The sequence below is a fragment of the Procambarus clarkii genome, chromosome 33 (genome assembly GCF_040958095.1).
Source record: "Procambarus clarkii isolate CNS0578487 chromosome 33, FALCON_Pclarkii_2.0, whole genome shotgun sequence".
NCBI lineage: Eukaryota > Metazoa > Arthropoda > Malacostraca > Decapoda > Cambaridae > Procambarus > Procambarus clarkii.
The window spans coordinates 7,420,075-7,492,163 of NC_091182.1; the positions used below are offsets into that span (position 1 = coordinate 7,420,075).

Sequence of the window (72,089 nt, forward strand, 5' to 3'; positions counted from 1 at the left end):
TAACATGGTTAATGTTAAGCTAACATTTTTGGGTACATTTCAATTCTCTTGCCTCCCCTCTCCATCCACCCTTCTGTCAGTCTCTTCTATCCCACCAGTCGAATCAATTATAGACAAAAAATACCCAAGAGGGTGATGCTTCATAAATAAATAAATAAATGTTTATTCAGGTAAGGTACATACATACAAGTGATGTTACATTAATGGATTGATATATAGATAGAGCTAGTACATACAATGCCTAAAGCCACTATTACGCAATGCGTTTCGGGCAAGAAAAACATTAATATCTAGAACTTAATACTAATTGAGCATAAAGAATAAAAAGTGTTGAGAACAAATACAAATAAAGATAAAAAAAAGGGGGAACATGACTGAAAAAGCAGCACAAATACAATAGGTTGACAAAGTGTTGATTAAAAAAAATAAGACATGGGTTGACAATAGAGGAGTGAGATAGGTTACAGGGAATTTATTAGTGTTTAGTTTTTATCTTAAACTGCTGGGGCTATTTTATCTTCAGCTGGGGTTAGACTGTCCTGCGAGAGGAAAGTTGTAGAATGAGGGTAAAGTGTCGGGGCAAAACCTAACAAGCTGAATATACCGTCGGGGACAGTTTCGGGAGGCTGACCACTTGGCAGCTACGTGGCCATTATCCGCATCTTGCACAACGTATTGGTAGCTCTTGAACGCTGCAGCAATTCTACAGATCAACAGATATTGTGGTCAGGTGGCAGGCCCTGTGAAGTGTTAGAGGTAAACGTTTCTGGGTCTCCAGAACTGTGTAACGTAGTTTACCTGGTTTGTTGTTAGTGCTAAGTGTCCCTCATTATTGCGAGAAGACTATATAATTGGCATAGCTCCTATGACCACAGCATAAAAGGTTTTAAAGCAGGGACACCAGACTACTCAAGGGGTCTATGGTTTTGCTGGGAATGAAGCATACTAATGCCACTGGGGGATGTTCCCTTTGTCCAAGCTAACAAAGGAGGCTCCGAAGGAAGCGAGTTCCAGGCCGGATGTTTACCGAAGGTTTCCTTCATATAAGACTAGAGCGTGTTAATTTCCTTTCGGATGCTTCCTGAAGTTGTCGGAATGAGTAACTTGGGTAGAACCTTCCTCTATAGACTGGATGTGTGTTCCCGTACAAAATGTTGTCACTGGAGAGGGGCCAGTTTCGTGGCAGCTTTTCATATTAGAGATTCTGGGCAATCACTTGACTGCCCCAGAGCTCCTCCAAGCCTTTCTCCAGATTACTCTGATCACTAGTTATACCTTTGACTCGGGTTCCCAGGGAGAAAGGTAGATCTCTTGAGAAACCGGGTGGCAGTATGTTTATAAACGTGAAGGTTTCAGACTTTGTAATAAACCTTTATGGACCTCTTTCTCCATCTCTATATATACATACGCAGGTACCTAGGAAGGGCAGCTCCTCCAAATGGTAAATTTCAGGTCTGGCTGAACTTAGTCCATTCATGGATGGGTTGAACTGTAGTAAACCAACCTCTTTTTCGACAAAGGTCAAATGCTCGTTTCCAGTATCCCCGTCCTCAGGCCAGGCTCATTAGTGGTGACCGTCCCCCCCCCCTCCCCCCTCGTTAGCTCCCGGTCAAATGTATTCATCAGGTTTAACATTGTGTAAACAATTGGTTGTCATGCGTTAATATTATAATTTAAATTTCAATGAAAAGTTAGGGGGTAGGTTAGATTAGGTGTTAAGATTCTGTTAAGTCGTCAACACTGATTCGTTGACGACTTTTGTTTGAACCACAATGCTGTAAATGCTTCACCCACGTACTACAAATACAAATAATCGCCAACATAACCTAAACACCTAACCTAATCAATGCCTAAATAAGCACTGTATACTAATTGTATAATATTTTTTTTTTGTATTTCTTATTATATACTTCTTATCACATAGACCAACCATGTCGTAACACTTGCATTAGAGAATCTTCTAAAGAACCAAATCTTTTGTATGGGACTTTACCTCATTTAGTTGTACCAATATCTCTTCTCCGTTGTACCCATAGTTGTTGTCTCTTGTGTAGCTCTCGTATCTCTAATTCCTTTTTTCGTAGTGAGTCTTCAAAAATGTAATGGCCCTCTGAGGCTAATGTTACAATTGGCGGTCATTCCATGGGTTGTCACACATTATTGAATCAGTTGACCTGGTTCCTATTCTGGGGGGAGAACCACAGCCTTCTCTGGGGGGAGGGGGTAGCCCCTGTTACCAAATACCCGCAGGACATTACATGGTCTGTTACAGCTATAGCTGCTTTGTAGTGTAACTGGTCCTGGTGACCAGGCGTCTCCTCCTACTTAGCCTCTTTGTCTGTGCCTATCGTTGTCTCCAGCTTGTTTGCCATATGCATTATTTCTGTTCAATCGACAGAATCTTTTATTCAATCTTTTATTCTTTCAATCGACAGAAATATAATTTTTCTGCTGTAAGAATCATAGTCCTGTGTACTCTTTGAAATCCTTAGTCAAAGTCCACAATTCATCTAGGTCTGATCAGAGTACTAGTTCCATTATTATCACATACAAACAAGGATAGAACAGACTTCCTGGTTTCATGTTTTCTCTCAGTTGATGCTATTGATGAGTTCTGTCAGTAGTGCTTGCTGCACAATCCTACCTGTGAAAAAAATTCCATAATTTGGTCTAGTTTCGCTTTGCCTAATTATCTAGTGACCTAATAAACGAATAGCAGACAAATGCGTAAACGAATGTGTGACGGGAAACGTTGGTGGTCGTGCAGTCTCTAATACCAGTCACAAAATATAAAAAATAAAAATTAAACTGCAAAGGTGTCTTCACAGTGAGGTAAACTGTAGGATAAAGCAGAGGGAAATTTTTTTTTTAAAATACTTTACTTTAAAAATAAATTAAACATATTACAAAAATATCCAGGCTTGGCTCTAATACAAAGTGTGCAAAACAGGATGAACAATCAAATTTACGTTATGTTAAGGTGCAAAATATGGTGCAGAATACTATGGGCTAGACTGACTAAATCCGTTACCACACAATGTTAACAGGTCTACTCAGTTGAGCACACAGGAGTAATTCAACTCGTGTTGAGCAAGAACGCCCAATTTATACAGAATATCAGCCGGGCAGATGGCGCTGGTGACTTTTTTAACTATTAACCGGCTGTTAAACTGCTTGTTTCGGAGGGTGTGGTCTCCCAGCAACCCAGGTGCAAGGTGGGGTGAGGGTCGATGGAGTAGGTAGACTGGTGGTATTGTCTAGACGTCTGGAAGTAGTTGTTGTTCTTGGCTGCAGTTCTTGATTAAATAGACATGAATGAGTAGAATAGGTGATAATGGAGTAGGCCAAATCTGTTCCTAGAGATTTTACCGTGACAAATGGCAATTCCATAAAGTAATGTCAAGGTTTCATGGTGTCGTGGACTAGTAACAAGGAAGGTTAGACCTGCCTTAACGTGTGAGTGAACCCTTCAGACTTGGGTGCACGAAACTAATCCTCTAAGTTCTCTCCCTATGATGGGAACAACTGAGTGCCACTGATGACTTGCATAGTCTCCTCTGGTGATCTGGGCGTGCAACAACTCTTGCAATATCCTTGGTCAGCCCAGCCAGAGTCCAGCCCATAGAAACCCAGCAAGGCAGACCTTGGTCCCAGACTTGAGAATACAGGAGAGTGCACGGATGGATGTGCACTCCTGTAGATTCCACGCTGATATACATCTGGTCATACTCACTCACCCAACTTAACGCAGGTAAAAATCCTTTCTCTCATACCAGGACAAACTTGTGCCACCTCCTTGCTCTTCTGGGTGATTTAATCAATAACGTCTGTGCAGTCTTACTTTTTGAGCTTTGCTACCTGTGTTTATATTATAAATTTTGTTTCCTTGTAATTTCAATTTAGATATTGCAGGCTTTGGCTTTCTGGTCCCTTCCCTGAGTAAGTTATCCCTTCTTTCACCATATATTTAAACGTAAAGACAGTGTTCACTCATTCCCATGAGTCTTCGAACTTTATTGCCCATGTATGTGAATCGTTCAGTGAATTCGAGGTAAAGTAAAGCTGGTTAATCTTTACGTGTTGATTACATGTTGGATTAAAACGTTTGTCATGTCCAATAGTTTAGCTCGCTCGCTGTGCCACCATATGGTTCTTGTATCTTTTAATGGGTGGAGTCCCTATGATTGGAAGTCGGAATCGATTTTTTACAGGCGACAGTCTGCCCTTTCAGTTATGGTAGGAACTGCAATGGTTGTCATTTAATGGAGGGTTATATATCACAGTTACTGTCTTTGGTCCTGCCATCGTCATGGTGACTTATGTAGTCTCTGAACTCCTCGCAGCCTGGGATATCAATCTCCTGAAAACCCTAATCCTTTATCAGCAGGGCCGCCACTCCTCCCCTTCCTTCCCTCTGTAGTGTGAGGTGTAATGTTGGCGCGAGTACACAGCCTTGTGGTAATCCAGCATTAGGGAATAGTCAGTGTATTGTTGGAAGAATCTTTTATTTTGTAGTTGTCAAAGAAGCATTTTATCAGACGTGGGTCATTCATAATTTACTTCTAGTAGTCAAGCCAGTGTGTCAATGGCTTTTTCAGTCGGTCAAGTGTTATGATATATTGTGTGGTAAATGTGCATCTTCTCAGTATGTTAATGTCTTATGCAGCTCGGTTTGGCCTGACTCGGATTTTCAGTAGCGTCGCCCAGTCTTGGGAACGTTTTGTGCTGCCCATATACATAGGTTTCTGATCTAAATAAATCACAGGTTTATATGCTGGTGTTTTCAGACCGTTGGGAGTCGGTAATTTCTCTTATACCAGAGTGTTAAATAATATAGTCTTGTCAAGAGATGGGGACACCTAGGTCTAATTCAACTTCTTCCTTGTTACACGCAAATTTGGCTACAGTCAGTCATTATGGTGGGTTAAATTTGTGAGATGGTATCCATACATGAGATTCTGAACCCTTTATTCTGCGACTATTTATAAGTGCAATTATGAAGCTCTTACTGTCGATCATGCTGGAAAAGTTTTGAAGAGCAGACTTTGAAAAACAATTGTCACCACCACCTGTGACTTTATATATACTGAGAGCTAGTTGTAGTGCAGCAGCAGTTTGTACAGAGGTCAGCCAGTTGTTTAACCTGGCACTTACTGTGTGGAAGTGTTGTTCCTGTACCTGCATACTGCTGCAGTCCGTCCTGTAGATGATTGGACTGGGTCATCGGTGTAGACAGTACTCATGGGATCTTAAAAGTTATGACGAGAGGCAATTATATAAAGTGTGACAGCTTTGGAAAGAGCAGATTCTCACTACCTTTCTTAGTGGCAGGTGTATATGGTACTTGAATTGTGGGAACAGATGAAGAGTAATATCAGTTGCAGGTATATTGCATTTAAAAGGAATGTTCAGTTTGATTAGATTGTTGGGATTTTACTCGGTAATTTATCATACAAGGAGTGAGTTGGTATGTTGCACCACTTAATACGGTGTTAACGGTACAGAATACTTTGTCTCCGAGCTAGGCTGGAGATGTAGGGTCTCATGACTTTAAGGGAAAAGGTTGAGTTGACTTGTATGATTCTCTAGTATAGTTGGAAGCTTCAGTTCTTCCCTCAAGTTAATGATTCATGTGCATCTTGGGGTACCAAGAATTGCCCTCATGGCTTCATTATGTATTACTTCCAATTTGTTCAAACAGGCGAGGAAGATAAATGCAATCAACTAACAAGTGTTGAATAGTCTACCATATTTAACATTAATACCAATTTTCTTACCAGAAATTATTTTCAGTGATTTGTCTTTTAACCCAAGTTGAAGGTCGTTTACATTGTCACTGATACCTACTCAGATATTTGTGCTGCCTATATTTGTTTTGGTTGTTGACATTGAAAGCTTGAGGGACATTGATTCATTTTAGGGAAAAGAGCGATGGATTAAATTATATACAAAACTGAATTCGATGCTTTTAGCAGCGAGTGAATCGCGTAGAGCTTGCAGTCTCGTTTGGGTATTCGAAACAATACAAATGTCAGACATAACAGATGACAGCTTCATCAGCTAGTGTGGGATTATCAGTTTATTTGGTGTTTTAGCACATTGAACAATGATGGGCTAAGCACACCTCCTTGCGACGAACTCGACTCAAATGGTGCAGAAAGTTTACTTATGAGACCCCTTGAAAGAACTGAGGCAGTTGTGATACAAGGGTACCCCTTGAGGTATGTCAAGTATAACATTATCTCCAAAAGAGGTTAATTGTTCTAAGATTAATTCCCCTTTTTGATGAATCAAAAGCAGTTTGGAGGTCAATAAATGTCGCCCGAGAACATGGTCCCTGTCAAATAAAATATTCAGTAAAGCAAGTCTGAATGCTTCTTCCAGGAAGTAAACCATACAGGTTAGTAGCAAGTTGGAATCTAATTTGAATCATTAGCCTGTCGTGTATAATGTTTTCAAGAACTTTAAACTTACAGGATGTCAGAGATGGGTCTGAAGGCTCCAAGAAATCACATTAATGTGATGTATCAATGAGAAAATTAGGTGCTTGTGAGCAGGATTCGAACCTCGGCTCTGGGTAATCAAAGACAGGATAATCAGGGTGAAAGAAACGCTACACATTTGTTTCCGCCTCCGGCGGGGATTGAACTCGGAACCTTAAGACTAGGAATAATAAAAGCTGTCCACTCAGCCGTCAGGCCCCTTTGCAGCAATTAGGCAAATAAGGATTCACAGAGGAAAAAAACATTTTTCAAGGTCGCTTCAAGGAACATTTAAAGTAGATTGTGTGAAGCCATTAAGGTTTAGAGTGAGGAGATAAGCATTACCAGGTTAGTGTCAGCATGAAGGAAGGTTTAGGGGGTGTGAGATACAATACCTGTTAGCAATGATTACTTCCCGTACAAGAGTAACACCCAGTCGTGACTGTCTGCCCTTCCGTTCGTCGGCTGACTGTGGTGACTGTCTGCCCTTCCGTTCGTCGGCTGGCTGTCCCGACTGTCTGCCCTTCCGTTCGTCGGCCGACTGTGGTGACTCTGCCCTTCCGTTCGTCGGCTGACTGTGGTGACTGTCTGCCCTTCCGTTCGTCGGCCGACTGTGGTGACTGTCTGCCCTTCCGTTCGTCGGCCGACTGTGGTGACTGTCTGCCCTTCCGTTCGTCGGCCGACTGTGGTGACTGTCTGCCCTTCCGTTCGTCGGCCGACTGTGGTGACTGTCTGCCCTTCCGTTCGTCGGCCGACTGTGGTGACTGTCTGCCCTTCCGTTCGTCGGCCGACTGTGGTGACTGTCTGCCCTTCCGTTCGTCGGCCGACTGTGGTGACTGTCTGCCCTTCCGTTCGTCGGCCGACTGTGGTGACTGTCTGCCCTTCCGTTCGTCGGCCGACTGTGGTGACTGTCTGCCCTTCCGTTCGTCGGCCGACTGTGGTGACTGTCTGCCCTTCCGTTCGTCGGCCGACTGTGGTGACTGTCTGCCCTTCCGTTCGTCGGCCGACTGTGGTGACTGTCTGCCCTTCCGTTCGTCGGCCGACTGTGGTGACTGTCTGCCCTTCCGTTCGTCGGCCGACTGTGGTGACTGTCTGCCCTTCCGTTCGTCGGCCGACTGTGGTGACTGTCTGCCCTTCCGTTCGTCGGCCGACTGTGGTGACTGTCTGCCCTTCCGTTCGTCGGCCGACTGTGGTGACTGTCTGCCCTTCCGTTCGTCGGCCGACTGTGGTGACTGTCTGCCCTTCCGTTCGTCGGCTGACAGTCCGGACTGTCTGAACCGCCTCCTCCCACTACACATTTAACGTGTAAATAATGTCGATGCATCACTAACTGTCCTGACCTAACCTAAATAGTCTTATTGTGTACAGGAACGAATTGTGTGATATAAACACCATTATCCCTCGGTGCCCCCTCTTAAAGCTCATTGATCTAACAGTATTGTTATTCCACCATTCATCTACCAGTTATCCATCGTCCTATTAATGCACCATTCATCTACCAGTGATCCATCGTCCTGTTAATCCACCATTCATCTACCAGTGAACCATCTCCTTGTTAATCCACCATTCATCTAACGGGTCACACCATTATCCACCGCCTACCAGCTCCTCTAACACTGACCTATAGTGATAGCCCCAATGTTTATTTTTTAATTAGTTGAGAATCTTGCAATAACGAACCAACCCAACCTAACCTGCAAGGTTGGGTTGGATCGTTAATCAACCTAACATAACAGTGACGTGTTCGTCATCCAGTGTATTAAGCATAATGCAATATGCTGCGATTGATCTGTATATCAGAGGCATATAGCAATACAACTGGATGGGTACTCAACCCTCTCGAGGGAAATCTTTCCTTAACCCTTTGACCTGCCTCACCAATATGGCTTCTCTCTCCCCAAATTTCAAAGATTTAGACACGTTCCAATCAAGATAGTTGTTCTTTGTTATGCATAGTTGATACATTAAATAATCTCTACAAAGTGTTGAAAAGTGAGTTGTTAAATAAGATATTTCCGCTATACTTACCCACTCACCTGAGGACACCTCGCCCAGTGCTGGACACGCCAGGGATGGTCAGGTAATCTTCGTCTCCAAGACTCGGCCTTCACCTGTTCTGGCACTGACAGGCTAATGGCTGTGGACATGGACAAGTCAGTGGAAGACAATTCAACACACAAATAATAAGTTCGTGAAAATCAAATCCACATCCAGGTGACCTTATTTACACAAGATGGTGGCTGTGACCACACGCAGGTGACCTTATTTGCACAAGATGGTGGCTGTGACCACACCCAGGTGACCTTATTTACACAAGATGGTGGCTGTGACCACAGATGGGTGACCACTGTGGTCAAGCACTTACAGCTGCCTGAGATTCAGGAACCACCAGGAGGATGATGGTAACGTTTATACCTGTAGTACTGGGATGTGAAGCTGCAAGAGATTGTTGGTAGTGTACACAGTAGTGGACATGTGTAAGAATGTTACTTGGCTGCCCTCGCTACTCTTCTCTTGAGGTTATCTTGAGATGATTTTGGGGCTTAGCGTCCCTGCGGCCCGGTCCTCGACCAGGCCTCCTTTTTGTTACACACACCCATGAAGCAGCCCGTAGCAGCTGTCTTCCTCCCAGGTACCTATTTACTGCTAGGTAACAGGGGACATCAGAGTGAAAACTTTTTGCCCATATGTCTCCGCCGCCCCGGGGATCGAACCCGGAACCTCAGGACTACGAATCCGAAGCGCTGTCCACTCAGCTGTCAGGCGCCCACTCGTCTGTCGTCTGATACAGTTTGTTACTGTACACACACTTCCAAAATGCTAAGTTGTCCTGGATCTAACATGCTGCGACAAAACAGCCAGGAACTTGTCTCCACTATTGCGGGATACCTTCTGACCCTCCTCGGTGCTCTCAAATAGGCACTGTGCCACTGGATCATTAGCCAAATTATTCTCATCCACACGAATAAATAAAGGATGTTCTGTAAAATGATGAACCATTCACTCATGAAGGTCCTTCACATCCGTCAGTGTACACAAGGTCCCCGTTCACGCAGAACGTAACCATATTCTGCCAGGAGTGATGCATTGATAATTCTCCATTTGTGCTTGGCTCTTTTGAAGTGTGGATGACGAAACAGGAACATTTTGCTTAAATGGCCTTTCTCAAAGAAATTTGGAAGGTACTTCATTGCATTAGTACGAATACAAGCTACATTTTGATATCCGCCAGGCACATCCTTCTTATCTCTCGAGCCATGAATGCGGTCAACAACAAAGTCTGGCACCTTCACCCGTATTTCCATGCCTAACATAAGCGTGTCAGGAAAAATCTGGGCAAGGACATCCAACACTCCTCCATAGCCATATCCAATGTCGGCAAATTCCACCTTCTTGGTACTGTCTGCAGACAAGTACTTGGGGAAAGTATGGACTCAGGTCTATTGTAATTCCAATTCCAGTCCGGTAATTGGGTTGAAGTGAGCACACAGTGTTGGAAATGTCCAACATAATACAACACTGTTGTATTATTATTAATTATTACTAAATCTACTAATCATTGTAGTAATTAAAATTAACCAAACGTAGAGTTCACATGTACTAATAATTACATCTGTACAATAAGGCTAGAATTCTTACGTCACCAGACGCCAGTATTGCGTCAGATTCCATTATAATAAACACAACTATATCCAGTGTGTCTGAGAATTGAGTTTGATTCTCTATAAAACAACAGTGTTCTGTGTGATAATTATTTACAGATAAACTGATCCCCAACTAATGCCAAATAGAGCGTTATAGTTATAACTGTTATCTGGTAATAAATTTAACGTCACGCGTGAATGCCCTGGAGAGACTTTAATTCATCTCCATTGCTCGTTTACCATCGTAAAACGGGCAAATAATAATATTTAACTCCTGAATAATAAACCCGTCCTTATCCGAGCATTTCAATCACAACTGCGAGAAATGATAATATTCGTAGTAAATAATTTGTGTATCAAATGCGGGACGCGGAGCGGGGCAGGGGAGACGCCAGTACACGAGGCGACGCGCTCAGAGAGAGACGCCATTACCCAAGCCACCAGGGTAGACGCCACCAAGAGCTCAAGACGAAAGTCGCCACTGTGAGGTGTGAAGAACCTTTGCAGACAACAACTTAGCTGGTGTCAGTGTCACTTTATACATTGTGTTGAATTGTCAAGAGATTTAATTTGACATTCAGCCAGGAACCTGTTAAATTTGTTCCGTGTAACACAACGTGACCGGCCAGAGAAGCGCGTCAACATCTAGGCTAGGCTCGACACCACGTGTTCGTTACGACGCCGGAACCTAGGACGCGAACTTCGGCAAGCCTTGACTTACACAGTGTCCTATTAGCTAAGTACCTTTATTCCCATTTGATGCATCATTTAAGAGGGGGTTATAGCTGGGTAGCTTGTCGTCACACAGAGCCACTATAAAAAACCACAGGTTATTATCTGCCTCCATTCTTTGATTTAATTTTCTTGAACATAGATGTCTAGCAGCTTAATCTGTTGCTACTGAATATAATTTGATTTGCAGCGTGTGTGAAGAATTCCCCGAGCTGTCATTTCCCGTGTTAATCTTCTTCTTAGTGTTCCATGATGAGTCCAGGAGATTCCGAGGATGAGTCATAACCGATGTCTTGGAAATCGTCTTCAAGCCAAGACCCTTTCCGTATTCCATAAATTCCATTATCTGTAGTATTATTCATGCGGAGCACTGTTTTATGGATTAACATGTGTTTATTATAATTATTAATTTCTCATGTTCATAATCTGTTCTTATTGGTGACAAATATGATGATTCTATAATTGGTCATAGGATTAGATTATTGCATAATGAACTGGTGCACGAACCACACTAGTTCCTGACATATATGAAGTTCCAGTAATAACCCCCCAATGTAGGTGTTTGAGGCTTTGATTCAGCTAAATTATACAGCCCATTAATTATATAATTGATCATATTCTCTAGTATTTTATCCATAGTTACTGGTTCATCTAGGAATTTTCTAATGATCATATTTTATTAGTTTCCCTCTTTACTATAAAAGCGGGTGGTCCTTCGTAATTGATTTTCATTACATTAATATTTAAATAGTCAAGCCCCAAATGTCCCACACACAGTTGATAATTTTCCTTCTGTGGTGATTTAGGCATTTTTAGTGAATTACTGGAGAGCTTGGCAAGGGAGAATAGGTTGTCTCTGGAGGCCTTTTTCTCTCCATTATTTGAGCATTGTTGGTTGTGGGGCGAAGAGCACACGTGGCCATGTGAGCACCGAGCACCGTAGTCCGGCTCACCACTCACAACACTCAAACCCAACACGATGGCTGCAGTTGCTCATCACATAGCGCTCATGTGAAGGAATGCTCATCACATAGCGCTTATGTCGAGGAATGTTCATCACCTGGCGGTGTTAGCATGAGCAGGAACCTCTTGAGCTCTCCGAGGTTATGACGACGGGATCGTCTGCTGGATGAGGTCTTCTTTGTTACGGACCCGGATTCAGCGTCCGAGCCTGGAGCAGTGACAAACACGCCATCTGTGGGTCAGCTCCCGAAAACCCCGCCAAACGAACGACGACACCTAGTGAGGACAGCGTGTACTGGCCTCGAGGACCAGTTTCCAGTCTGGTTCAGCACTCAACACCGCCGCTCCTGACCTCTGGTGAGGTGGTGCTCCGACGACAGCGCCATCTATGGACTGGATGCGTCAGGTGTTAGTATCTGAGCCTGTGAGTGTGGTGTATTAGTGTCCATTATTGATGACGTGTCTGCTTACAGAGCCGACCTGGGACCACTGTGTTGAAGGTGAAGTCAGTCTACCCGAGGCAGCCAGTCTCCATACTGTGAAGTTTGCTGCAGCTGTCGTGACGTCGTCCCCCCGGAAGAACACTGTGGTGTGTTAAGCCTGCCAGTGGAGTGGCGGTGGAAGGATTTACCCGGGACCGACGGTTGGAGACGATAATCCACTGGGGTATTGAGGACAGGAGGGTGATTGGTGATATCACACGAGACTCCTGTCTAGGGTGTACCCCTTTTATCGTTCGTGGAGTGGCCGTACCAGCCTTGGTGGCTCAGTACCTGCCAGCAGACCTGCTGGACGTGTGGTTCACGGCCTCCACGACGGTGCCCCCAGTGGACCTGTGTTGTGGCTGACCTGTGGCCAGGGTAGGCTCGGTGTTCTCAGAGGACACGTCTTAAGGCCACGAAGAAAGCACCAAGGAATCGGCACCGAAAGTGGTGTGGCACCAGAGTCTTCAGCAGAAGACTACAGTGAATAATCCCCTTGCATAGCATTAATACCCCTCCCCCTGTGTACTCCTTTTATATAATATTTATTTATTGGTGGTGGTCAATATATTATATTAAGTTCTTACCTTTCTTTCCCTACTCCCTTTAAGTTACTTGCGTCACGGATCGCATCCCTTGATAGCCTCTACTGGCTTGGGGCCGGATATATATCTTCCTCTAACTACATCAGAGTAAGAACCCCGTTGCGTCCCGAGAGGGCCGTAACATTCTTGTAGACAATCACTACATAGCATCTGTTGTACTTAATGTTCTTGTATTAAATGTTCTCAGACGAAACATTTTGGGTTCGCAGCAATCTCCAGTGGTACGAGGAAGTGAACTTGCACACCTGTTGATGAAACATGTTGACTGCATGTGTGTGTCGGGCCTCCCGGAGTGCGTGGGTCCCGGAGTGCGTGCCGCCGGAAGTGCATGATGTTCTAGAATCTTTAATAATTGGGAGGGATCATGGATGTTTGGTATGTGTCAAGGCCAAGACGCTAATAAAAGTACACCATAACTTGGTCTATCCATTAAGAATTGAGTGAAGCTATAATACAAATTACGAGTAGTAAAGCATCAGGCGAGAGGTAGAGGTAACTAAGAACTATAGGCTGTGGCTAAAGCTCATAATGACTTACATTACTAGGATGAGCCTATCACAAGCCGTGAGACTCGCCACTGGTACAGCAGAGGACACACGGGTTTGTTCTATGGAAAACTTCAGACTTTGAGCAGTTATGAGATCAAATCCTCGCTGTTTTGTGAGGAACAACCAATTAGTACCCAAACTCTGATCATAGCTTGTTTGGAAGGAACGTTGAAGATTTCGTCTGCAATTCTTTTATAAATACAGTTGTTGACTATTTGCTGTTTGCACCTTATGCAGGAGACCCACAGTTACCACAGTGGTCTGGTAGCTCAGCTCCCATGACCTATTATTTTGTGTGAGGGCATTACCACTGACCAGGTCACTTAGTCATACCCTGAAGGGCGAGGCAATACCCTGTGGGTAGTGCCACAAAGGGGCATTTTACAAGGTGCACTGAGCTTGCCTGTGAAAGGTAGACCAAACAGCTCAATTAGGTGTTAGGTATCCCTGATTACAATGTTAAAATCACTTTAGACCTCCATTGGAGTGAAATGAATTTCTCCAGACCTAAGAGTGACTGAGATTAGGGTGGGCAGTGAATCTGTCCTCACTATGGGGAAACGACATGAAGTTCAGGAGAAAGGGGAAATGGAAGCCTTTTCCTGGTAACGAGGGACAGTGCACCGAGGTACAGCAAGTAGAGAAGGAAACTGCTATCAAGGCTACACAAAGTATTTCTACCAGCAAGACACCAGATATAATGAACCTAGAGAGGATAACACCAGTCATACACCATCCACTGTCAGACTCGGCACATTTTCCCAAATTCAAGATAATGCACAGCCAACTTTTCTATAACATATGGAGTAGTAACGGCAATGGAAGAGGCAACCAAAGGTCAAAATTCCCATCTCAGTCAACCTAAAGGGATAAATTATAATGACACAACCAGACCAAAAGACTGCAATTTATCTAGAAATGGTAATATTCCTGCAAGGAAAATCTGTGTGCTTGCTCAGCTGGACCCTTCAGAAAGACGCGCACGAGTCGTGCTGTTGGGATACCCAGTCGACGTAACACTAGATCCAATACTAAAACACAAGCAAATCTGGAATGCAGAATGATGGCTCACAAAAATATACAAAAGCAGCTACACGTCAGGTTCTTGTGACCGTCATGGGATATGTGCCAGAAACATTCGGTCATGGAAGTTGGAGAATGTACAGAGACCATACGTCTCGGAACCCCTGCGCGGCTTCAGATGTCAGAAATACGGCCTACATCAAACACGCTGCACCGAGGAGAAGAGATGTGGAGTGTACAGCCTGAGGCATCCAACCAAAGACATTATAGCAAAGCACAAGGCAACCCAGACCACAGCAGCCAAATGTCCAAGTTATGGTGGCGAACATCGTGTATGGAGGACAACCTGAGCCACACGGAAAGAAAAGGTACAGACAGCTGAGGTCAGGATAACCAGACCAGCACTACATACACAAACACCAACGTCTGGAACACTCGTGTACAGCCACGACAGAAACGCGTACTCGGAACACAATTTCCCGACTCGATCAACTCCAAATAGGATAATAAACAAAAACACTGCAGAAATACATGGTAACAAAATACAATTAGCAGGCGATGATTCACAATAACGGGAATGAAGTATTTTGACCAATCCACACACTAGAAAATGAAGAGACGACGACACTCAGGTCTGTTTTGGACCATTCTCAAGTCGATTGTTAAGACAATCGACTTGAGAATGATCCAAAACGGACCGAAACGTCGTCGTTCCTTCATTTTCTAGTGTGGATTGGTCAAAATACACTTACTTTGAGTCAACACAAGATTTACAGTTTTACAGAGGTCCAGCTGAGAAACATTGTGAAGATCATGGCTAAAGACCATTATTAAGTGCTTACAGATAACGCAGACTCTACCAACAAGACTCTATAAATCACGTGTAATAATAGAAACGGTCGTGCATTAGACCACTGTTACATAAGGAACAGTATGAGAAAAGACTGAGCACAAGAGGACAAACACGACATGGACACACTACCAATACAACCCGTTCTCAGCAAATTCGTAAAGTCAATATTGACTTATTAACTACGTGCATAGGTGATATAATAAACATAATAGATACCCTTAAAAAGATTCATAGAAAACACCGACCTTACCTAACCTTGTTAGTATCTTAAGATAAGCATCTTATTGCTTCGTAATTACAATTATTACTTAACCTATACCTATTATAGGTTAGGTAATAATTGTAATTACGAAGCAATAAGATGCTTATCTTAAGATACTAACAAGGTTAGGTAAGGTCGGTGTTTTCTATGAATCTTTTTAAGGGTATCTATTATGTTTAGTATATCACCTATGCACATATTTAATAAGTCAATATTGACTTATTAAATTTGCGAGAACGGGTTGACCAATAAGAGTCTGGTAGTAAAGACATCAGACCATAACGATCCACAAAAGCAGCTGCAGGAAGCAGTAGCCACTCAGAATCAATGATATCTTGTAATTCAAGAGAGACAGACATGAACAATCAATGCAGTTTGATATGTAGCAACAACGAAATACTGGATGGCAGAGATGCATTCAGACAACACCAGAAACCGGCATAAATAATCAATGCAGAATCAATTTCTGTTGGTGTTACCTGTCTTAGTAGAACTTATCTATGGAATCGACTTCCATATTCTCCCCTTCGCTAGTAGACATTGCGAATCGGACTGCATTGATTATATAATAATTATAATTATTTTGTAGACATTGACTCTTAGGCACAGGCGCACATGCTTTAGTAAAGCTGTAAGGCAAAGTGCGAGGCAACACTTGTATGAGTGGAACTCTTAGAGGAGTCCTCCTCAGCCCTTGGCCTTTTGCCATCCTAACTTTCGCCTTAGTCATGAGAAACCCTGCATCTCCTGCATTACTCTGACATTATTCAGTGTTAACACCCTAATGACTGGTGCCAACTTAGACTCACGCCTTTTGTGATTAATGGCTGAGCATAAATGCCTACAATCTCATCAAACTCGACATTCCTTTTACATTCAATCTACTTGTCTCCGATACTCCTCTTCATCTGTACCTCACCATTCTGGTGTCATACACATCAGTCACCAAGAAGGGTAATGCGAAACTTGCTCTTCTCAATAAAGTTACACTTGAAACAATTGCCTCCTCCATAAAAAACTTAAGATCTCACGAGCACTGTCTACCCCGACTGGTACTGTCCAATCTTCTACTGGACGGATTGCCGCAGCATAAATGTTTTATAGAAATAACACATGCACACAGACTGTCGGTGTCCGGTTAAACAACTGGCTGTACTCCACTCAAGCAGAACTAGCAGCACTTGAACTAGCTACCAGTACATTAAAAAACATAGGAGGAAGAAAAATATTTAGTGATTCAAAGTCTGGTCTTCCAGCAATCAAAAACTTCAGGAAGGTCGACGGCAAGAGCCTCATACTACCACTTTTAAATGACCTAATCGCTGCACAGAGTAAAGGGTTTCGAATCTACTTTGCATGGATACCATCACACAAATATAAGCCATCATAATGCTCACATAAATATAAGCCATCATAATGACATGGCAGCCAAAATAGCGTGTAACAAAGATGAAGTTAAATTAGACCTGGGTTCACCATCTCTGCTGTCAAAACTATATTGTTCCAAACACTCGGGTCTGATAGGAGAGAAATTACTCCCAACAACCTGAAAGCACCAGTATAAAAAGTTATTTGTTCAGATCTGAAACTGAAACCTATGTTTATGGGCAGTACTAAACGTCCACCAGACTGTGCGACACAGTGGTTGCCAGGATCAGGTTGGGTTGGTTACCTGTGGCAGGTGGCTACAGGTGACAGATCTCCCAATCCTGAGCACTCCAGATGCAAACTGTGAGTAGGAACTGGGGGGATGATCTTGCACACATCACCGAATGCCCAGTTATCAGACCATTCAGATCCTTTGGCATGAGGTACCTGGAGATTTGCAATAACTTTATTCACACTCGTGTTCTTGAGGATATCCTAATAATGCACCCAAAATTTGCCAGTGCAGGCTACTGCACATGTGGCCCCAAATGACTAACCATCCTGTGTGATGGGGATTTAACCATCACGTAGCTAATTTTTGACACACTGTACTCTTCCTTCATATTGTCTAGGATAGCTGCACAAATGCAGATGTACCTAAATATGTTAATAATGATAAAAAGTTACCATGGCATTTGCAGGAGTTAAATTAGAAAGTTATGCTGATACAGCATTAGTCGCCAAAGGTCCTTCACTCGCGAATAAAGCGCAAGTATTACTAGATAAAGTAACAGCCGAATGCAGCATTTTAGGGCTAAACATATCTGCACAGAAACTTAAGGCAATGAAACAAGGTGACAACACTCAGACAGGCACCTACGCATTCCCGACATTAACCTTCAGTGGGTTACACAACTCTGGTATCTTCGGGGGATTAATTCTAAAATGACATTCAGCCAGTAAATTCAATATCAGAAGGCATAATTGCGACTGAGCAATTATCACATGGTACATGGCGACTGAGCATTATCACCACAATAAGAGCAATCACGTGGCACAGTCTAGGAGCTGGACAGTATTAATGTTTTACAAACGCGTCGTTCGTTCCTTAGTTGATTATGCAGCATTTTCCTTAATCATTCTTCCTCCTGGCCAATCAGCCGATCCTCCAAACAGACCCAAAAGTGATTGCATGCACCTGCCAAACCCCTCTGTTTATGAATGAAAAACGGAATACACACGAATCGCAACCGATTTCATTCGAACACTTCCGGAACAAGTGCTTCATTGACGAATTTTGTTCGAACCACAATGCTATAAATGCTTCACCCACGTACTACATATACAAATAATCAACAGAACCTAAACACCTAACCTAACCTATGCCTATATATGCACAATTTGCTATTATATTATATTAATTTATCTCCGAGAATTTCCGTTTTGAATGAACAGCATGTAAAAATTTTGGAGTGCATCTATGGGGTCGACCGCTGGATGTAATGGACTTTAGTCGAGGACGGGTTGGGCCAATGGGCACAGGTTGAGGTTGATCAAAACGATCTAATGCGAGACATAACAGGAGCGCCTAGATGAACGAAAATATTAACACCAAGACTAGAATTTAAACTAACATCGGTTGAAATAACGGTAAATGGGCTTGATGCATACATGACCAAGATAATGATTAGACAAATAATCGGTTCACTTGAAATTATAATCACTGGAGCACCAACTCGGAACCGAAGAGCTTCAGACTCCAGCACGTGGACCCATTGTGCAATAAACACATCATACATAAGAGGTCACAAATACAATCGCTGAGTGAGTTGTCGACGAAATACATGCAGACTTCTTCATGTAGGCTCCTTGGTAATCCATCTGCCAGCAGACTTTAAGATCATTGCTCTTTAAGAAAAAAATAATCGGCCTAATCCCGATCTGTTGTTTCATTGCACAGATGAATACGAAGCAAACTTACCTGACAGCTTCACTTCACTGACGGATCAGTAGACCAGCAGGGACAAGAATCCGGAGCTGCAGTTAAGGCAGTAAATTCTGTAGCTAGTTGGAGAGACTCAAACAGGTGTTCTACCTTCTGCTTGAGAATAGGTGCAGTTTGCATGAAGGGTTAACCCTCCCGATGACTGCACCAGGACAGACGTAAGGAGACGCGTTGACGGTTAGGAGGAGAAGAAAGTCAAAAGCGGTAGATGTGATGGGCCGTAGAGAGAGGAGAGGCGACGAAAACAGAGGCGTACGTTAGAGGGAGACACCCCGCACCGGGGGGCGGGGCGTCGTGGTCACGGTGGCAGCTGACCCACGCACGGCTTAGCAGTGTGCGCAAGACGGGAACTAATACTTCTCCGGAAACTTGTGTATCGGAAAGCGCGAGCAGTACGCTTCCCAAATCACCCGCAGGTCAGCAGGCAGCCGGCCACCAGGCGGCGCCCTCGGCTGAGACATCCTATCTGGCACCCTATACACAAACTCCTTCACCCGCGACACCCAGACAGTGGACGAGCACCACGGGATCGGAAGCACCCGGGCATCTCGATAAGGGCCCAACTCCGGACCCTCACAGGGCACGACCCCAGCAGACGGGACTAGGCAATCCCCAGACCGGAGCAAGGAAGGAGGGGATACAGCAGGGGAGGCAGGCGCGGCACCGACCCCACCACCGGGCACAGGAGCCGAGGCCCCCTGGCGCACATCTTTCCGCAACAGCACGACAAGGTCACGATCATCAGGCACAACCCCCCACTGCGGAGATCCAACAGCAGGAGACGCAGGAGGTGAGGCACAGGTAGCAACTTCGGAGTCCCTCACAGCACCATCATCCTCGGCGGGAGGCGCCAGATCACCATACTCCCCCACCTCCTCCCAAGGCACACCACGAAGGGGAGAGACACTCCGAGCCCGCCGTGAACGCTTCGAGACAGGCCGCACTACACCACGCCCAGCAGGCCCCGCCGCAGGCACGGCCACCATCTTCACATCCACACAGGCCACACCCGCACCGTCCGAAGAGTCCACAGAGGCCACATCACCCACACTGTCCACATCATCCAGGGAAACAGCCTCAGAACACCGACGCGCGCGCTTCTGCAAAGGGATGGAAAGAGCAGAACTACAGTCACCAACACACACAGGCACGGCAGGCACCTCCCCCTGCCGAAGCACCCCCTCTAAAACAGCAGAACCCGCGTTCCCGGGAGCCGGTATCACATCCACAGGCGGGGGCGGGACATGGACCTCCACCGGGACATCCTGCACTACTCGCAGCTCAGGCGACGGCTCGACACCCTCACACACCGGCTCAACAACCCCAGTGGCCACAGCAGTCACCTGACGTGTCGCACAGGCCGTAGAATTCGCCTCAACAGGCGGAGCAGCAGACAGGCAATCAGGCGCCTCAGGCACAGCACCTACTCCGTCCTCAGAACCGTCCGAACGTAACAAGGGCGGGAAATCCTCCGCACGAAAAACATGCACCCGACCAGTTGCTCCCACGTCGCACGCCGCAGCCAGATGACCCTCGTGACCACACCGATAACAGGTGCGCGGTTGACCCCGATACTGGCAGCGGAGCGTGTATCCCAACACGGACATCGACGACGGTACACTACACTTCAGCGACATTGTCAGGGTGCGAGAGCCGTCAAGCATACCAACACAGTGCCCGGCAACGACCTTGTTCCAACGAACACTTAACACTGTCCCAAATCGCTCAAAACAGGAGGTTAAAAAGTCGTCCTGAAATTCGAAGGGGGCACCATGCACCGCCACAGACGTCAAGGTGACACTAAGATTCACCACCTTAACTGAGCCAGCTGAATCAGGGAGAGGGTAAACACGCCCCTCACAACGCTCGAGAAACGCTTGAAAGGCAGCCTGGAGGCGGAACTTGACCACAGCACGGTGGCCCTGAAGCAGCTGGATGCCCACCAGGTCCGACAGCTGCACATGAAGCACGTCCACCAGGGCGACACCAACCAATGGATGGTCCACCGGCACCGTAAATGCCAGACCAGCCGACAATGTCCTCTGCACTGGAAGGCGAGACGACCCCATGGCTAAGGCAAACGTCACCCTGTCAGTGGCAAACCACCACCAGCAGGGCAAACCAGCAGTCACCCAACGTAAACACTAGCCAGTGCGGAGAGACCTCAGGAGCGTCCGACCTGGCCGGTGGTCACCACGCAACTCCGTTCTACCTTACAAAAATGCTGGCCATTCAAATGGCTATGGAACCTGCTCTTGTTGAACAGACATTGCAACATCCATCTGACTACAAATGTCATAGCATTAATGTGAACACTCGACAGTTAAGATTGTAGGATACTTAAACAAACTTGCAACAAAGAGAAAAATCTAGACATTTACATACTAGTTTAGCACAGATTAAGTAAATAATTGAGAGGGGAATGCCAAAGACGTACAGTGACCACAACACAGCAGCTGCAACATCAGAATCGGTGAGATGGTTCAAGAATTTGACCAAATACGAGCCATTTGGGAGTCCACCTGGAGCTGCCGTGAGGTACAGACGTGTCGTTTGGCCGCTGGTAGTTTGGGGTGTTTGCTGTTTTCGTCACCAGGGGGTGTGGGCGTCTCTGCCTCCCCCCCCCCCCCCCTGCTGTTGTTGGTGGCTGCGTGTTGACGTGGCGAGCTTGCCATGGGTGGTCCCCTTCCTCCTGTTAAGTGTGTGAACTCCGTGGGCCTGGAGTTCACTGGTCGTGCTGGATATGAGGCTATTGAAATGGTCATGTGCGACATGCTCCGTGTCCCTGTGATGGCCGTTTACGGTGTTGAGCTTGTAACTGTCCACCGGGTTGTCATCAAGTTCGTGACGGAGGTGGTGTACCGTGATTTTCTCCGTCGTTACGAGGGACGTTCGTTGTCGCTGCCAGGTGGTGCTGGCTCTGTCACCATCTCGGACCGTAGTGGTGCACTGACGTATGTCAGTGTGCATGGGGCGCCCCGGAGTTTCCCGAGGACGTTCTCCGGCGTTAGTTTCAGCGGTTTGGGGCGGTCATCAGTGTGCTGGTCAACAAGCTCTCCTCTGGGAGGTATGCAAGTAGGCGGACGAACGTTCGCACCTTGGGGATGCGCCTGCGGTCGGATAGTCCATCTGCGGTCCGGCTTCTGGGGTACTACGTCCGGGTGTACTATGCCCGGCAGCCTCGTACCTGTTTCCGGTGTGGCCTGTTGAGGCATCAGGCTGCCGGGTGCGATGCGGCCCCGGTTGCTCAGGTCAACTTGTTCCGGGAAGAGGATTTCCCACTGCTCCCTCTGGACGAGGACTCCGGGGGTGAGGAGGTGAGTGTCCCGTTCGTTGCTGAGGCTCCCCCTGAGTCGCCCGACGTTCCCCCGGTTGTCACCGACCCTCCTCCGGATGTTGCGGTGCCGTCGGATGCTACTCCTGCTCCTGTCGCTGTTGCGCCCGTGGACCTTCCTGTTGCTCCCTGTGAGGCATCGCCGTGTGCACGCCCGACTTCAGCTGCTGCGCCTGGCCCTGCATCCTCGCCTCGGGTCCCGGCTGTGCTGGGTGCTGGGGTGGCTGTGGGGGCCCCTGATGTGTGTGGTCCAGTTCCCCCTGTGGTCGAGGCTGCTGGTGTTCTGCGGCGGGCGTCAGTTCGTCCGGCTAGTGGGGCCCGTGTTTGAGTCAGCTTCCGGCTCTGACGATCTCAGGCCGGTGCCCAAACGTTCCCGGCGTTCGTCGTCTGCCTGGACTGATGTTGGGGAATTTAGTGACTGTGGGTCTTCGGGTGTGGATGGAGTGGTTCCGGATGCGTCGTTGGCTCCGAAGTTAGTGGTGGCGGAGGTCCATGTGTCTGCTGACGTTGATGCCTGTGTCTCGGGTGTGCCTGATGTTTCTTCTCCACCTGGGGCCTCTCCGCGGTGGGGAGTGGTGGCCTCTGCTGCCAGGGATGGTGGGGATGAAGGGGTTGGGCGTGGCCTGGTGGTGACCTTGCGGAAGGATGTGCGCAGTTCGGTATCCCGGCGGTCGTCCGGTGGTGTGCCCGTGGACGCTGGTGCCCCTGTGGTAGTGCCTTCTGTCCGGCTCCCTCCTCTGAGGATATCCGTTGGGGACTGTTACCGGAGTCTGTGATGCCGTTGGGTCACTGGGCGCGGATTGCTCTGTTACCGATCTGCGAGGAGGCGCTGGACTTTACGGGTGGGGCAGTTCCATTGGTGTGGGAGCGTGTGCCGGTCACTAGGATCAGGAGTGATACCATTTGGGTGCCCTGTTTGAGGGTGTTTGTTGCCAATGTCCCGGATGATATGGCGTCCCCGGTGGATGGTCAGGGCCCTTGGCAGTGGTTACGATGGGAGGCGTTCCATGTACGATTCCCTCGGGACGTGTTTCTGGGCAAGTATGTCTAATGATTTTCTACTTTTGTGCTGTGCCCCCTTCTGGCTGTTTGTTTGCCTTTCGGTAGTTTGTGCCCGTGCCTCTCCCTTTGTGGCGAGGCGGGTGTTTTGGTGTGTGTGTTAGTCTTCATGTATTTTTGTTATTCCCGTGCCCTATGTGTTTTATTTTATGCTTATGTATTGTTTGTCTTTTATTTGTATCTTTTTTTTATATTTTTTATATTTTTTTGTTTGTTATTGGCTGGTTGTGGGGTGTGCTATTTTCTTGTATTTTTTATTATGTTTCAATTTGTTCATATTGTTGTGCTTTGTTGTCGGTCCATCAGGCCGGCGATTCTGTTTTGTTTCGTACTACTAAAATGATTTAACTTGTTGCCGAGTTCTTGTTTTGCTTGCATTGCATGCTTGTTTGTGAATTGTTTTCTGTTTTGTTCTCTATTTTGTAACCTTTTGTGTATTTATTCTGCATTTCTTGTACCCTTTCCAGTTTTGGTACTTGTTGTTCTGTCGGTCCTTCTGGCCGGCGGTTTCTTGTTTTGTTCTGTTATGTTTCTAATTTTATGTTTTATTGTAATTTAAATCGCATGCTTGCATGTAAAAATATAAATAAAAAAAAAAACTACGAGCCACTTACTTAGATGAAAGGGAGTAATAGAAAAACGGGGATTGCACCAGCCTTCAATGACTTAAATGTAAAGATATGGTTATGAAAACAAGGTCTTTAGCAGCACACGCAGGCCAGAGGTAAAATGATACATGAAACAAATTCTGAAATTGCACCATGTAGAATATTTTGATTTGTCTAATTCAGGCCTTCCCCACAGTCATTGATATCCACCCTACAAATGTGCTAGGTGGCCCAGAGAATGTTTAAGTTTGTGGGAATGTGCGAGTTGCACGATTTTGTTTATAACGTCAGCTTTGAGGAATTCGCAAGGGAAGGTATTAGCCTAGTACTCCAAATTTGGCTTCTGTGACAGTTGTAGGGGAGTTGGTTCCCATCTAGGGCGGTGACACTGGCATACCCGGGATGCAACGAGAGACGTGATTGGCTACAGCCCTGCACCTTCCTCTAATCAATAGGAAAGGTGCAGGGCTGTACCTTCCGATTGTTTTGGGCGAGCCGAGTTACGAGACAGCTCATAGGTCCTGACGATGTAACTGTTATCTCAGACATGGACGAGGAACGACGTACACGTGAGTGCTCAAAGATTTTTGCTGGATTACCTTTGTACTGTAAAGTGTAGCTTTAAAGAGACAGCAATAGACCTCTGCTTTACGTGAGGGGCGGCTGATGACATTTTGAAGAGGTATATGGGATGGAAGAGACTGTGCAGGAGGGCCTAGTGAGGGGTCGCTCCACAGCTTAATGAAGTGACCAAGGACATCAGCCACAACCCCAAGAGTAACTGTGGGCAGTGTAGTCACCCTCCAGGTCCTCAACGCAGTCCCGAAGAAGTGAGGGAGTTGGTCAGTGCGCACGAAGTGCCGGTGTGGAAGTGGCCAGTGACAATTTTCACTGAAAAATTGTAATGTAAAATTCCATCAGTGTAATGTTTCCTGTCACTGCAATTTTTTGACTGAAAATTGCAGTGACAGGAAACATTACACTGATGCGGCAAGGCAGTGATTAATGAGGAGTTTGCTGTCGAGTCGAGAAACTATTGGTCAGCAGAGATGGTTAGTGTTAAATATTGGCCAACAAGTAGTGACAGTGGTTATGTGGTTCTCTGCGCTGGTGTAACTTGTTAGTGTGTGAAGCAACTTCCCAACAGCTACACGAGGATGGCGAGTAGGCTAGTAGAGCGAAGAGCTTTTTCAACAGCTTAGCCCGAGTGGGTTCCGGAAGGGCCCCGAGAGGGTTCAGGAAGGACCCCCGGGAACGCGACCTGTGACACTTACGAGGAAGCCCAGTAGTGGTGGGCTCGGATGTGAGGAAGCTGCAATATGAAGCCAGTGAATACCCACCGAGGCTATTAGAAAATGGAGTGGATTCAAGGATGCACCCAACATCGGAGGATAACTGGTGAGGGAGTGACGTCATTGGAGACAGCATCTGAAGCAGTGGCGAGACTTGGGCCCGGAGCAGCTCTTCGCCTCAGTGATACTAGTCAACTGTTAATACCCCCCCCCCCCCCTGCCCCCGAAATATCCCCTTATGATAAGGAGCTCCTTAGAGAACAAGTTTTATAATCTAATACTGTCAGGATATGCTTTGATTTACATATATTAAGGTGTGCTGATTACTGATGTGGTATAATAATCAAACTTGAGCTGTAGCCTAGTGGCGGTTAGGTCATCTGCTTAATTTTGACCAAGAGAATTTAAATTAAATTAAATTTTGGCTCAACATCTCGTAATTATTGGGGATTATTACTATTTGTCACTACCAGTATCTCTGTAATGTGAAAACTGAGAACCATGGCCGAGAGCGGCTAATAAATACTTGGTAAATGAGGCTAGTACTACTACTTGGTAAATGAGGCTAGTACTACCAGTGTTGTATTTATTATTCTCGGTAAATGTTAGTTATTTTTTTCCGTTCTCGCCTCTATTATGCTTTACCATAGCAGCTATGAGTTGGTGAACTCGCGCCGCCACTGAGTATTAGAATTATTCAAGAATGTCCAACACTGCAGCAATGTTTTAAAAACACACGAGAGGGAGGAGGAGATGCAGGCTAAGTTACCTTGTGATCAGTGTTCTTTTTAATGAATTATCATTTAATTATTATTTATTACACATGTAATTATAATCATACTTTAACCAATTTTTAACAATTTCTAACAAAAAATTTATTTAACTTCCTCAATGAATCATATTGAAAATATATTGTTTAGAATCTGCACTAGACGGAACATGTTCTACGGCATACTTGTTAGCTGCTCTAGTTTTGAGCAATAATTTGTGCTTAGTGGGGGCCTCGTAGCCTGGTGGATAGCGCGCAGGACTCGTAATTCTGTGGCGCGGGTAAGATTCCCGCACGAGGCAGAAACAAATGGGCAAAGTTTCTTTCACACTGAATGCCTCTGTTACCTAGCAGTAAATAGGTACCTGGGAGTTAGTCAGCTGTCACGGGCTGCTTCCTGGGGGTGGAGGCCTGGTCGAGGACCGGGCCGCGGGGACACTAAAAAGCCCCGAAATCATCTCAAGATAACTCAAGATAGTGCGTTTCAGTTTGTGCTTTAATTCTACCCTTTCGACAGATGGCATTTCTCTTCTAAGGTGGTTTTGTAGTTCTGCCTCGTCCTTTGCGTCCTTGACTGCATCAGTCAACCCCTCTAGCTCAAAAGCAATAATTGCCAGTTTGTCTGGTGGTGATCCTAGTGACGATAGTAGTCTGACAGTGCCTCCATTACTTGTGGTCTCCATTTTGATGAACCTGTTGGCGAGCGTCCTGACAGTTACAGCTCAAGACGAAACTCATCAGAAACAGTCGTGACATTTCTGCCTGGTTGTGTGTGTTCTAAACTCAGGCCAATAGTTAACCAGAAGCTCGCAGTAGTGTTGATGCTGTTGAGGGGAAACCTAATCCAGAGTAGGACTGTGGGGTAATCTAGTCTCTAATTTGCTTGACGGCAACGACAGGAAGTAGCTGGGGGGAGCCGCGGTGAGCGAGTATAATGTTGCACTGGGTGAAGAGATGTGTACCCCAACAACCAAGAACCAAAGGCATAAAAACCCAGTGTGTAGTGATCATGGAGGATGCATGCCCCATTGCACCTCACCTCTTCCACCCTCGGGGGACAGTGTTTCCGGCAGTCATCAGGGGACTTGCTAGGGTCCCTGTTGTCCTTGTGTGAAATAGATAATGACAATTCTTAACGGGGGCATCAACAAGGGTACGAGAGCTGTGTGAGGACCCTCAACAGTATACTCGCCTAGTTGTGCTTGCGGGGGTTGAGCTCTGGTTATTTAGTCCCGCCTCTCAACTGACAATCATCTAGTGTACAAATTCCCGAGCTTACTGGGCTCTTATCATATCTACATTTGTAACTGTGTATGGAGTCAGCCTCCACCACATCACTGCCTGATGCAATCCATTTGTTAACTACTGACACTGAAAAAGTTCCTTCTGACGTCCTTGTCACTCATTTGGGTACTCGGCTTCCACCTGTGTCCCCTTGTTCACATACCACCAGTGTTAAAAATTTATCTTTATTCCCTGTCGATTCTTAGAATTTTGTAGGTAGTGATCATTCTCCCCGAGCTCTCCTGCCGTGTATGTGAATGTATATAATTGTTAGTATATTTTGAGAGCAGGTTTTCTCTAATACATGCGTAATTAAATACAATAGTATTGGCTTAGTAATTTTGTTATGAATTTTTTCTTATGTAAATATGTATCTGAAGAGCAGAGCCGTCTTACCGCCTGGGCCCGATGGGCACTTGCCTGAGGGCGCCACGAGCATAGGACATGTTCATTATGGAAGCAGGATGTTAAAATATTAAGGTCATGTTGCAAGCACACTTGTATAACACTACAACCTGGTGTTGGATTAAGTATTTAAGAAATATATTTCCAAGTGAATAACCCTTTCAGCAAAAATTAAACGTAATGTTCTGAATGGAGCACAAAAGAGGGAGAGCTCTGATGAGAAGAAAATAGGAAAACTTCCGAAATAAACATCATGGCTCTCAACACAGGTGCAACGACAGCCTCTCATACCATTCCTTCAGATATAGCATCCACATCTACATCCACTCCTGTTTATCAATCATCCAGTTTCAGCAGCCATATCATCATTGCCTGTTGCTGCTGCTGGTGACATTTTACAAGAGGAAATACCCATATCTGTAACAGTAAAGGAGTTAGCAATCCAAGAGACATCCGGGGCTATGGAACATAATGATACTAGCAATAGATTACTGGATTCGTAGTGGGCCCTTATGTCAGAATTATGATAGCAACCTTTCTAACTCGCAGAGTGTGTAAAACAGCTGGAGTAGAGAATATGAATGCAAGGTTACACACGGAAATCACAATAACGTGATGCATCAAATGAACAAGCCCACAAGGGCTGTGACGAGGATTCGAACCTGCGTCCAAAAGCATCCCAGACACTGCCTTAATTGACTGTTGGTCACTGTTGTCCAGCATGATGACACAAACAAGGCAGCTAAAACTGCACATGATAAGCCTGAAATTGAGTTGGATATAGGTGTTCCAATCTCTCCTGCAAAAGCCGCAATATTTTAGGTAATTAGAGAAGACAGAAGAGCAGTCACTGACAAACAAAAGCCAGAAAGCAAAAGTATAAAGAGCTATGACATGTTTATGTGCCTCTGTAACCCTTTCCACTACCGCCCACAAGATGGGTATGGGGTGCATAATAAAGGAACTAAACATGTTTAGAATCGAGAATTATATGAACGGACAGCATAAAACATCCACTAGTGTCACAAAGATAGTGTGACATTGTAATTGCCAGAATTTGGTTAGGATATCGATATCTATGGCAGGTGTCTGCACGTAAAGAATGGCCCCCAATGGTGAACATTCTAATTGTAAACTATGTGAACAAGAGCTGGGACATACTCACCAACACTATATCTGTGATTGCCCTGTTATAAGTGACTTTAGATCAAATGGTATGAGATACTTTGAGCTCTGTAATTACTTCATACACGTAGGAATATTGGAAGATATTCTTATGCTATACCCAGATTTTGCTAATGGAGGCTAATAGATCAACCTTACATTTTATGTTCCCACCTGATTGTTAGTAAGAGTTGATTTTTTTTTTTTTATTGAGACTGGTATTTTATCCCCTGATTTCATGTATAACTAACCATCCTGTGAGATGTGAATATTAGATGAACTTATAGCTAGTTTTTTATACACACAGTGTAATCTTTCATTTAGAATAGGGTAGCAGCACATTGCTGTGTATACCTAAGCTTGTTAATAATAACAAAAAACTAGTTCCTATCGATAGGGAGAGCGACGGTCAAGAAACCTTCTTTAAAATATGAATATCTTTTCTATTTAAATAAGATCTAATCTCTGTGATTAAAACGCAAAAATGACTTTGTCACTGCCTTTTTGATAACATGTAGAATTATAAGCTTTATTTGTGAATCTCTCTTAAACAGTAAATCAGAGAGCCTGTAAGGTTGTGTGTTCCATGTGCGAAGAAACGGGGAGATTTTACTTAAGTACAGTACATGATAGTTTATGTAGCGAACGCATACCAACAAATATCGGTCATTATCTATAACAAAAATATTGTTCTATGGAGTTGATTTAACTTCCAGCTATTTATTTTTAAATAACTAGCCAGAAAACGTTAAAGATTGTTAGATTTGATTAAAAATACGCATTCTACTTATCATAAATTAAATTTGCGATAATTTGAGCAGAGAAGTGTGACGACTGGATCACTGTGTACAGAGGGTTGATATGCCAGCACTTTCCAGACAACAGTACATCTTGGATAAGTCGCTTCACGACATTGTTGCTTGGACCATCGACTTCCTTTGATATTACATATTTACATCTTATTTTGTTATGAAAAGATATATTTTTTCAGAATAAAATTATGTTTTCTCATGTTCTGCATCAAGCACCAACATTATAGTGAGTATATATACCATATTACTTCATTACCTACATAATGCTAGGAGGGTTTGAGTAGCTTTGGGTCTTTAGGTGGACAATCTCTAATAGATGGGGCCTCATCTCCCGCCCGGGCGAGAGTCGCCTCATCTCCCGCCCGGGCGAGAGTCGCCTCATCTCCCGCCCGGGCGAGAGTCGCCTCATCTCCCGCCCGGGCGAGAGTCGCCTCATCTCCCGCCCGGGCGAGAGTCGCCTCATCTCCCGCCCGGGCGAGAGTCGCCTCATCTCCCGCCCGGGCGAGAGTCGCCTCATCTCCCGCCCGGGCGAGAGTCGCCTCATCTCCCGCCCGGGCGAGAGTCGCCTCATCTCCCGCCCGGGCGAGAGTCGCCTCATCTCCCGCCCGGGCGAGAGTCGCCTCATCTCCCGCCCGGGCGAGAGTCGCCTCATCTCCCGCCCGGGCGAGAGTCGCCTCATCTCCCGCCCGGGCGAGAGTCGCCTCATCTCCCGCCCGGGCGAGAGTCGCCTCATCTCCCGCCCGGGCGAGAGTCGCCTCATCTCCCGCCCGGGCGAGAGTCGCCTCATCTCCCGCCCGGGCGAGAGTCGCCTCATCTCCCGCCCGGGCGAGAGTCGCCTCATCTCCCGCCCGGGCGAGAGTCGCCTCATCTCCCGCCCGGGCGAGAGTCGCGTCATCTCCCGCCCGGGCGAGAGTCGCGTCATCTCCCGCCTGGGCGAGAGTCGCTTCATCTCCCGCCCGGGCGAGAGTCGAAACATAAATTAAAATTGCTTTATCTTTGGTCTCCAAGATATATTTCCTTTGGTGCACTCATAATAACGATTATAGCTCAGTCTTTCTGGAGGCATATAAGATTTTTTGTTTTATTGGCGTATCTGTGTTAATTACACAATATATCGGCAAGTGTGTATGCGTCTGCACTCCATGCCCGACGAGCTGCTGAAAGCCACTATAAAAACATGTATTTTCACGTGAACTTTAAATATGTCCATTGTAATGTATTTAAAATGAAGCTTATATTTCTATCTTTCTTAAGACATATAAAACATTTGTGTTTATTAACGAATTTACTTGAAATAAACATTGGTCTGAGAGAGAGTTGCTCTTTCGATCAGTCTGTGCGAGGGTCGGAGCTCGGCAATTATTAAAACACGCGAATCTTCATTAGAACTTTAATTATGTCTATGATAAACTGTTTAAAATGAGCCTTATATTCCTATCTTTTTTGAGGCATATAAAAAATTTACGATTATTTACAAATTTACAGGAAATAAACATTGTTCTGAAAGTTAGCTGCTCCGTCGATTGATCTGTCCGGGGTCGGAGCTCAGCTATTATAAAAGTACACGTATCTTCTCTTTTTAAATTTAAATATGCCCATAGTAAGATATTTAAAATGAAGCTTATTTTTTTATCTTGTGACATATAAAACTCTTACGTTTATTGAGGAATCTGCGTGAAATAGGCATTGTTCCGAGATGAATGCTGCGAGTTTCGAGCTCGACGAATGATGAAAACCGAATTTTATACAACTACAAATATCTTCAGTTTCACGTAAAATGTTTGTCTGGTAAAGGTTTTGCATATAGATCCCATTTGTCTTTTTTCTGACTTATAAATAATTTTGGTTTAATAAGTTATCAAGATGTTTTCAACACTATTCTTTCGGCGTTCGTCTATTCCAACAAGGGCGACCCTTTTGGAAATGCGATACTTGGGTTGACCCATCCCATAGTTGGGTCTGATTCCAATAGAGGTTCGAATATATAGATGTTGTGTCGGAGTATGCACCGTGGGGAGGAGAAAGGAACAAGAGTGCAAGAGGTGTGGAGGAGGTACAGAAATACTAGGATGGCCATTGTGAGTGAGGAAGATGGGAAGGTAGTCGGCGAACTCTCGGCCGTAGTCTTAAGCTTGCAGATATGCTGCTTGGACGCAGGCTGTGACTCGCTCATATGTCATGTTCTGGAGAGGAGAGTAGGGTGTACGTGGTGGGTGAGGAAAGAGGTAGAGAGGACTGAGTTTGTTGTACATTAGTAGGGTGGTGATGTTGCTGGTGAGGGGAAGCATTAAGGACACTGGCATAGGATATGGAGATGCTGTTTGGTGATGGGATGGGTTATGGGTGATTAAAGAAGAATGAGGGTGTGTATGAGTGCGAGGGTGGTTAGTACGAAGAGTTTTCAGAGTTTTTCTCAGAGGGCAAGATTTTTAAACTGCTGAATGAGCATCTTGGCAATTAGTGCATTTTAGGGTGGGGGCAGAGCACCGAGTATAAAAATGGCCTTCTGTAGAGCATTTAGAGCAAATTTGTGGGCTTTTACATTTTCATTTGTAACATTTGAAACATTGCAGCAAAGGAAGATAGTCAACTGAACAAATGAGATAGGGAGGAGTGCTGGTATTGAAGATTTTGATACCTTGATACAAGAGTTTTGGAGCTTCTGCAGAGGAAGAACTTTGGATCTTAAGGTGTTTTGTATTAGGCACCGAGTATATATCCATTACAGTAATAACATTCCTGTGTGAAATGTCCTGAGAGAGATTGATAGTATTAGGTGCTGATAGAACAGAGCTGGCGACATTTCGTACAAGGACAGAGCATTTAGATTTTTGTTCAATAGTACGGACAGGAGTCGGAGAAGCTTGGGCGAGTTTACTTAAAGCAGATTCCCTAAAACAGGCAAAAGGTCGTCTTCTGAGGCAATGAGAAATTTGATGCTGTTGGTGTTGGCATGTTTGATATGATTAGTGGAAGGGGTGCCAGTGGCATTGAAGTGCAGTGTCCCCCAGTGGGTGAGCGGCCTGGTCTGGTGGGGACGTCGTTGTAGCAGAGGAGTTGGGTAGCACAGGGAACGTCGTTGCCTGTGTGTTGACGCTCGCCGGCTGATTGGTTGTTGGTGTGGCTGGTGCCGATTTCGTAATTTCTTAAAGTTGTATGGGACAGTCCATAGAGACGGCGGTGTGTGCTCCCTCACAGTTGAGACACTTTTTGATGGCCGATTGGCAGTCTTTAAAATTATGGTTTTGAGTTCAAAAATTCAGGCCTGCAAGAAACGTTCCCATAAATACTGCTTACTTAACTTTGATGATCATAGTAAAAATTAACAATTTCCTATAAACGTTTTGTAGGTTTCCTATAAACATTATTTTAAATGTCTGGTAGGTCTGACTCTGATGTCCCTTGGGATTTAGCTGCCTTGAAGTGACCTCGTGGCTGTGACTGCTTTCTATCCCCCCTCCTTCTGTGATGGCTATAGCATCCTTTTATATTTGTTTAATAATTTCCTCTCTGGTAACCACTAAACTTGTCAGAAGGTCATCTTCACATTCTACATAGATTTGGTCTGATATATTCATAAAGGTCTTTGATACTTTCTTAGAATTTAGTAATTTAAATTTTCTTTGTCATCTGTTATTTGACTTGTTTGTTAATGTCCAGGTGTTGTCTGTAATCTTTCATCTATCTGGTGAAACCCCAGAAGGCTTTCTGCTTGCCCTGCAAAAGTGTACATAGTGTGTTGTTTCATTTTTTACAAAGATTTTGTCATAATAATTATCAATAGAAGGCACCAAGCCGGGAAGTTATGTATCAAAATTGTCATAATTAGTTTGTATTAAGCCTTCTGTTTTCTGATAAAGTTCTTTAGTGCCATGGTTACCCAAACTGAGTCACTACTATTTGATCTAAACAATCTATAGTGCACCATGTTCCCGAGCTTTATTTGTAATTTAAACATTACATAGTGATCCAGCGACCACCACCTGTGATCCAGTGACTCAAGAACTGACCAACTTTCATGTTAGTCTGCCAAATCCACAATTCCCAAAGACCTCCAAAATATATGAATCTGATGTGAGAATAATCTAGCACCTTACGTTTCTCTCAAATAATTTTTCTGAGTCTTGTTTAATGTAATTTCCTTGTGGTCAGTTCCCTAAGTAGTACATCCCTTTTAAGATGCTACTTATCAGTGTCTCCCTGTTAAACAAGTCTATATTATCTTACTGTGTTGGCACAATATTATTTTGCTTAATAAAGTGGTCATAAATTACCAAAAAAATCCTGTTTGGCAAGTAAAATTTATTGTACTAAAATTGGTAACAATGTTCAGTGTTAGACCTAGAAGCAATAGATAATAGTTCTCATAAAAGCCGTTTTCTTTCGTAGTTTAGTGGATTATGTTTAACACCTATCATTAGGTAGATAATTTTCCACATTCTCTCCAAACAGTTTTTGTAGCTCAGTTTTGAGTCCCACTCCCACATTACATCTAATACTTTGACGTATTGCGACTGCCCCCTCCTCGACGGAAAAATATTTGTGTAAAAGAATTGGTATCCTATAATACTGTATTGTTAATTGTTGTGTGTTTTCCTCGTACAATGGTGTTTGGTAGTAGTTTGCTCTTTTGTGTGTACGGTCGTGAACGGAGAAACCCAGATTAGTTCTGAATACAAAATTTACCCCACTGTATATAATTAGCCTCATGAAATAGTTTACTACAACCAATCTATTTTTCATGCATGGATTGCCTCGTTGGCCGCCAGGAGGGTCGGGCGTGCTCCCCTGACCTGCCAGTTGCTGCCTGGAGTTGCGAGGGGGCGGGTGCAGTTTGAGGTGTGGAGCGCCCGCTAGCAGGGGGGGCTGGCTGGCAGTATGGCGGTAGCCGGAGGTACCCGTGTTAGGTTGGTTGATACTGTCTGGCTGGATTTTTCTGGTGCAGTGGACTGGCCCATTGTGGAGATTGCTCTCCTGGACGTGCTTCGTGTTGACGTCTCTGAACTACTGGGGCTTGAAAAGATCTCGCCTACCCGTGTGGCGGTATCGTTTGCCACGTCGCTGCTTTACCAGGAGTTTGTGGCGTGCTGGGATGCACACTCGCTTCCTATTCCTGATTCGGCTGTGACTGTGGAGATATCGGGTCCCTGGGGGCCTTTGACATTTGTGAGTGTTCACGGTGTGCCAGTGACCTTCCCTGAGGCAGAGCTTGTGTCAGTGTTTACGCGGTTTGGTGTGGTGGTGAAGCACCGGTTCAACATTTTGAGTGCGGGCTGCCTGAAGGGGGTCCGGCTGGGTACACGCAGACTCGTCATGCGGCTCACGAGCCCGATACCATCTAGGGTTTCGTTTCGTGGCCTTTCTATGCGGACGTTCTATCAAGGTCAAACACGCACATGTCTGGTGTGGTGTGGAGGGCCACGTAGCGGCCGGTTGCGACGCTCCTCGTGCAGAGGCTCCTTCAATTTTCCTGGACGATTTTCCCCGTTTCTGTGCATGGGGATTTCCCAGCGTATCCTCGCTCTTCAGGTACCTGGTTGATACCTGGTTGATGGGGTTCTGGGAGATTCTTCTACTCCCCAAGCCCGGCCCGAGGCCAGGCTCGACTTGGGAGAGTTTGGTCCACCAGGCTGTTGCATGGAGCGGCCCGCAGGCCCACATACACACCACAGCCCGGTTGGTCCGGCACTCCTTGGAGGAATAAATCTAGTTTCCTCTTGAAAATATCCACGGTTGTTCTGGCAATATTTCTTATGCTTGCTGGGAGGACGTTGAACAACCGCGGACCTCTGATGTTTATACAGTGTTCTCTGATTGTGCTTATGGCACCTCTGCTCTTCACTGGTTCTATTCTACATTTTCTTCCATGTCGTTCACTCCAGTACGTTGTTATTTTACTGTGTAGATTTGGTACTTGGCCCTCCAGTATCTTCCAGGTGTATATTATTTGATATCTCTTTCGTCTTCTTTCTAGTGAGTACATTTGGAGGGCTTTGAGACGATCCCAATAATTTAGGTGCTTTATTGCGTCTATGCGTGCCGTATATGTTCTCTGTATTCCCTCTATTTCAGCAATCTCTCCTGCTCTGAAGGGGGAAGTGAGTACTGACCAGTAATCAAGACGGGACAACACAAGTGACTTGAAGAGTACAACCATTGTGATGGGATCCCTGGATTTGAAAGTTCTCGTAATCCATCCTATCATTTTTCTGGCTGTCGCAATATTTACTTGGTTATGCTCCTTAAACGTTAGGTCGTCAGACATTATTATTCCCAAATCCTTTACATGCTGTTTTCCTACAATGGGTACATTTGATTGTGTTTTGTACTCTGTATTATGTTTAAGGTCCTCATTTTTACCGTACCTGAGTACCTGGAATTTATCACTGTTAAACATCATGTTATTTTCTGATGCCCAGTCGAAAACTTTATTAATATCAGCTTGAAGTTTTTCAATGTCCTCAGCCGAGGTAATTTTCATACTGATTTTTGTGTCATCTGCAAAGGATGATACGAAGCTGTGACTTGTATTTTTGTCTATATCTGATATGAGAATAAGGAAAAGCAGCGGTGCAAGGACTGTACCCTGAGGTACAGAGCTTTTCACTGCACTTGGACTAGATTTTATATGGTTGACAGTTACTCGCTGAGTCCTGTTTGACAGAAAACTGAGTATCCAGCGTCCTACTTTACCGGTTATTCCCATTGACTTCATTTTGTGTGCTATCACGCCATGGTCACATTTATCGAAAGCCTTTGCGAAGTCCGTGTATATCACATCAGCATTCTGTTTCTCTTCTAATGCCTCAGTGACTTTGTCGTAGTGCTCAAGTAGCTGTGAGAAGCACGATCTTCCCGCTCGAAATCCATGTTGGCCTGGGTTGAGAAGGTCATTGGTCTCCATGAAATTGGTGACCTGACTCCTAATCACTCTCTCAAATACTTTTATGATGTGCGATGTTAGTGCAACTGGTCTATAATTTTTTGCCATTGCTTTGCTCCCTCCCTTGTGTAGAGGGGCTATGTCTGCTACTTTAAGTGCATCTGGTATCTCTCCCGTGTCCAAGCTCTTCCTCCACACTATACTGAGTGCCTGTTCTACCGGCACTTTGCATTTCTTTATAAATATTGAATTCCATGAGTCTGGACCTGGGGCCGAGTGCATGGGCATGTTTTCAATTTCTTTTTCAAAATTTAGTGCGCTCGTGTTTATATCAGTTATATTTACAGGGGTTTGAATATCCCGCATAAAGAAATTGTCTGGATCTTCCACCTTCATGTTGTTTATTGGAGTGCTAAACATGTCCTCATACTGCTTTTTTAGGATTTCACTAATTTCTTTGTCATCCTCCGTGTATGAACCTTCACTTGTACGAATAGGTCCAATACTGGCAGTGGTTTTTGCTTTTGATTTCGCATATGAGAAGAAATATTTTGGATTTTTCTTTATTTCCTGAATTGCTTTCTGTTCTAACTGCCTTTCTTCAGTTTCATATGAGTGTTTCAATTTCCGCTCGATTTCTTCAATCTCCCTATTTAAATTATTCCTTCTTTGACGGGAAATTCGTGTCTGCATAAGCAGTTCCGTTATTTTTTCCTGCGTTTATAGTGTCGTCTGCGTTCTCTTTCTACGTTAGATCTCTTTCTGGCTTTCCTCAAAGGAACATGTTTCAGACAGACTTGATACGCTTCTGAAGTCAGTTTTTCTATTCCTTCTGTAGGACTTGTATTATTTAGAACAGTTCCCCATGGAATGTTTGTGAGTTCCCTGTTTATTATCTCCCAGTATCCTTGTATTATTAAAATTGAATTTACTGAATAGCCCCTCTCGCTTTATCAACGTTTTAGGTCTATTCTGAGTATTGATGGTCGTTTGCACTTCAATGAGTTTGTGATCTGAGTATGTGGTATCTGATATCGTAATGTCTCTGATAATGTCTTCATTGTTCGTAAAGACCAGATCTAGAATATTTTCATTTCCCGTTGGCTCCGATATCTGCTGATTGAGTGAAAATTTGTCACAGAATCTAAGTAGTTCTCTAATCTGTGGTTGGTTAGGTCCTGATAGATTTCCTGGTATAATATTATTGTTTGCTATGTTCCACCTGAGACTAGGCAAGTTGAAGTCACCTAGGAAGATAATATCAGGTATTGGGTTCTCCAAATTATCAAGGTTATTCTCTATTTTGCTTATGTTCTGTGAATTCCTCAGCCGTTGCATCTGGCGGTTTGTATATTAGTATAATCACTAAATATATTTTCTCAATTTTTAATCCCAGTACCTCTACCACCTCATTTGTAACGTTTAGGAGCTCCGAGCATACAAGGTCTTCCCTAATATACAGACCCACTCCTCCATGTGACCTAATTTTCCTATCACACCTGTATAGGTTATATCCTGGAATCCAGATCTCACTGTCCAACAATTCCCCTGCATGGGTTTCTGTGAAAGCTCCAAATACTGCATTTGACTCCGTGAGGAGGCCATTTATGAACTGTTCTTTGTTGTTTGTTCTTGTTTTCAGTCCTTGTATGTTGGCAAAGATGAATGAGGTTACTCTATTAGTGATAGTTTGAATGGGAGACTTTTTCGACCTGGTGTAGTTCCTGCAGCAGTTCCGGCTGTCGCTCCATCTGGGCCTCATCTGTCTGCCCCACCGGTGTGCTCTGAGGACCTAGGGCGCCTGCTTCAGACCTTCGCCGTTCGGTAGTTGTGGAGGTGCATCCGCATCCGGTTTCTTCCGTGGTGACCTTGGATGGAGCTGTAGGGGTGGCGCCTGCATCTCCTGCTGAAGAACATGTGCTTCCCGGGGCTGTCGGGGCGATGGTGTGTCTCCCCGCCCACGCCCTCTGCCTCGTCGCCTCTGGTAGTTTCCTCATTGGCGTGTGCATCTTCTCCTCTGCCGGTTCTGTCGCCCTCGCAGGATTCCTCCCATGTGCTGGAGTCTTCCCTTCCGCCTGCTCTGTCTTTTCCTTCTCCAACTCCGGTCTCTTTGAATGGTGGTGGCTTTTTGCCCCATGTCGTTTAGGCTGTTGTTCTTCGTGATGGTGCTGCCCCGGCTTTGTGGCCGCTTGCCGATGGTTTTTCTGGGACACCATTTGCAGGGGGTGACAGTTCCGACGATCAGTAACCTATTTCTAAGCGCCGTCATTCTGCTCGGGATGTGTCGCCTCGCCGGACGTGGGCAGAGGAGGTGGATGATGATGCTGTGGACGTCGCTGTGTTGCCTCTTGTGGTGCCTGACACTGTGCCCCCTGCTTGTGCCTTTCCTCAGTGGGCGGTTGCCCCTGGTGATTGCGACATCGTAGTGGTGTTGTCGAAGGATGTGCGACGGGGGTCTCTGCTCCTGTTGCGAGTGGTGGGGACACTGGTGCACCTGTGATGCCGCCCTCCGCGGGGCTCGGTGCGATGCCCGGCGTGGAACGAAGTGCGCGCCCTAGTGGGGAGCCCGATGTGAGGCATTGTGACCGGCTTCCTAGGGGGGAAACCCTTGCCTGTCATCCTCCCGTCCAGAGAGGTGGGCGACGGATCTGGTATACCTATGTGGGTTGAGATTGATGAGGGTGTGTGTCCTGTTTCCTGGTGCCCTTCTACCATCTGGGTTCCGCGGGTGCGGTGTTTCATCATTGGTGTGCCGGATTTGATGCCTCGGCCTACTGCGCATCCTGGACGTCCACTTCCTGACGCTGACTAACTTGTTTGGGATGCTTAGTGCTTATGATGTCCGGCTCGGGAGTACCCGGAGAAGTATAAGTGATCTGTGTGGTTGGTTTCTGTGTTGTGTGTGGTTGTTCCCCGGTGCCTGCATGCACTGGTGGGTGTCCTTGTTTGTGCGAGTGGTGTGGGTGTTTGTTCTTGGCTCCTGTGTGGCCTGTTTTGCTGTATTTGCGATTTGTTGTGTGCTTTGCCTTTGTTCGGTGTGGGTGTTTGTGCTGTGGTTGTGTGGGGATGTGGTGTGGTTGTGTGTGTTGCTGTTCCGTGTGTTGGTCCAATGTGTGTGTGTGTTTGTAATTTTATACTTGTCATTGCTTTATTCTTTGTATGTATTTTATGTTATTTATGTTCTTGTGAAATTTTTGGATTTACTGTTTATTTGTTGTTGGTCTCCTCATTTGTGTCCGGTTATGCTCCTCTGTGTGTGGAGTCGGACTGTCCGTGATTGTTTTACTTTACTCCTCTTTTCTGTTGTAGGGTGGTTGGTTTTCTATAAGTTTGTTGTAATTTTGTGCATTTTTTCTTGTACGTTTTTGTAATTTTCTTTGTACTTTATTTATGTTGTCTGTCCTATGCTGTGACCTCTTGTATGTATTTAATGTCTGTTTCATGGTGTTTGCTTTGTTTCATGTATAAGCCCATTGGTTTGTTTTTATGTTGCTTTGCATTTATTCCCTGTTTTTGTACCTTGGTTTTTGATATATAAAAAAAATTATTTTCACCAACTAGATCCTTAAGGCATACTAATAGGTTTGTAATGGAAATCACATGAGAACATATGGAAGGTGATTAAAGGCCGTCGGGTTTTCTAATTTCATTATATAAAATACTGACAATAATTAATATAACATCCAATTTGGGTTAAATTGCCTACCCATTGACAATAAATGCACTGGACCTAGCTGTCCCTCATATACAACTAATAACCGCAACTTAAGTCCCTAACCCCGAAACATCACTAAAACACTCCTTACCCGGTTAGTCTCCCATATAATACACATTGCAGACTCGTCTCAACAAGATCATATCGGGTCCCCAGAGTTGGCTGGTTTCTCTCTGTTGCTGCCACAAGCAGGTAAAGTAGAGTACTTGATGACACGGCGTCTTCCACAAGACTGCTGTCTAGCCGGTCATAGCCTTCACCACCACACCAACCATCCCAAGGATGTTATAATCATCTTAAATGTAAATCTTCTCGTTTCCAAGAACATTGAATCACCCTTTGTGACCTCAAGGCTGTAACATTGGCTTGGGTGGGCTAAGGCTGTCTTAATCTCCTAGACCTTACCTCAGTGTGACAACAGTCCGGCTACTCACATGTACTACCAATCCTTTCGACCATCATTTGTTAAGTGTTGTTGTTTGATTCACTAGCTAATACTTTACTCATAACTTGTGGATTGCAACAGTACATCCACATAATTCACGTTGTAGCGCCTACAACTGCGGCCGCAGCTTCCACTGGCCATAACCATATCACTGTTACTGTGGTGCCTTCAACAGTTATAACGGGGGGTGGGGGAAATAGCTCTATCTTGTCCATTATTCCACCCCCCAGTTAACTAACGAGGCCGGGGGAAACGGCTCTCTCTAGTCCGTTATCCCGTCCCCAGTTAGCTAACTATTCTAGAGCACTCCCAGAGTTCCTAAGGCAGCCTCTCTCGTTCAACACCTTGTAACCTAGGTATTGGACTACCTAGGTGCTAAGACTACAAGGCGCCGCAACTGGATCAGCTACCCGAAACTCTAGAGAGAACTCTGGAATACATTTCACTGCCACAAACGTATAAGAGAAAACGAAAGGAAAGAAATGAATAGTGAAGTAATTAGTGAGGGTTTGGGGTGAGAGGTAGGGAGGGGGGAGGAGCGAGGAGGGTCATTAGTTGAGAGTGAGAGTTCCAAGAGGGGTGGAGGGAGAGGTGTAGATAGGTAGAAGTAGAAGAGTAGATAGTAGAAGTAGAAGAGCTGCCACCATCCATTCATGATCATTACATACAAGACAAGGAATGGAACTTGTCTGTATCACAATTCTCAAAAGATGTTATCAAGGTCATTGTTAGTATGTCCCATCTTTCATGTACTCGGTAAAATCAGGGAACCAATAATCCCAGATGCTTTCTCACCTCAACTCAACTCTAGGGGACACAAAGGCAATTTAAGTAATAAATTCAATTATATTTCACATACTAAGTATCATAATTTTAGCAATGTTCAAGATCTATATATGTAAAGTGAGTCATCCTCCAAGAATCTGAACACAACTGACTGCCCCTGATCATCACACAACACTTGTAAAACACGACCAAGTCACCTTAATGTTCAACTCACCAAGTGCCTGCCTATAGCTGGATAGAGGGGGGGGGGGAGTCTGCAGCTGTCAGGCAGCTTCACCCCCGTCCGACCAACAGCCTGTCTCGGCTGTTGTCGTCCTGCTCTGCTGCCTGGTCTTCTGTCTTCTCTGTCGTTAATGCTCTCGAATCGATAGTTCTCAGAGTATATATTGGGGAACCTAGTAACTAACTCCGCCCACAAGTAGATAGCCTCCGGCTCTCTACCAAGCCACTCCTTAAACGTCGGCATGTTTGAAGGCTACCAGGCTCCAATTATAAGATTAGTAGAAGTAAGGTGAAATTCGCATGATCTGACCTCGGGTCACTTGGGGTCATTAACTCTTAGAAGTGTGAAACTCAGGCCGACCAAGCTGGCACCTTCTCAAATTACTGTCTGTGACTCATGTACTCTATGTATGTACTAAATACAACTAAACCAAACACTTTTACAGTGTTACACAGTGGCCGCAGTTTCCGCTGGTCATAACCATATCACTCTTACTGTGGTGCCTACAACAGCGGCCGCAGCTTCCACTGGTCATAACCATATCCCTCTTACTGTGGTGCCTACAACAGCAGCAGCAGTTTCCACTGGTCATAACCATATCACTATTACTGTGGTGCCTACCACAGTCCTACACATTTAACTCGGTCTACAGAAGCTGCCACACACACACCAACCATGAAAAGCGAATCTTGTCACTCACATGATCTTCATGCTAATGCAAGCTTCCCAGTTATTCAATAATACTTTTAAGTTATTGTTACTTTATTTAAATACCTCTCTGCTTCTAGCTCGGTGAATATTGTTATCGAGAGGCAGACAATGTCTGCAGTCTTACTACTTTGTCATCAATACTTGATAGTATTGCTTCACACTATTTCTTATTACCTTGATTCCTTGACCGCGGTGAACATGCCTAAACGCTTGTATTTATGAAGCAGAAGGTTTGGCCTAACAGCGTATGTGCCAAGCCACCATCAAATGTCCAGGCTTTTGTTGTGATGCTCAGCTTCTCTGGTTAGTTACCGCTAATGGTCTTCCCCTCATTTAACTGAAGTGGTTAAACGTTCTAACTAGTGTTCTTGATTTCTTTGACGTTTTCGCCGTCTTAGCTGGCGAGTGGTGGATAAATTGAGTTATCTCAATGGAGCTTCTCCATTGCATCCTTGCGGAGATGCCTTCCCCTCCATTATGGTTTCACCTGCTTCATTAGCCTGTCAATCTCTGCCCTAATCCTCAGGCAGTGCACACATTGTCATTGTATGTGTGCCATTATTCAAAGAATAATTACTAGCCAGACAATAATACATGACAGAATTTGACAAGAGCGTATTTACATAATCCAGAGCTTTTATTTATATTACAAATTTAGTACTGTGCCTGGATGTACCTGGATGGGAGTACTTTCCATGTGTGTTATTTGATACCTCACTCGTCTCCTTTCTAGGAATTTTCTTCTAGGGAGCTATGAGACGATCCCAATTATTTAGATGCATTATAGTGTGTGTGTGCCATATATATTCTTTGTATTCCCTCTATTTCATTAATCTCATCAGCTCTGAAGGGGAAAGCGAGTATAGAGCAGTACTCAAGACAGAACAGAAGTGATTTGAATAGTACAACAATTGTGATGGGATGCAGACGAAGAGTCACAATGACGTGGCTGAAGATAAGAAGACTAAACCACAAACCAGAAAATGAGATGATAAAGCTTCGGTCCGTCCTGGACCATTATCAAGACAATCTACACAGTCTTCACTGTGATAGAATGAATTATGAGAACATTCAAATTCATAGATCCAATCATTTTTCCTGCTTATTTGCTTAGTAAAATTGAATATCCACTATCCTACTTCACCTGATATTCCCATTAACCTCATTTTGTGTACTACACACTCCATGATCACAATTATGAAATGATTTTGTGAAGTCCATGAATACCACACCTGAATAATGCTTTACTTCCAATACCTCAGTGATTTTGCTGTAGTGGTTAAGTAGCTGCAAGAGGCATGATAATCTCGCTCTAAATCCATGCTGACCTGTGTTGTGGAGGTCACTGGTCTCCATGAAACAGAGGACCTGACTCCTGATCACTCTCTCAACTACTTTTATTATGTAGGACGTTAGTGCAACTGGTCCATAATTCTTGGCCAATGCTTTGCTCCCTCCCTTGTAAAGAATAGATATACCACATTCGCTTAAATCAATAGTATATCTCCTGTGTCAAAGCTCTTTCTCCACACATTGCTGCTGGCACTTATCATTTATAAATACTGAATTACACAAGTTTTGACCCCGGGCTTAGTGCATGGGCATCATATTAATTTCTCCTTCAAAATCTGCAAAATTCGTGTTGATATCGGTTATATTTATAAGTTTGGATATCATGCATAAAGAAACTTTTCGGATCATCTACTTTCATGGGGTTTAATGGGGTACTAAATATGTCCTCCAACTGCTGTTTTAGGATTCACCTAATTTCTTTGTCATCCTGTGTATGGCCATTCACTTGTAAGAATAGGTCCAATACTGACAGTGATTTTTGCTTTTGATATTTTTTTTTTTGCATGTGTAAAGAAATATTTTAGTTTTTTCTATCATGTATGACTGTTCTAGTGCATTCCATCAATCATATATGTGACTGCTTCAGTCTCTACCAGATTTCTTCAAACGTCGTGTTTAAATTATTTCTTCGTTTTAGGGATAGTTGTGTCTTAAGCATTTATTTTTTTCACTTTGTATTGATGAATGCATTAGCTTTCTACATTAGTCCTCTTTTTGGCCTTTAACAAAGGAACACATTTCAGGCACTTTATATACTTCGGAACTCTGTTGTTCTATTTCTTTTGTGGGATTTTTACTACTAACAATCATTCAGTGGGGAAACAGTTTTAAGTTCATTTCGAATAACGAGCTTCCCACTCAGAGAAAATTCGTCTTGATTCACGAGCTTACACTTGATTAACGAGAAAAGCACATGGTTCTTCCAAGAGTTCCTGTTGGTTCTCGCAAAAACACCTCCGACAATGCAAATAACTCATTTTTTTTTTTTATGATGCTGGGATGTAAAAGGGTGACTGCTGTAATGTTGCAAAGCATTGATTTTGGTTTTTAGGCAAAATTAGAAAATAATAAAAATTTGAAAAAAGAATAAATGTCCAAAAGGTTCGTTCAGTGTGTCAGGAATGGTGCTCCATTTTGTATAAAAAAAAAAATAAAAACGAAAAATAACAAATAATAAACTTGGAAAAAAGAAAAATGTCATAAAGGTTTGTTCAGTATGTGCCAGGGTAGGTTGTTATATTAATAAACAAATGAAAAATACAAACCAAATTGAACAAATATGAAAAATAGAAAGTCATATGGAGCATCCTACCTGACAAACACTGAACGAACCTTTTACATTTTTCCTTTTTTTCATTTTTTTTTATTTATACAAAATGGAGCAGCCTACCAGACATACACTGAACAAACATTTTTCTATAAAAAGGAAAAACAAAAAAAAATGAAAAAAAGCCATAAAGGTTTGTTCAGTGTGTGTCAGGTAGGCTGCTCCATTATTTTAAAAATCGAATATCATATTGATGTTTTCCGGCAATAGAACGGATTAATTTTATTTCCATTATTTTACATGTGGAAATTTGTTTTGAAAGACTAGCGTTTCACATGCCGAGTTCGGTGCCAGAAAGGATTAAATTCATTAATCGAGGTTCCACTGTATTAGTTAGTTTGCACTTCAATGAGCTTGTGATCTGATTATGTGGAATCTGAGATTGTAATGTCCCTGATTATATCTTCTTTGTTTGCGGAGTTCAGATCTAAATATTTTCGTTCCTAGTTGACTCTTATCTGCAGGTTTAGTGAAATTTCGTCACAATCTAAGTAGTTTTCTAATCTGTGGTTTATGTCCGGATAGATTTCCTGATATTAAAATCTTGTTTATTCTTTGTATAATATTCTCCATATTAGTGGTGCTGGTTGAAGTCACCTAGGAAGACAATATCAGGTTTTAGGTTTACCAGATTATCAAGGCCTTTGCATCTGGCAGTTTGTGTATTCGAATAATAACTAAGTATTTATATTTTTACTCCAGGTAGTTAACTACCACCTCATTTGTAGAGTTAAGATACTCAGAGCATAAGGTCTTCTCTTATAAACAAACCTACTCCTCCATGTGACCTATTTACCCTATCATGTCTATATAGATTATATTCTGGTATGCCGATCTCGCTGTCAAAGGGTTACCTGCATGGATTTCTTTTCCAAATACTGCACATGACTCGGCGAGGAGTCCATTTATGAATGGTATTTTGTCTTTGCTCCTGTTTTCTGTCCTTGTATCTTGGCAAAGATGAATGAGGTTGCTCTATTAGGGTAATTTGATGAAGATTTTTCTGGCACGTCCTTTATGCATGGGCATGTCGGTTTTGTTCTGACAATTACTGGTTGTTGCCTGTTGTAATAGTACAGTTGTATGGAGTAATTGTATGTGTGATTCTGGTATGCATGTGGGTCTTTCAGCCAGTTCCATACACACACATCCTGTTCCACCTTTTGAAACCTCTTTCGTCTGGTTATAAAAAAATATACATGCCTTTCCTGTGAAGCCAAATTGTTTCACTCTTTATTTAGCGTTCTGTGCCTTTCACATGAAAGAATGGGCAGCTTAGGTCATGGCATTTTCTTTCCTTGAGTGAGGTTTCACACATATCAAGATGGAAAAAAATATACATGTTGATCCAAAGTGACAATTTCCTTTCCTAAGTATATTTAGACATTTTTTGGGATGATGGTAGCTGCATTCTAATTCTTTTATGGATATTTTAAAGTTGTATGTACTAGTTATTTTTTTCAAAACATACTTAAAAGGGCCAATATGTTGCAGGAGCGTGAGGGAGCTGCAGGAGCGTGAGGGAGCTGCAGGAGCGTGAGGGAGCTGCAGGAGCGTGAGGGAGCTGCAGGAGCGTGAGGGAGCTGCAGGAGCGTGAGGGAGCTGCAGGAGCGTGAGGGAGCTGCAGGAGCGTGAGGGAGCTGCAGGAGCGTGAGGGAGCTGCAGGAGCGTGGGGGAGCTGCGGGAGCGTGGGGGAGCTGCGGGAGCGTGAGGGAGCAATTGCATCGTAGAAGGGAGAAATGTGACTACGATTGTCCCTTCCATCAGTGAGATGGATGACAGATGATTGATCGATGAGCGAGTGATAATCTCGCTACCCGGGCGTGATTTCCGGTTAACCCGTCCCCCTCTTGATGAGTGATTCTGGAGTAAACCGAGCACTCCATCGCTGAGATGGATGAAAGATGGATGAGCGTGATTAATCACATGCTAAGAGTGTATGAGGCGGGAATTGATTTTCCGGTTGCCCTGCCCCCTCTCGAAGCGTGAATCTGTTCCCTAAAGACTCGCCTCCATCCTCGGAGCTGGATGATGGATGGTTGGATGAGGGGGGGGGGGGGATGCCCATGGTGGATGCACGTAATAGAGACGCATGGGGTGGGAGGGGAGGGACCCAACCACTCGTGGCCTCAGCCTCCCTCAACTGTATTATTATGCTCCCCATACCCGCCCTGTGGTGAGTGTCATATTTGTGTACATAGTGATCTCTCTTTCATTAGTTATATAGTCATAATGACTTGACACTTACTCCTGAGAGTTCCTTTTCTTTCCAGTATAGGGAACGTAGATGTTATGGTACAGATTAGATGGTGTTTTTCGCCTATAGTCACAGGTTACACAATCAGTGATAAGTGACACAGGCCCTCATCTCTGCAGCAGTTGAAATCAAGCAACGTGTTAGCAGTGGGCTGACAATCATTCTGTCATCAGCTGATACTGCGACCCCCGACCCCCCGACCCCAAGACACCAAACCACATGTCACAGCGCTACCGACCACAGTCGACCTCTGCCCCAGCCCCGTCAGGCCTCCCCAAGGCCTTCTATACATTTGCAGCACATGTCTCTACATTTGCAGAACTCATCAACCTCATGCTAGTTGAGGAATTCTTGAGACGTGTTCCCCCTTCCGTCCGTTTATATCTAGCAGATAAAGAAGAAACCGACTACATCAAATGTGCGAAGTCGGCTGACACCTACAGCCTCGTCCACCGGCTGACACCAGAACCACCTTCCAGTAAGAAGTCTTGGTACAGTTACGATAAAGTGAGTACAGATCAAGCGAGCTCACAATTGTATTGTAAGTATTGCAAACTCTATGGACATACCATAGACAGATGTGTGAAGGCTCAATACAAGAGCAATGAATCTACTAAACCCAAACAGACTCCTCCTAAGTCCGGTAAGCCTGTAATGAATGTTGGTGTTAATGTTAATGATCTTTCTCTCTTCAGTAAACACCTGTATCCTGGAACTGTCTCTACCAACGGTACAGATTCGGATTGAAGTTTCAAATTGAAGATCTTGAGGGACACAGCGGCTCTTCAATCCATTATCATAAAGTCGGCTGTGCCTAACGTCGCCTACACCGGGGAAACCGTCCTTATCACTGACCTCACTGCTACCACTCCATATCCACTCGCCAGAGTCCACCTGGATTGTCCCTTCGTGACCGGTGAAGTCCAAGTCGCCATCAGGGAAAAGCTTTTTCCCATGCCTGGAGTGCAACTTCTCCTTGGCAACGACTTGGCAGAAGATCTGCAACCGCCCAACATGATCATCACGGACAAAACCCAGGTGTGTACTTCTGTAATGGATAATCCCATCTTTGAATATGTTCCAGCAGAGGTTCAAGAGAGTGATAAAGTTTCTCCTCCGGTTTTGGTGACCACCCGTGCACAAGCTGCACGACCACAACCAGCTGACTCTACTGCTACCGCTGTCCCTCAAGACCCTCAGAATCTACCTCCAAATCTTACCAAGTTGGAGTTCCGTAAGTTACAGAGGGAAGATCAAGCATTAACACCATTATTCTTTCAGGTAGAGACTCAACCTGACAGAATCCCTGGGTTTTCCTGAGAATGAATTGCTCTACCGCAGATACAGACCCAGCAAGCTGAAGGAGGATGATGATTGGGCCAATGTCGAACAACTAGTGATTCCCACCAGCATACGGCCAGATATTCTACACCTGGCCCACGGAGCTCTCACTATGGCTTCAACAAAACCTACCACGGAATCAGACAAGACTACTACTGGCCAGGTATGGTAAAAGACGTAAAGAAATACGTAAGAGTGTCATATATGTCAGATGGCAGGTAAACCTAACATCTCTATTCCCCAGGCTCCTCTGAAACCCATCCAGGTGCCTGCGGAACCTTTCCACAGACTCATCATAGACTGTGTTGGTCATTTACCCCGGACCAGTTCTGGCAACGCATATATAATAACTATCATGTGTCCTACCACCAGGTTTCCCATAGCAGTTCCAGTAAAGAACATTACGGTTGCTACTGTGGTGAAACACCTATTGAAGATCTTCACTCAGTATGGATTTCCAAGAGGTTCAAAGTGCCTGTGGCACCAACTTCACCAGTGATCTTTTCAAGAAGACTCTGGAGGAGTTCAACATCACACAGGTACTGTCCAGCCCCTATCATCCTGCTTCACAGGGTTCTCTTGAACGTAGTCATTAGACAATTAAAGCACTCCTAAAGAAATTCTGCAATGAGACTTTGAAGGACTGGGATAGACAACTTGATCTCATAATGTGCATTTTTCGAAGTCTCCCCAATGAGTCACTAGGAGTATCTCCTTATGAGATGCTCTACGGACGTAAGTGCCATACTCCTCTCAAAGCTTTCAAGGACTCTCTACGTAATGCCACCTTCAGTGACCATCAGAATGTGCCTCGGTTTCTTCAAAACCTAAAACACATTCTAGAGAGAGTCCGTAAATTTGCTAATGACAACCTAGTGAAAGCCCAGGAGAGGATGAAGACTCATTTTGACCAGAGTAGCAAATTAAGGAAATTTAAACCAGGAGACTTCGTATTGGCATACCTTCCTATCCCAGGTTCTCCATTGAAAAACAAGTTTTCAGGACCCTACCGTATCAAGGAGTGCAGGAACAACAACTACGTTCTTGAGACTCCAGATAGGCGGCGGAGGACCCAGTTGTGCCACGTCAACCTCCTGAAGCAGTATCAAGGTATTCCCCTTACTGTACTGACATCTATCTCTACATCTAAAGGTCCATACCTCCACAGTGAAACCTTCCCTGCTTCTCCCGAAAGCATTAACACTGAATTGGTGCTTTCCAAATCGGAAATCCTACCTGATCTTCATTCCAATTTACAGGACTATAATAGTGCTCCTTTGCCATATTCTCATCCTATTCTCACCTCGCCAGATATCACGAAGCCTTTCATCCTCCATGTCGACGCCAGTGGTATTGGCATCGAGGGTGACCTAATGCAACAACGAGGCGAGGAGAATCTACCTGTTAGCGACTACAGCTACAAGGAACCAACGCACAATCGACAGGGAGTTACTCATCGTCCTGAACTTGAAGCACTTCGAACCATACCTGAAAAGTGCTCGGTCTATCACCATCTACGCGGACCACAACACCCTACACTTCCTGTAGCAAGCCCAATTCAACAATCGACGGCTTCGACGATGGGCTTGATATCTGCAGAAATTCAATCTGGAGATCTCTACATCAAGGGGTCTGACATCATCATAGCAGACGCCCTCTCCACAGTCAATGAGGTAGAGGCTGCTCCTCCTACCACTCTACCTCCTGAAGACGTAACTTCACCGGAACTGCAGGCTTCGGGGGAGGAGTTGTGACGATAATCTCTTTCAAGAGAGATTGAGCCTGCTCTTCCCTAATTTAAGTTACGCCAAAGACACAAGTATAAGATGCTACATTCAAGATACGTCACCAGTAGCACAAAACGTTTTGACCAGGAGGCAAAACGTATCCAAGATCCCCCAACTCCACACACCCTCCATGCGCCGGCTCATCAAACCAGCTACCTACCCTTCACCAGCTTGCCTGCCTCTGATTGGCGACTCGCCAGCCGCGCACCTGCACACAGCACCTCAGCGCCCTCTACACGAATCGACGTCTGAGCCTGACCAGCTATCCACTTCAGAATATTCCTTGTGCTCTTATGGATGACATCTCTTTGGCATACTAGCTAGCTAGCTCATATATATATATATATATATATATATATATATATATATATATATATATATATATATATATATATATATGTCGTACCTAGTAGCCAGAACTCACTTTTCAGCCTACAATGCAAGGCCCGATTTGCCTAATAAGCCAAGTTTTCATGAATTAATATATTTTCTCTAATTTTTTTCTTATGAAATGATAAAGCAACCCATATCATTATGTAAGAGGTCTTTTTTTTTTATTGGAGTTAAAATTAACGTAGATATATGACCGAACCTAACCAACCCTACCTAACCTAACCTATCTTTATAGGTTAGGTTTGGTTAGGTAGCCGAAAAAGTTAGGTTAGGTTAAGTTAGGTAGGTTAGGTAGTCGAAAAGCAATTAATTCATGAAAACTTGGCTTATTAGGCAAATCGGGCCTTGCATAGTAGGCTCAGAAGTGAGTTCTGGCTACTAGGTACGACATATATATATATATATATATATATATATATATATATATATATATATATATATATATATATATATATATATATATATATATAATATATATATATATATGTCGTACCTAGTAGCCAGAACGCCCTTTTATGCCTACTATGCAATCCCCGATTTGCCTAATAAGCCAAGTTTTCCTGAATTAATATATTTTCTCTATTTTTTTTCTTACGAAATGATAAAGCTACCCATTTCATTATGTATGAGGTCAATTTTTTTTAATGGGGTTAAAATTAACGTAGATATATGACCAAACCTAACCAACCCTACCTAACCTAACCTATCTTTATACGTTAGGTTGGGTTAGGTAGTAGAAAAAGTTAAGTTAGGTTAGGTTAGGTAGTCGAAAAAACATTAATTCATGAAAACTTGGCTTATTAGGCAAATCGGGCCTTGCATAGTAGGCTGAGAAGTGCGTTCTGGCTACTAAGTACGACGTGTGTGTGTGTATATATATATAATATATATATATATATATTACACACATATATATACATACATACACACACACATACATACATACATACACACACACACACCCACACCCACACCCACACCCACCCACCCCTAGAAGGGGTGCCACCTCTGGTGCAAGTGTAGGTACCTACAGCCTCGGAGAAGAAAATAGAGTACTCAGAGAAGACCTTGTGGATCCTCACTGAACACTTTGATATTTTCTTCTCCTACCACCCCTATTCTTTTGGTATGTGTGTGTATTTATCTAACTTTATTTGAAAATGTCATTACATAAAAAAGTTACAATATTGATTACATGCAGGGTACACGGCTGCTTGTCACAAGTTGAATAGCTCCTCCAGCTTCTCAGATGGCGGGCAGGAACCATGGATGCAGTGAGCGTTTCCTCTTTGGATTGCCACACTAAAGCGCTGAAAAAGAAAACTGGCAGCTCTAGGGTCTCTAGTTTCGATTAGCTTAGATCCCAACTCCTTCATAAAGCTAGAAGCACTTTTACCCCAGGCACCAAGTGTGTCTGAGGCAATGGAGACAAAATTGTAGTGGTGCTCAAGGTCTCTGTATTTACGTGACTTGGCCGCTTCCTGGTGATTGGCAGTTTCTCCTGCTTGTGTAGCACTGAAGTACACATAGGTATTGGCTAAAGTTGAAACAGAAGTGCAGTCCTACACCAACTGTCTACCATTCTTCCAGGGGTTCACCGTGATTCCGTCAGGGCGACCGACAGGCTCATCAGAGTTGTGGGACATTAGGTAACGGGGCTCTCTCTCTGCTGGACAACCGGCTGTGGTAAGGGTTCTCTTAATAATGTCATTCACCTCGCCGTGTCTTGCATGCCATCTTCCTGTCCTTTGGCAGAGAAGGCCATGCCGTCCGTACCTGTCAGCCTCTGCCTCGCTGCAAATACACCTGTATTCGGTGTGGATTGGGGCAGCGAGGCGGAGAGCCACAGCAATTCGGAGGGCCTGCGGTGTGAGACGGGTGCCGGTTGCTGACATTGGGGTTGCTAATAGGAAATCCATTGTATAAGGAGCTGCTACAGCTCTAAGTTGGGCAGTGTCATGTGGTGTTGTCGCAGCTTCTAGCAAAGTCGCAGCTTCTTGGTCGGCAATGGGGCGATCCCAGCTGGATTGCGTGGTCCTTGCAAAATCCTTCCTCTCGTCTCTGTCGTGCTTTAACTTTTACCCCTCCTGCGGTTCCTGTTCTTCACCACCTCTCAATTTGTCCAGTTATCTCCCTTATAGGATTCTCTTTCCATTCGTATTTCTAATATTTCTCCTCATGTTGTTCCTTCTTTTCCTCAATGGAAAGTCCCGCTTCTGCAGTTTTGTACACCCTTGACCCGCATCCCTAAAGCTTTTACCCCTCCTACGGTTCTAAAACGCCTTTTCCTTAAGCACTTTTCTTCTCACTCCCACACTGTTTCCGTCTTCACCACTGGGTCTAAGTCTGCGGACGGTGTTGGCTACTCTGTTGTTTTTCCTGATCGCACTTATGTGTCGCTTACCTCCGGAGACTAGCATCTTCACAGGAGAGCTTTATGCTATTCTCTATGTTCTTCGTCTCTTGCTCTCTCGTTGTCAATCTTCCTTTGTAGTTGTTATTGACTCTCATAGTGCCCTCATGGCTCTCGGGTCCTTTAATCCGGTTCATCCAGTGGATGTCGAGATCCAGCATTGGCCGTTTTTTGTTCACAATAAATTTAAGTCGGTTGAGTTTTGTTGGGTTCCCATCCATATTGGTGTCTCTTTAAATGAGTGTGCAGATGTTGCCACGAGGGAAGCTGTCCGCTCTTGTCCCATCTCTCGTAAAGGTATTCCTTATTCCGACTTTTGCGCAGTTATCCATTCCTCCGTCCTTACCCGTGGGTAGGCTTGTTGGTTGTCTGTTACTGGTAAGAAACTACGTTCTCTTGAAAGTTGTGTCCTCGTGGCCGTCCTCCTACCACCGTAACCGGCGATCGGAAACGGCTCTGGCGAGGTTGCGTATTGGCCGTACTCGCTTAACACATGGTCACTTGAAGGAGCGCCGCCCTGTTCCTTATTGTCCTAATTGCATTGTCCCTCTTATGGTCGTGCATATCCTTGTTGAATGTCTTTCCTTCCAGGACGAGCGTGTGTCTTGTTTTCCGACCATCCCTCGCAGTCGCTTGTCTCTTGATAGTATTCTTGGTGACTCTGAAACTTTTGATATCGTTCGTCTTATGCGTTTCTGTTCTCGTATTGGTGATATTTAGCGCCCTCTGATTATCTCGCACATATGATGGTGCTACATAGCCTTCCCAGTTTGGTACCTTCTTTTTGATAACTACTTACTTTACTTACGTGTGTAACGCCCATGTTAAACAGTTTATCCTTTTCTACCCTGTCAATTCCCCTGAGAATTTTATAGGTAGTGATCATGTCATTCCTTACTCTTCTGTCTTCCAGTGTCGTGAGGTGCACTTCCTGCAGACTTTCCTCGTAACTCATGCCTCTTAGTTCTGGGACTAGCCTAGTGGCATACCTCTGATCTCTTTCAAGGTTCGTCCTGTGCTTAACATGGTATGGGTGTACTCGCCTAATTATGCTTGCGGGGGTTGAGCTCTGGCTCTTTAGTCCAATATGTGTGTACGTGTATGTGGGTGTGTAAGCGTGTGTGTGTACTCACCTAGTACTCACCTGGTATACCTTGTGTGTGTGTGTGAGTGAATGTGTGTGTTTGTGTGTGTGGAATAAAAGTACTTATAGGTGAGCATTGTTTTGTGTGTTGTGTGTGGATAAGATGGTGCCTGCAGCCTGGAGTGTAATATGATACTGCGAGGTCTGTGGTCAAGCGGTTGGAAGGCGAGGCTGTGCTGGCAGTCAGTGTCACTCTGGCTGCTGTAGGCCTCACAGGATCGTATCTCCAGCCTGACCATGGTATATCATCATCAGCCATCTCTCTCTTTCTCTCTCTCTCTCGTTCTATCCATCTCTCTTCTTTCCCTCCCTTCTTCTCTCGTTGTATCTATTTTTCTTCTCTCTCTCCTCTCACTCTCTTCCTCTTGTCTCTCTTCTCTCTTTCTCGATTCTTCTCTTCTTCTTCTCCCTCTCTTCTCCCTCTCTTCTCCCTCTCTTCTCCCTCTCTCTCTCTCCTCATTCCTCTTCTCTGTCTCTCTCTATCTTCTCTCACTCTTCTCTCACTCTTCTTTTTCTTTCTCTTCTCTCACTCTCTTCTTCTATCTTCTCTTCACTCCTCTCTCTCCACTTCTTTCTTCATTCCTCTTCTCACTCTTCTTTTTGTATCTCTCTGCTTCTTCTCTCTTTTCTTCTCATATATCTGTTTCTTCTCTCTTCATCTTCTCTCCCCTTCTCTCTCCCTCTCTTCCTCGTCTCTCTCCTTCTCTTTTCCCCTCTTCCTCGTCTCTCTCCTTCTCTTTCCCTCTTCTTCACCCTCTCTCTCTCTCTCTCTCTCTTCTCATTCATTCTGCTTCTTTCTCGCATCTTCTCTCTAATTCTCTTTTTCTTCTCTTACTCTTTCTCCCTCTCCCCCCTGTCTCCCTATCTTTCTTTCTCTCTCCCTCTCTCTCTCTCTTTCTCTCTCCTCTCTTTTTCTCTTCTCACTGTCTTCTCTCTCTCTCTCTCTCCTCTTTCCTCGCTCTTCTCTCTCTCCTCTCTCTGTCTCTATCTTTCTAAATGCAATGAAGATAATTATACCTAATGTAATCCAATAATAATAATTAGAATTATCGTTTTAAAAATCTTTGCTCCACAACGTTATACCATAATATCTAAAACACGTTTTATTAACACGTTATGCCCCCACGTTTTATACTCGTCTTTAGAAATTCATTTTGCATTTTTAGCATGTTTAGAAAACGTGAAAATGTTTGGCGGGCTATTACCCAAATGGACAAGTATTTGGTTCACTGCCGCCTCTTGGATGGGTATGGGGTCCATTATTGCCCACAGGATGGGTATGGAGTCCACTACTGCCCATAGGATGGGTATCGGATCCACTACTGCCCACAGGATGGGTATGGGATCCACCACCTTCCACAGGATGGGTATGGGGCCCAGTACCGTATGCAGGATGAGTTTGGGGTCCACTACCGCCTACAGGATGGGTATGGGGTCCACTACCGCCTACAGGGTGGGTATGGAGTCCACTACAATTCACTACTATCTGTAGGATGGGTATACCTGATTTACCTGAGGGTCACTAACCCTAGTGGCCTCGACGAAGACAGGAGGCCGGCGGCCCAACGAAGGTCCCACCCATTTGTATTGATATTTGCTAAGAATATTTTAAAACAACACGAGTTTGGCAGTTACGGCTTCAGCGGGTAGGCAGTTCCATGGGTTAATAACCTTGAGGGTGAAAAAGCGTCTCCTGTTCTCAGCCCCACACTGTGGCTTGTTGAGCTCGAAACCGTTGCTCCTTGTTTGTGTTACATCTAAATTTCTGCAGAAAATATCTGGATCAACATCCTCAAACTTTTTCAGTATTTTTAAATTTTAATTGAGATCAGTCCTGTCATGCCTGGTTTGCAGTGTTGATAGCCCTGTAGCCTTCAAGTGTTCCTGATACGGGATATGACTCGGTTCTAGAATTATTTTGTTGGCAGTGTTGCACTTTCTCCAGAGCAGTGTGACGGAGTTCCCCCCCTTATAATTCTCCCACGCCTGCAGTAAGAGTCATGTCTACTTTTCCCAAGCGTTCTCTACGTTGCAGGCTACAATTTGATATATGAGAGAGAGTGAAGTGTTCTCGGAGAGCCGAGAAATTTGTGAAATAGTAATATTTTGGCCTGTGGTTTAGGCCCTTTAGGGAGCCAAGATGGCGCTTACCTCCCTGATCTCCCGCCAAAACCGTGTGACGTCAGTGGCACCGGATTGGTCACCGACAGCAATGTGGCACCGGGAGCCAATGAAAACTTCCCGTAGCAAAAGTGACGTCACGAAGGAAGGGGGTCCGGCCAGCGCGCCGGGCTGGCGCCAGCAGTCAGACACGACACGTCATAGAGGTCGGACGTGCGACGGTTGGTCCTGTCAGTAGGACAGTTGTTCCCGCTCCCGTGGATTTACGCGTCACCTGAAGTCCGCCAGTACTCTGAGAAGTCTTCCCTAGTTCATGTGTTGAACCAGAAGAGGGAATTGACGGTTATTTGAGCAACAAGTGCTCCAGTCAGGTACTGTGCCAGTAGCAGTGAAGCCGTGCAGTGACGTATGTGGCGTCTATGGCAATTCACCAGTTCGTGACAGCGTTGTGGCAGACAGAGCCACTGGGTAGCTGAGGAAGAGAGGACTATTTGGGGAAACCGGACGACTGTAGCCTGAGACGTAGGCGACAGCCGTTGCTGGGAGAAGACGACGGCCAGGAGACCGACTCCAACCTTCAAGAAGTCAAGAAGGAGGACGGACCTGCAGTGAGGAGGCATGGAGACGACGCGCTAAACGGTGGGACGACGAGAGGCTCTGGTAGGACACGACGACGGGTAGTGTGGGGGCGTTCCCGACACGAGGACCAGGAGCTACATCTCGACTCTCATCGGAGGATAGGGTGAAGTAGGTGTTTCTAGTTCCCTCCCCATTCCCCTTTAGTTAGCTATATTATTTGGCTATATTATCTAGCCTGAGGATTTTATATGTCGTGAGCAAGTCTCACCCATGTCACGGTAAAGCACCAGTGTGCTAGACAGTACTATCAAGAGTACTTGTAATATTCATGTTGATTATTGGTGTGTACAGGCACCAGGAACCAGTGATAAATTTACTGTGTTGTGTATATCTTTCTATAGATTTTGATATGAACATATAGTGGTAAATTATATATAAGATTATGCCAGTATTTGGAGGTTAGGCTATGTGCCCAGAAACTATTTATTTTCCATGTATTGATGATTGATTTATATACCATATATATGTCTGTTCATTCAGTGAATAATCATTTGTGAGTACAGTGAATTATTGCGTTATCGCCAAGGAGAGAAAGTACTGAAAACTCAAGTGTTAATAGTTCATAATATATTGCTGAGTGAAGAACAATGTAAAGCCATTACAGTGAATCATTATAGCATTGATTGTAGAAAAGACTGTTTGAGCCAGAGTACAGTGTAACCAAGTGATGCGTGCTATTGTAGCCCATATCGAGTGTGCGAGTTTCTAGTAATATTGGAGAATTTAAAGAAACAGCGCGCATGAATCCAGAAAACAAGCAAAGAGCTTCCGCGCGTATGGCACGCGATCAGCTGTTCTTGACACTTGATGAGGAAGGGAGATGTTGCCGCCTCATGATCGCATACTAACCGTGGGAATTATCGGCCGCGTCAGGATCAGTTGATTTATTAATTATTGTTTGGCCTTTATGACATCTTTCATACATTTTAAGTAAAATACAAAACTATCTTTGTGTTTATATCATCCCCTCCATTGATCTTGTGGCTATATTATACTGGTAAACATAGTGATAACAATAAGTACCTGCCTGATTCCTGATCTTTGAGTGTGACCTTGCCAAGGCTACCACTGAATACATCAGTCCACTGATGGTGTTACTGGCCACCTTAAACACCAGTTGGCGACCTTGTGTTTAACCGTAGAGCCCTATTGTTGGGGAGGGCACACGACAGTCAAGTACCTGAGTCGTGTTCTCACTCTTTCTTAATTAGAGGCCGTTAAGATTGACTGGGAGATTCTCCTGGCGTGCAGTGGCGCCGTGAGGATCGAGGGAAGACCCGCAGGGCTACGGTGAGTTATCTTGAGCATAACTGTTGCTCACCCCAGAGTAAGGGTAGAGAATAATAGAGAGGTTGAAACCCCCAACAGCAGCTATGTCCATTTGGAAATGAGGTCTCCATGTTTGGATACAGCAATCTAGATGGAGGCACGCTAGAGATTTATACAACCGAACCATTACCTTCTTTTCCGTGTAGTCAAAAGTACGCTTGATTATCCCAAGTGTTTGGTAAGCTTTTCTAACTGATGCACCCACCTGTTGTGCATCAATTAATGAGTGATGGATTTTGACTCTAAGGTTCATTTCTTCATCAATCTGCTGTTCTGTAATGCTATTAATTTGGTAGTCGTGGCTGGGATGTTATGCCCTACATGCAGGATCTTGCATTTTTATATATTAAAAAGCATTTGCCAGTCTTCTGGTCACTTGCCCCCTCCCCATCCGGCCCGTTGGCGTCGTGAGGGGGCTTGGTGGACGGCTGCCGGAGTGTGATGCTCCGTTGGGCAGTCCTCTGTCCTTTTCTGGCCTTGCACTCCTGCTGCTGTCTTCTCCAATTGTGCCGGATCGCTTTTCCTTTTCCTTATGTTTCGTTTTTCTCTCCCCTCTTCTCCTATCTGCTTGTCGTTTCCTGCTGACCTTTTGCTTGTTTTGGATTCTTTCTTTGGACTACTTCTATTTTGACGCCCGGGTGCTTGAGGAGGCATACTCTTGCACCCGTAGAACTGTAGTACCCAACGTCTCGAGCGAGGGGAACCTTTTATTGTCAATCCCCCTTTCGTCGCTGAACCCGATCTCGACGGACTGACGGTTCTTAAGGTGGCGTTTGTGGGGCGTATACTCACGACGCACCCCTAGGGGGCCCCGGCATGATCGGCGATAGCTTCCTGTTGGGTGTCCTGCCTCTAATTGTGGCTCCATGGTGGGTATGGGGGCACATTCGTGGATGAATTTGTCACTTTTCGTCTCTGTCGTTGAATGTTTCCGTTGTACCCTCTCAGGCTCGTGGGGTGGGCGACCAAGCCCCCGAGTCGGCCTGTATTGGAAGACCAGGCTCTGTAGCTCCCGCTGCGTTGGGCCCCGACCTTGCTCCTCCTTTGACCGTCCTGACTTCTTCCCCCAGCTCCCCTCCCTCCTCTGTGGTTGGGTCGAGCCTCCAGCCCCCGGTGGTGACCACTTCGTCCCCTGGTGTGGCCAAGTCTTTCGTTGTGACTACTGCGCCTTTTGACCCCTGTCTCTCTAGGGGTTCTCACCGCCATTCGCGCCCCAACCGCACTTGCTCGATTCCTTCCCGTGCTGATGCGTATCAGGCCTTGTTTGGTCCTGCTTCATGGGCCAAATACTTTGATCTCCTCCATCTTGATTCTGCGCCTCCTGACGATTTCTCCCTCCATCGGCATCTTTTAGATTCCGTGGATGCGTCTGTTACTTTCAACCCCACTCGTCTCGGTACACGTGTCATTGCTGCTCCTTCTCAGGATGCGGCTTCCCGCTTGGCTGCCTTATCTTGCCTTGGCGAGATCCCTGTTCGGCTCTCCAAGAACGTTCAGATAAATGCCAGTGTTGGCACTATTCTCCTCCCACCCCATGTTGCAACCGGTGTTCGGAATCTGCAGGATTGCCACGATGATATACGGCATATCCTTGATGCCCAAGGCTATTCTGTCCTCCAGGTTGACTCGTTTACTCGTCCCCCTCGTGGTCGTCGCCGTCAACCCCTTCGCGTTGTGAAGATCACCTTTGATGGTAGGACCCTTCCATCCTCTGTCATTCTTGCTGGTGCTAGGTGCTTTGTCAAGGAGTGTATTCCTTCTCCTCGACTTTGTAACAAGTGCTGGAGGTTTGGGCATGGTGCCCTCCGCTGCTCTGGGACTCTCTCTCTCTGTCCTTTGTGTGGGAGTGAAGGTAACTCTTAAGTCGGAGTGCACTTCTCCCCAAGCTCGCTGCCTCAACTGCGGTGAGGCCCATCCTACCTTCTCCCGTGTCCTGTGTCCATTACAAGCTTGAGGCGGCCGTCCTTAACCTGAAGCACCGGGAGCGTTTGTCTTTTCCTGAGGCGAGGCGCCAGGTTCGCCGGCTCCCGCCTTATACTAACATCTCTTATGCTCACGTGTTGCGCTCTTCCTCTCCTCGTCCTTCCCCCCTTCCTCAGACTCTCAACCGTTTCCGGACCTTGGACCCTGATACGCCCACTGCCCCCTCCTCTGTTACTTTGAGTTCTTTCCCGAGGGGTCCCCCTCCTGGTCCTCTGTCTGGGGTTCCCCTTCTTTCAACCCGGTCTGTCATGTCTCCTGTGTCTTCTTCCTCGTCCCCCTCCGATCCTCCTTCCCATCCTCTTCCTCCATCTATCGGCTCTCCCCGCCGCCTGTCGGTGCAGGCGGATGTCCATCGCTCTCCTAACGGCCGTCGTGTGTGCTCTCGTTCGGCTTCTCCTGTTGAGACACTGGAATCCGTTGCCCGGTACGTAGTTGCTGGGACACCTGTCTCTTTAAGTCAGAAGCGTAAGCCTGGCTCCTCTCCTTCCTCTTCCCCGGCGGGTAAGAAGGCTTCGCTTTCTTCCTTAGCTCCTACTTCTGGCTCTGTTGCTCCTTCCCCTCCCATTTCAGTGGTTGCGCCCCCTGTTCCTGCTATGGAGGTTTCTTTGGCCCCTGCTTCCCTTTCGGTTGCTGCTCTTGCTGGGGTGCGCTCCCCTCTTTCTACTCCGCCTCTTCCTACTGCTGTCCTTGCCTGCTCCTCTCCGTTGTCTCCTCCTCCTTCCTCCTCCTCCTCCGGACCCCGCCCGCCCACCTCTGATCTGTTCTCCCGTTTCCTTCCCTCCGTCTTTGCTCAGTTTACCCATGCCCCCTAACCCTGACTTTGCTGACCCTGATCCCGACCCTGATATTCTTTAACGTGCTCTGTTGCTCTTTCGCCTTTGTTTCTTCCTTGTTCTCTGTTTTTGTCCTTTCTCTTCTCGTCGTTGTCCATTCTTCAATGGAACGTTCGAGGTTATTACGCCAATTTCCTCGAACTCCAACTTCTGATTTCGCGGTTTTCGCCCCTTTGTGTCTGTCTCCAGGAGCCAATGCTTGGTGCTCGTCCTGGTCGTTTTCGTGGCTATTCCTTTCTCTCCCCCCCCCCCAGCCATTGCTGGGGCTTCTAATTCTTCTGCTCTCTTGATTCGTGCAGATGTTCCCTTTGTTCCTTTACTTTTTCCTTCGCCTCTCCATTGTTCTGCAGCTCGTATCTTTGTGGGGAAATGGTACACAGTTTGTTCCATTTATCCCCCCCGAGTGTCCCGCTCTCTCTTCCTGATTTGAAACACCTCCTAGACTCCTTGCCGGAGCCTGTGCTCCTGCTGGGTGACTTCAATTGTCGTCATTCTCTTTGGGGTGACGTTCTGACGAATACCCGGGGTCGCCTCCTTGAGCCGTTTCTCCTATCTTCTTCCCTGTCTCTTCTGAATTCTGGTGAGCCCACTCATTTGGACTCTCGGACTCGCACCCTTTCTTGTCTTGATCTTTCTCTCTGCTCTTCTTCTCTTTACTTAGATTTCACGTGGCAGGTTCTTGATGACCTCCATGGAAGTGATCATTTCCCCATCCTTGTTTCCTTTTTCTCTTTTCGCCCTTCCTCTCTTTCCCTAGGTGGCAGTTTGCTAAGGCAGACTGGACCCTATTTACCCTCAGTGCTGCTCTCTCTGACCTCTCCCTTCTGCCTCTCTCTCGCGCTCTCCTCCTTTTTCATGACACTGTCTTCAACGCTGCCCTCCGCTCTATTCCTCGCTCTTCCTCTCGGGGTCCACGGAAGTGCGTTCCCTGGTGGAATGCGGACTGTGCTCGGGCTGTCCGCTGTAAGCGTGCAGCCTGGAAGAGGCACCGCCGTAGGCAGACGACCGATTCTTTTCTTTTCTTAAGGAAAGCGAGTGCGGTGGCCTGTAGGGCCATCCGTACGGCTAAACGTGAATGTTGGGCATCTTATGTCTCAACAATTACGTCCGAAACCCCTCTGGCCCAGATCTGGAAGCGTATCCGCAAGATAGCGGGTAAGTTCGTTCCCGATGTTTCCCCGGTCCTTCACCTCCATGATACTCTTGTGGCGGACCCGTTGCAGGTCGCTTCCGAACTGGGTTCCCACTTTTCTTCTGTTAGCTCTGGTCTTCATCTTCCCCAATCTTTCCTTCTTCGTAAACCTGTCCTTGAGTCTCGTCCTTTAGATTTCTGCACTCGTCTTCAGCTTCCCTATAATGATCCCTTCTCTCTCTCTGAACTTCGTTCTGCCCTAGCCCTCTGCAGTTCTACGGCGGCGGGCTCCGATGGTATTCATTATGAGATGCTTCGCCATCTCCCTCCGAGCACGTCTCAGTATTTACTGAGTCTGTATAATCGGATCTGGGAGTCGTCGTCAGTCCCTGAGGACTGGCTCGATGCCGTTGTCCTCCCTGTTCGCAAACCGGGGTCTCTGGGTACTTCCCCTAAGGACTTTCGCCCTATTGCTCTCAGAAGTTGTGTCTGCAAACTCTTTGAACGTATGGTTAACGTTCGTCTGATGTGGTTCCTGGAACACCATCACCTCCTCTCCCCTTCTCAATTTGGTTTCCGCAAGTGCCGCAGCACGACAGATGTCCTGGTGAACTTGGAGGTCTATATTCGTACTGCTTTTGCTGCGAAGACCTCCGTTGTTGCCGTCCTTTTTGACCTGGAAAAGGCTTACGACACCACTTGGCGTTATCATATCCTATCTCAACTTCATTCTTTTGGCCTTCGTGGTCATCTCCCTCTCTTTCTCCGCAGCTTCCTCTCTCGTCGTTCCTTTCGGGTGCGCCTTGGTACCGCTCTCTCTCCCTCTTTTCAGCAATACGAAGGTGTGCCCCAGGGTAGTGTTCTGAGCACTACTCTTTTTCTGGTTGCCCTCAATGGTCTTCTTTCCTCTCTTCCTTCTGGTGTCTTCTCCGCTCTCTATGTCGATGATCTTACCCTTTGTTGTCAGGGTGATGATTTGCCTCTCCTTCAACGCCGGCTTCAACTTGCAATTGATGCCGTGTCGTCTTGGGCCACTGATCATGGCTTCAAGTTCTCTACTTCTAAGACTTGTGCCATGACTTTTACGCGGAAACGGGTTGTTCTTCGTCCCTCTTTGTCACTTTATGGTCATCCCCTTGAATACAAAGATTCCGCGAAGCTTTTGGGGTTATTCCTTGACACTCGTTTGTCTTGGTCTCCCCATATCTCTTACCTCCGTGTTGAGTGCTCTAAGGCCCTTACCCTCCTTCGGGTCTTGTCCCATACTTCTTGGGGGGCAGATAGGCGCACTCTCCTTGCTTTACATTCCTCTCTCGTCCTGTCTAAGCTCGATTATGGTTGCCCTGCTTACTCGTCTGCTTCTCCTTCTACTCTTCGCCATCTTGATGCTTTGCACCATACTGGGTTGCGCCTCAGTTCTGGTGCCTTTCGTTCGACTCCCGTCCTTAGCTTGTATGTTGACACTGGCTTCCTGTGTCTCCAGGACCGCCGTGATCGCTACTGTCTTCGCTATCTTGCGCGGTCCTTGCAACATCCTTCCTCTCGCCTCTGTCGTGCTTTAACTTTTACCCCTCCTGCGGTTCCTGTTCCTCTTCACCACCTCCCTCTTTCTGTCCGGTTATCTCGCCTGCAGGATTCTCTTTCCGTTCGTATTTCTGATGTTTCTCCTCGTGTTGTTCCTTCTTTGCCCCCGTGGAGGGTCCCTCTTCCGCGGTTTTGTACATCCTTGACCCGTTTCACTAAAGCTTTTACCCCTCCTACGGTTCTAAAACGCCTTTTCCTCGAGCACTTTTCTTCTCACTCCCGCTCCGTTTCTGTCTTCCCCGATGGGTCTAAGTCAGCGGACGGTGTTGGCTACTCTGTTGTTTTTCCTGATCGCACTTATATGTGTCGCTTGCCTCCGGAGACTAGCGTCTTTACAGCGGAACTTTATGCTATTCTCTATGCTCTTCGTCTCCTGCTTTCTCGTTGTCAGTCTTCCTTTGTAGTTGTTGTTGACTCTCGTAGTGCCCTCATGGCTCTCGGGTCCTTTAATCCGGTTCATCCAGTGGTTGTCGAGATCCAGCATTGGCTGTTTCTCGTTCACAGTAAATTTAAGTCGGTTGAGTTTTGTTGGGTTCCCAGCCATATTGGTGTCTTTAAATGAGCGTGCGGATGCTGCCGCCAAGGAAGCTGTCCGCTCTTGTCCCATCTCTCGTAAGGGCATTCCGTATTCCGACTTTTACCCGGTTATCCATTCCTCAGTCTTTACCCGTTGGCAGGCTTCTTGGTTGTCTGTTACTGGTAACAAGCTCCGTACTCTTAAATGTTGTGTTTCCTCGTGGCAGTCCTCCTTCCACCGTAACCGGCGGTGGGAAACAGCTTTGGCGAGGTTGCGTATTGGCCATACTCGCTTAACCCATGGTCACTTGATGGAGCGCCGCCCTGCTCCTTATTGTCCTAGTTGCATTGTCCCTCTTACGGTCGTGCATGTCCTTCTTGAATGTCCTGACTTCCAGGACGAGTGTGTGTCTTGCTTTCCGACCGCCCCTCGCGGTCACCTGTCCCTCGATAGAATTCTTGGTGACTCGGATACATTTGATATCGTTCGCCTTATGCGTTTTTGTTCTCGTAATGGCATCCTTGGTGATATTTAGCGCCCTCTGATTATTTTGCGTATTTGATGGTGCTACATAGCCTTCCCGGTTTGGTGCCTTCTTTTGATAATTACTTACTTACTTGTAATTTTCTCATCTAAGTCATTGATGTATATGACAAAAAGGGTTGGCCCAAAAATGGACCCTTGTGGCACCCCACTTATCACATTTCTCCATTCAGATTCGTTTCTATTGAGCACGACCCTTCGTTGCCTTTCCTTCAACCATTGTTTTATCCTTTCAAATATTATACTATTTATTCCATGGGCCTGTAATTTCTTTGCCAGTCCTTCATGTGGTACCTTATCAAAAGCTTTAGCAAAATCACATCCCCTGGAAGGCCCTTGTCCGAGTAGCTGGTTATCGTTTCCAAAAATTTGCGCAAGTTTGTAAGGCAGGATCTATTTTTGACATATCGATGTTGTATTGATTGTACATGATTGTTCACTGAAAGATGGTGAATGATTTCCTCACTGAGGATTCTCTCCATGAGCTTGCAGATGTGTGATGTTAAGGTGATCGGCCAGTAACTTCCTGCTGAGCTCTTTCTGTTTTGTTTTTTTAAAATAAGGGGTAACATTTGCATATTTCCAATCTAGTGGGACTACCCCTTGCTCCAAAGATTTTGTGAAAAGTAGTTGCAGTGGTAGGCATAGTACTTCTGCCAGTTCCTTCAAGACTTTGGATTGGATTCCATCCCCACCTGGGGGCTTTCGAGTCTTTTAGTTTGTCAATGTTCTTTCTAATTATTTCGCATGTTATGAGTATATCCCTAAATTCGTTCTTCTCCCCTCCTTCAAACATTTGTGTGGGTGATGTGATGTCATCCAACCTTACAAGTGTAAACACTGATGTAAAATAATCATTTAGAGTGTTTGCTGCCCATTTATCATCCATTATAGCTTGGTTAGTCTCATCTATTAAGTGTCCAACTGAGTCCTTTGTTTTGGTTTTACTTCTTATATAGGCGTAGAACGATTTTGGATTTTTCTTTAAGTTTTGGATAAGTTTTCTTTCGTAGTTTCTTTTGACTGCTCTGATTTTCTGAGTGGCAGAGTTTAGTGCCCATTTGTAGAACTCATAATCAATGATGTCCATCGAGGATATATGCATTCTCTAGAGGTTCCTTTTGGTTACCAATGCTCGAGTTACGACCTGTGTCATCCATCTAGTTCCTTTTCATGTCTTCTTTTCGATACATATTTTTAAATGAGTTCCATGATGACCATCTTGAAATTTTGCCAAGATGCTTCCGTGCCATGTTCGCCCATCAGCTTCCTCTAGGAGATGGTTTGCAGTTCCTCTCTCATTCCTTGTTAGTCACCTCGATGGTAATCTACAAATTCATCATCTTTGACCTTTATGTGATTTTTTATGTTCTTAGTCCATCTTAAAATATGGTGGTCGCACGAGGGGTTTAGCTTTTCCCCAACATGAATTTGATCAATCATGTCCTCTTCTGTTGTTAACACAAGATCCAGTATGCTATTACCACGTGTGGGCTCCACCACATGTTGTATGAGGAAGGAGACCTGCACAATGTCGAGAAAGTGCTCACCTTCTGCTTGAGATGTTAAGTTGATCCAATCTATGGCCACATGGTTAAAGCCCCCCATTATTAGGGTTTGGATTTCAGATGCTGCATTGATCACATTATGCAGATCTGCATTTCCTCTGCTGCTGCTGTGTCAGCGCTGTAGCATACAAACTCTCATTTTGTTACCATTTTGAGTTTGTATGTTGCATCATACCTACTCTAGGGAACCCATTGTGTTCAGTACCTCATTGGTGGTTGCATAAAGGTACTGTTCACATATAGCTTCACCTCGCCTGCTCTTGTTGCTCTGTCCTTTCCGAATGGTCGGTGGTATCCTGGGAGATGGAATTCCCTTATGCTAGTGGTACCAATTTTTAAGAAAGGAGATAGATAACTTGTCAAACTATTGTCTAATTAGCCTAACGTTACTTGAATCGATAACTGCAAATACCATTCGTCTTCATCTTGAAAAACATAAATTAATAAATGAATCACAACATGGTTTTAAAATTGGAAATTCACTTTTAATGAATTTGCAATTCATTAAAATTGCAATTTGCAATTTTAATGAATTTTTAATGAATCATTTTACTCCAGCATAGTTGAGGAAGTTGATAGGGAAAAGACTGATTAAAAAGATAGAGGCTCATGGTATTGGGGGGTGCTATATTAAGTTGGATTAGGGTATGGCTGTACCAAAGGAAACAGAGTTAGTATAAATGGGGGTAAGTCAGAGTGGGAAATGTAAGTGGAATGCGCTGTCCCGGGGCCTCTGTTATTCATAATATATATAAATGATTTAGATTCAGGTTTGAGCATCAATATTTGCATATTTGCCAATGATACAAAAATCGGGAGGGGAAATAAACATGGAAAAAGATTCACTATCACTTCAAAACGATCTAAATAGGGTTTTAAAATGGTAGAAAGATTGGCAGATGCAGTTTAATGCTGACAAATGTAAGGTTTTGAGGTTAGATAATGATGATAGTTACAAGATACAAGCTAGATGGTGTTGAGATTACAAAGTTGGATTGTGAAAGGGATCTGGGAGTTATGATTAGTTAGAATTTAAAACAAAAAAATCAATGCATATATGTTCGTAATAAGGCAAATAGGACACTGGGATTTATTTATCATAGCATTAGTACTAAGACACCTGGTGTGATCCTTAAGCTATATCTTGCTCTGGTTAGGCCCTATTTAGATTATGCATTTCAGTTTTGGTCGTCATACTATAGAATGGATATAAATTCACAAGAACACGTCCAGCGTAGGATGACAAAGTTAATCCCTCAAATTAGAATCCTGTCACATGAAGAACGAGTGACAAAGCTTAAATTACATTCTCTAGAAAGGCGAAGAGTTAGGGGTGTCATGAAAGAGGTGTACAAGTGGATGAATGGGCATAACAAGAGGGATATTGGAAGGGTGTTGCAATTATCGTCACACGACAGAACACAAAAAAATGGGTATAAATTGGATAAGTATAAATTTAGGAAAGATGTGGGTAAATACTGGATCACTAACAGGGTTGTTGATATGTGGAACCCATTACCGTGTAACGTGGTGGAGGTGGGGTCCCTTGAATGTTTTAAGCGTTGGTTGGACAAGTATATGAGTGGGATTGGGTGGTTGTAAATAGGACCTGCTTCATATGGGCCAATAGGACAACTGCAGGTACCTCTATTCTTATGGTCTTATTTAAAGTTCAAACTTTTTTCACAACACTTGATTCTTTCCTAGTCTCAACCTTTTCCACTAATTTATCCTTATTCTCCTCATTTGGTTCATCTTTATTTTCGTTGTGTCCGTTATGTTTCCTTAGTTTATCATTGCTAGTGATACAATAAATGTAAATGAGGCAAACATGAGGTGGGTATGGGGCCCACAACCCCCCCATAGGATAGATATGGGGTCCACTACCATCCACAGGATGGGTATGGGGTCCACTACCACCCTGTAGGATAGGTATGGAGTCCACTAACACCCGTAGGATGGGTATGGGGTCCATTACAGTAGGGTAAATGGAGACTAGAACCGTGTGCAACAACTGAGCAGGTGAGCCTATTGGGCCCCCTGCTCAGGTGTTGCACATGGCTCTAGTCTCATGAGGTGCAGGGAGGGGGGTCGCCGGGAGCGCGCACATGTGGTTTTGCAGCCCGTTGTGGGTCGCGAGAGGGTGTCTCCGCACACCCGCTCATGGTCTTGTGGGGTGTTGTGGGTCGCGGGGGAGGTAAAATGTGTTAGTATAGGTACAGGTGTGCAAGAGGAGTATTTTTAAGTTGAAAGTGTATATTTAGGTAACGTAGAGTTAAGCAGCATTTGTGGATTTATAGGCTATTAAACACATTGCTCTGTATGACTAACCATCCTGCGAGATGGGGACTTGTATTACCACTGCTACCTTATTCAATCTTGTGTTGTTGATATCCTCAAAATACATCCGGAGTCTGCCAGTGCAGAGCGCTTATCACATGCCTCTGTATGACTAACCATCGTGTGTGATGGGGATTTTTTAGCATCACCTAGTTAGCTTTTTTGACACACTGTGCTCCACTTCATATAGTCTAGGGTAGCTGCCATAATGCAGATGTACCTAATGTGTTAATAAAAAGAAAAAGTTAAATAAGTGTCGTCGCTATCCTGGTTGTGAGGTAGACGTGTAGGCCTACCCTCCACATGGATTTACTACTAAATGGGTACAGGCGGCTTTAAGGAGTTCACAACCTAACAGTGATATATACCATCTAACTACTGGAAGCTTTCCCCTCCGGCCCGTTGGCGTCGTGAGGGGGCTTGGTGGACGGCTGCCGGAGTGTGATGCTCCGTGGGGCAGTCCTCTGTCCTTTTCTGGCCTTGCACTCCTGCTGCTGTCTTCTCTAATTGTGCCCGATCGCTTTTCCTTTTCCTTATGTTTCGTTTTTCTCCCCCCTCTTCTCCAATCTGCTTGTCGTTTCCTGCCGACCTTTTGCTTGTTTTGGATTATTTCTTTGGACTCCTTCTATTTTGACGCCCGGGTGCTTGAGGAGGCATACTCTTGCACCCGTAGAACTGTAGTACCCAACGTCTCGAGCGAGGGGAACCTTTTCTTGTCAATCCCCCTTTCGTCGCTGAACCCGATCTCGACGGACTGACGGTTCTTAAGGTGGCGTTTGTGGGGCGCTTATTCACGACGCACCCCTAGGGGGCCCCGGCATGATCGGCTATAGCTTCATGTTGGGTGTCCTGCCTCTAATTGTGGCTCCATGCTGGATAGGGGGCACATTCGTGGATGAATTTCTTTCTCTTCGTCTCTGTCGTTGAATGTTTCCGTTGTACCCTCTCAGGCTCGTGGGGTGGGCGACCAAGCCCCCGAGTCGGCCTGTATTGGAAGACCAGGCTCTGTAGCTCCCGCTGCGTTGGGCCCCGACCTTGCTCCTCCTTTGACCGTCCTGACTTCTTCCCCCAGCTCCCCTCCCTCCTCTGTGGTTGGGTCGAGCCTCCAGCCCCCGGTGGTGACCACTTCGTCCCCTGGTGCGGCTAAGTCTCTAGTTGTGACTACTGCACCTTTTGATCCCTCTCTCTCTAGGGGTTCTCAACGCTGTTCGCGCTCCAGCCGCACTCGCTCGATTCCTTCCCGTGCTGATGCGTATCAGGCCTTGTTTGGTCCTGCTTCATGGGCCAAGTACTTTGATCTCCTCCCTCTTGATTCTGCGCCTCCTGGCGATTTCTCCCTCCATCGGCATCTTGTAGATTCCGTGGTTGCGTCTGTTACTTTCAACCCCACTCGTCTCGGTACACGTGTCGTTGCTGCTCCTTCAGGATGCAGCTTCCCGCTTGGCTGCCTTATCTTGCCCTGGCGAGATCCTGTTCGGGTCTCCAAGAACGTTCAGATGAATGCCAGTGTTGGCACTATTCTCCTCCCACCCTATGTTGCAACCGGTGTTCGGAATCTGCAGGATTGCCACGATGATATTCGGCATATCCTTGATGCCCAGGGCCATTCTGTCCTCCAGGTTGACTCGTTTACTCGTCCCACTCGTGGTCGTCGCCGTCAACCCCTTCGCGTTGTGAAGATCACCTTTGATGGTAGGACCCTTCCATCCTCTGTCAATCTTGCTGGTGCTAGGTGCTCTGTCCAGGAGTATATTCCTTCTCCTCGACTTTGTAACAAGTGCTGGAGGTTTGGGCATGGTGCCCTCCGCTGCTCTGGGACTCACTCTCTCTGTCCTTTGTGTGGAAGTGAAGGTCACTAAGTCGGAGTGCACTTCTCCCCAAGCTCGCTGCCTCAACTGCGGTGAGGCCCATCCTACCTTCTCCCGTGCCTGTGTCCATTACAAGCTTGAGGCAGCCGTCCTCAGCCTGAAGCACCGGGAGCGTTTATCTTTTCCTGAGGCGAGGCGCCAGGTTCGCCGGCTCCCGCCTTATACTAACATCTCTTATGCTCACGTGTTGCGCTCCTCGTCCTTCCCCCCTTCCTCAGACTCAAAACCGTTTCCGGCCTTGGACCCTGATACGCCCACTGCCCCCTCCTCTGTCCCTTTGTGTTCTGTCCCGAGATGTCTTCCTCCTGGTCCTCTGTCTGGGGTTTCCCTTCTTTGTACCCGGTCTGCCATGTCTCCTGTGTCTTCTTCCTCGACCCCCTCCGATCCTCCTTCCCGTCCTCTTCCTCCATCTATCGGCTCTCCCCGCCGCCTGTCGGTGCAGGCGGATGTCCATCGCTCTCCTAACGGCCGTCGTGTGTGCTCTTGTTCAGCTTCTCCTGTTGAGACACTGGAATCCGTTGCCCGGTACGTAGTTGCTGGGACACCTAGTCTCTTTAAGTCAGAAGCGTAAGCCTGGCTCCTCTCCTTCCTCCTCCCCGGCGGGTAAGAAGGCTTCGCTTTCTTCCTCAGCGCCTACTTCTGGCTCTGTTGCTCCTTCCCCTCCCGTTTCAGTGATTGCGCCCCCTGTTCCTGCTATGGAGGTTTCTTTGGCCTCTGCTTCCCTTTCGGTTGCTGCTCTTGCTGGGGTGCGCTCCCCTCTTTCTACTCCGCCTCTTCCTGCTGCTGTCCTTGACTGCTCCTCTCCGTTGTCTCCTCCTCCTCTTCCTCCTCCTCCTCCTCCGGACCACGCCCACCCACCTCTGATCTGTTCTCCCGTTTCCTTCCCTCCGTCTTTGCTCAGTTTACCCATACCCCCTAACCCTGACTTTGCTGACCCTGATCCCGACCCTAATATTCTTTAACGTACTCTGTTGCTCTTTCGCCTTTGTTTCTTCCTTGTTCTCTGTTTTTGTCCTTTCTCTTCTCGTCGTTGACCATTCTTCAATGGAACGTTAGAGGTTATTACGCCAATTTCCTCGAACTCCAACTTCTGATTTCGCGGTTTTCGCCCCTTTGTTTCTGTCTCCAGGAGCCGATGCTTGGTGCTCGTCCTGGTCGTT

The 72,089-nt window shown here is 45.5% G+C and overlaps 1 protein-coding gene across 1 annotated transcript; it reads left to right on the forward strand.

Moving 5' to 3' along the window:
* The first annotated feature begins 23,076 nt into the window (after positions 1 to 23,076).
* On the forward strand, positions 23,077 to 47,716 carry LOC138370712 (putative uncharacterized protein ENSP00000383309). The gene is made up of 3 exons (XM_069335311.1): positions 23,077 to 23,310; positions 29,979 to 34,601; positions 46,632 to 47,716. Exons 1-2 carry the CDS (start codon positions 23,077 to 23,079, stop codon positions 30,675 to 30,677), a joined length of 933 nt encoding a protein of 310 aa, XP_069191412.1. The 3' UTR covers positions 30,678 to 34,601; positions 46,632 to 47,716.
* The last annotated feature ends 24,373 nt before the right edge of the window (positions 47,717 to 72,089 follow it).

Coding starts and splice junctions, on each gene's coding strand:
- LOC138370712 (XM_069335311.1), top strand. CDS start 23,077: ATGCCGTTGGGTCACTGGGCGCGGATTGCTCTGTTACCGATCTGCGAG. Junction 23,311..29,978: donor TACGATGGGAGGCGTTCCAT/GTACGATTCCCT, acceptor GGGTTTGAGTAG/CTTTGGGTCTTTAGGTGGAC.